Genomic DNA, 72,089 nt, shown 5'->3' with positions numbered 1-72,089 from the left:
TTTAAATGACTATTATAAAGTCCTTGGTCCCGAGACCGTCCCTGTAACTGCCTTTAACTATTACAACCTCATAACAGACATCCTTAAAAACCACAACAACTCCCCTGACATACAGCGCCTTTGTAAAGAGGGGCAGAAAATTCTCCGCAGTCACTCCCCGGCCCCCTCAAAGACCCCCTCAAAAGCCCCCTCAGTTCACGGTCTCCCCGGCGACTCTCTCTCACGACCCCCCTCACGAGCGCCTTCAAATTGCCCTTCCGTCTCCATCCAGATAGATGCAGACCCTCAGGTCCCTTCTCTGTACCCTCCCCTCCAGGAGTTCCATTCCTCTGCTCCACCCCCCAATTCCCAGGACCCCGGCGACCAGTTAGATCCCTCTGAACAGGCAGAATTAGAGGATGAGGCTGCTCGCTACAAGAATCCTGACTGGCCACCACTCGTGGCGGCAGTCCTTCCGCCGTTCAAACCGCCTCCTTATAGTACCCCTCACGCACCCGCCGCCGCCATTTTGTCTTCAGCGCATGGCGCGTCCGCCATTTCACCCGCGGCGTGCGCGGCACCTACCACCTTGCCCCTGGCGGCCACCGCCATATTCACTCCATTTCCAAAGCCTTTCCTTCAGGAAACCCTCACTTTCATCCGAGATATTAAAACCATTGCCAATGAGCTTTCCGTCCTTACGATCAGTCTCCCTCCCCACGAGACTTTAGCGTTCCCTGTTACTAGATCCCAGACTCGCTCAGTTAGGACCGAGAATGTAGATAGTTCGGCTGCGGCTGCAGCTACCCCCCTTCCTGATAGCGACAACCCCGAGGACTCTGACAGCTCCTCTTCTGATATAGATGAAGCAGAGCCCAGTACAAGAGATACTGCGGCCCCCCAAACTTATTCCCACACATACAAGAAACTTAGCCTTAAAGCATTAGAAAAGGTCAAATCTGCTGTAACACATTACGGGCCCACAGCTCCCTTTTCCCTCGCCCTAATTGAAAATCTTAGTGAGCGCTGGCTCACGCCCAATGATTGGTTCTTTCTAGCGAAGGCAGCGCTAAGTGGAGGTGACTTTATTCTTTGGAAAAGTGAATATGAAGACACCGCTAAACAGTTTGTTCAGCGCAATATGCGAAAATCCTCCTCTAAAAATTGGACCATTCTTAAGTTTCTTGGCTCCGCCCCCTATCATAGCAATGAAAAGCAAGCTCAATTTCACCCCGGACTTCTAACCCAGATCCAGTCTGCGGGTCTTAAAGCATGGAGGTGCCTTCCACAAAAGGGCACCGCAACCACCTCTCTTGCAAAAATAAGACAAGGCCCAGACGAGCCATACAGTGATTTCATAAGTCGTTTACAAGAATTAGCTGAGAGGCTCTTTGGCACGGGAGAAAGTGAAAACGCTTTCGTCAAACACCTAGCTTATGAAAATGCCAACCCCGCTTGCCAAGATGCCATCCGCCCCTATCGCCAAGGAGAGCTCTGTGACTATGTTCGCCTCTGCTCCGGCATCGGCTCTGCCCATGCTTTCGGACTTGCCATTGGTGCCGCCTTGCGAAATTTTATGCCCCCACAGCCAGCGTGCCCCCCCAATAGCCTTTGTTACAACTGTAACCAACCTGGACATTTTTTCCGAGCCTGCCCTCAGAAGACCCAAAATCAGACTCAAATTCAGATCCAAAACCCAACAAGGCCTAGTACTAATAGTCCAAGAGCCCCTACCATAAAATGCCCTCGCTGTAAGAAGGGTTTTCATTGGTCTTCAGAATGCAGATCTAAGACAGACATTTACAGACAGCCCATTCCCCCGCAGCAGGGAAACTCCAACAGGGCCCAGCCCCAGGGCCCCATACCGGGTGTGAACTCCGGGGCTACACAGTTCGTTCCCCAATCACTCCACCCACAGATCCCTGCCCTCCCAGTAATCAATCACGCCGCTACGTCACAGACCTGTGGAAGGCCACAGCAGGCAGCGCAGGATTGGACCTCTGTGCCGCCACCGACACAGTGCTAACTTCAGACAATAGTCCCCTAATAGTCCCTACCGGCGTTTTCGGGCCCCTACCGCCTAATACTTTTGGGTTTATCTTCGGCCGAGTCAGTTCCACTCTACTAGGGATACAAGTCCTCCCTGGCATTATAGATAATGATTTTGAAGGACAAATCCAAATTATCCTTTCCACCACTTCAGATTTAATTACCATCCCCAAAGAAACTAGGTTAGCCCAAATAATCATTCTCCCCCTTCAACATCTTAATTCCAATTTTCAAAAACCTTTTCGAGGGTCGAGCCCCCCTGGCTCTTCAGATGCATATTGGATGCAACAGGTTACCGAGGGCCGTCCCTTACTCGAACTCAGAATTAATGGAAAAGCCTTTTCAGGTATCATTGACACAGGAGCCGACGCCACTGTTATTTCTGAGTCTCAGTGGCCTCGAAATTGGCCCCTAACCATAGCTGCCACACATTTGCGTGGCATAGGACAGTCTACCAATCCGCAACAAAGCTCTAAAACCCTTAAATGGGAAGACAATGAAGGAAATCAGGGCCTCGTGACCCCATATGTACTGCCTAATTTGCCTGTTAATCTATGGGGGAGAGATATTCTCACCCAAATGAAAGTAGTCTTATATAGTCCCAGTAACGTTGCTATAACTCAAATGCTAAACCAAGGATTCGTACCCGGCCAAGGGCTAGGAAAAAACCATCAAGGCATCACTCAACCCATTTCCATTAATCCAAAGTTTAATAAGACAGGTCTGGGATATACCCAAAATTTACCCTAGCGGTCATTGACAGTCCTGCACCCCATGCAGATAAAATATTGTGGAAATCCACTGAACCTGTGTGGGTTGATCAATGGCCCCTTACTCAGGAAAAAACCCTCGCTGCTATTACGTTAGTGCAGGAACAACTTGTGGCAGGGCACATTGAGCCTTCTAATTCTCCTTGGAATACCCCTATTTTTATCATCAAAAAGAAATCTGGAAAATGGCGTCTTCTACAAGATCTTAGAGCCGTCAATAAAATAATGGTCCCCATGGGAGCCTTACAGCCTGGCCTCCCGTCACCTGTCGCCATTCCTGCCAATTATTACAAAATTGTCATAGACTTAAAAGACTGCTTTTTTACCATTCCCCTCCACCCTGAGGACAGACCCTACTTCGCCTTTAGTGTCCCTCAAACCAATTTCCAAAGCCCTATGCCTCGTTACCATTGGAAGGTACTGCCACAGGGCATGGCCAACAGCCCCACCTTGTGTCAAAAGTTCGTTGCAGCTGCCATCGCCCCAGTCAGAAAGCAATGGCCCCAGGCCTATATCCTTCATTATATGGACGATATCCTTCTAGCCTGCCCTGACAGTGATACCGCTAGAGCCTGTCACGCCCATATGATCACATGCCTTGCTAACTGGGGACTACAGATCGCCCCTGATAAAGTGCAAACATCTGATCCGTATTCCTATCTAGGGTTTGAACTATGTCACCAACAAGTACTTACCCCCCGCATATCCCTCAGAATTGATAATTTAAAAACACTCAATGATTTTCAAAAGCTTCTTGGAGACATCCAGTGGCTCCGGCCATATTTAAAGCTGCCCACAGAAGCGCTCCTCCCACTCAATAACATTCTAAAAGGAGACTCAGATCCCTTATCTCTGCGTGCTTTAACCCCCGAAGCAGAACATTCCTTAACCATTATCAACAAAGCCATACAATGGCAAAGCGCTCAACAGATTTCCTATAACCTACCTCTAGTATTCATATTACTCCCTACAGCCCATACACCTACTGGAGTTTTCTGGCAGTCAAAAACCACAGACCTTACAAAAAATGGCCATCCCCTTCTTTGGGTCCACCTACCAGCCTCTCCCTCACGAGTATTACTTACTTATCCCTCCCTTCTTGCCACTCTAATTATTAAAGGGCGATCCACCAGCCGCCAACTATTTGGTAAAGACCCTGATTCAATAATTACTCCCTATTCACATGACCAAAAAAACTGGCTTCTACAAACTTCTGATGAGTGGGCTATAGCATTATCCTCCTTTACGGGAAATCTTGATAATCACTACCCTAGTGATCCCCTCGTTCAATTTGCTAAAACTCATCAGTTCATCTTTTCTAAACTCACCAAAGCAGTTCCAATTCCTGAAGCCACTCTCGTCTTTACCGACGGATCTTCAAACGGCACAGCTGCCTATATCATTAATAAACAAACTTTTACAATTAAATCTCCTTACTCCTCTGCTCAGCTCGTAGAACTGTTTGCCATACTTGAAGTTTTTACTTCACTTGCCAACCAACCGTTCAACCTCTATACTGATAGCGCCTATATAGCTCAGTCAGTCCCTCTACTAGAAACAGTTCCCTTCATCAAACCCTCCACTAATGCCACCCCTTTATTCACCAAACTACAAAACCTTATCTTGCAAAGACAACACCCTTTCTATATTGGACATCTTCGTGCTCACCTTGACCTTCCTGGACCCTTAACAGAAGGCAATGCCCTAGCTGATGTTGCCACACAGACCATCTGCCCTATTCTTACAGACCCAGTTACTGAGGCCACACAAGCCCATACCTTGCACCATTTAAATGCCCATACCCTTCGTCTTCTTTATAAAATCACTAGAGACCAAGCTCGGGACATCGTTAAAGCTTGTCCTCATTGTATAACCTCAGCCCCTGTGCCTCATTTAGGCGTTAATCCCCGTGGCCTTATACCCAATACTATATGGCAAATGGATATCACCCACTTTGCCGCCTTTGGGAAGCAAAAATTTATTCATGTTACAGTTGATACCTTTAGCGGATTTATAGCTGCCACACCCCAAACAGGAGAAGCGTCAAAAAATGTAATCTCTCATATGATCCACTGCTTTTCCACCTTGGGCAAGCCCCACACCATTAAAACAGATAATGGTCCTGGCTATACAGGAAAAAATTTCCAAGCCTTTTGCCAACAACTTCAAATTAAGCATATTACTGGAATCCCTTACAATCCTCAAGGACAAGGTATAGTAGAGCGAGCCCACCAAACCTTAAAGAATGCCATTAATCGCCTAACACACTCTCCTCTTGGATTTTCAAAACAACAACCTCGAAATCTTCTAAATCATGCCCTCTTCCAGCTTAATCTTCTTACACTGGACATGCAGGGTCGTTCGGCAGCCGACCGCCACTGGCACCCACAAACCGCATCACAACAAGCCACGGTCATGTGGCGCGACCCCCTCACTCACGCCTGGAAAGGCCCAGATCCCGTTCTTATATGGGGAAGAGGCTCAGCCTGCATTTATGATCAAAAAGAAGATGGCCCACGATGGCTCCCCGAAAGGCTAATAAAACATGTCAATCCCCGTTCCCATTCCTGCTTTTGACCACTTCGCAGGACAACACAAAAGAGCCTTAGTTATTATTCCCCTGCTTGTTGGTCTAGGAGTTTCTGGAGCGGTAGCTACCGGAACTGCAGGATTAGGAGTTGCAGTTCACTCCTATACAAAACTTTCCAAACAACTTGTCGATGATGTCCAAGCCTTGTCCAGTACTATTACTGACATTCAAGACCAACTAGACTCCCTAGCAGAGGTAGTCCTCCAGAATAGACGAGGCCTAGACTTGCTCACAGCAGAGCAGGGAGGCATTTGTTTAGCTTTACAGGAACGATGCTGCTTTTTTGCCAACAAGTCAGGCATCGTCCGGGACAAGATTAAAACCCTTCAAGAAGATCTGGAAAGACGACGAAACGCTCTAACTGAGAGCCCTTTCCTTACAGCCTTCAACGGACTACTCCCCTTTCTTCTCCCTCTTCTCGGGCCTTTAATAGCTATCATTCTCTTTCTGACCTTTGCTCCCTGGGTTCTCAGGCGCACCACAAACCTCATCCGAGACCAACTTAACTCCCTTCTTGGCAAACCTATCCAGATACATTATCATCAGCTAGAAATGAATGAACCTGGCACTGACTCGCAGCATTCTCTCCGAGAATGCCCTCGCGCATAAATTCTCCTGTGCACCCCCACCTCTTATGAGAACAGTATAACCCTTGGCATTATACTTTACATGTAAATTGTAATGGATACCGCTAGGTGCAGAGCAAAGCATCGCAAGGAGAAGTTGCCCCGAAGGTGGCCCTGCCAAGTCTCCTGAGAGGCAAGTCGGCTTGCATAGAGGTCAGTGCCCCAACCCTCTCCTCCGAAAAAGGTACTCAAGGGCTCGGGACGAGCTCAGGAGGAGCCAGACCACTGCCTCCCCTAGTCGGTTAATGTCCACTCCTCACCTTAAAAATAAAAACAAGGGAGGAGATGTTGGGGGCCAGGACAGGCCTGAAACAGGCTGATGCAGGATTGCACCTGCCCAGACAGGAAGTCTGCGGTCAGAGAGCCATGCGAACGCTCGACCAATCAGCGCTCTGATCACGCGCCAATCAGCGCCCTGATCATGCGCCTATCATGCAGAAGCCATGTGAGCGCCCGACCAATCAGAGTCCTGAGCATGTGCCTATCATGCGTCCCTTAGCCAATCCCAGCTAAGAGCATGCCCCAAGCCACCAATCAAAGCTACTTCCCCTTTCTGCCTTCCTCTATCCTTCCCTATATAACTCCCTCCATTTTGAAATAAAATTCGCAGCTTGATCAGAACCCTTTGTCTTGCTGCCTTCTTTCGCGCCTCCTGTCCCATCCCGTTTCATCCGTTACAGGTATATTGGCGGACCCCGTTGACCGCCTCGCGGGCCGAGGCATTAAATGACACATTAGACCAAATGGACATAATTGACATATACAGGGCCTTTAATCCCAGAATATCAGATTATACACTCTTCTCTGGTACATATGAAATATTCTCAAGGATAGACCTGATTTTGGGTCACAAAATTAGCCTCAACAAATTCAATAAGCTTGAAATTATATGAAACATATCTCTGACCATAATACCTTGAAATTATAACTGTATAAAGAAAATAAAGAAACCCAAAAATACATGGAGGTTACACAACATACTACTAAAGATGACTGGGACTAGAATAAACAAAAGGTGAGGTGAAAATATGTATAGAAGGTTAGAGCCAAGATAGAGGCCTAGGTAGAAATGCTTTGCCTCCTCACACAACCAAAAGAAAGAAAAAAGCAAATTTAAAAACAATAAACAACCAGAACTGCTAGAATATCAAACTGCATGGAACTCTGACAACCAAGGAGATAAAGAAACATTCATCTAGACTGGTAGGAGGGGTGAGATGGGCAACGAGGCAGACAAGACCTGTGGTAAGGCAGCTGACTGCCCAGGTGAGGTGAGGGCTGGCTGACTGAGGAACCAAAGACTCAAAATCTCTAGCTGTAAAATCTTGTGGGGGTTGTGAAGGCAGGAGAAACTCCCAGACTCACAGGAAAGTTGATTGGAGGGGCCCATAGGATCCTAGCATGTACAAAAAACTTACCTACCTGTGAATCAGCACCTGAAAGGGCACAATTGTTTGTGGGAAGTGATGGAAAGTAGGGCTAGAGCAGAGCAACTGAGTGGCATTGCTCCCTCTCTGACCCTTCCCCCAAAGACAGCAACACAAGGTGGAAAAAGAGGGTTTCTCCACCCTGAAAAAAACCCAAACCTTGGTCCCACCCTTTACAATATACCAGGTATGCTGAGACAAAGAAATATGACCCGAATGAAAGAACAGATCAGAACTCCAGAAAAAGAACAAAGCAATTAGAAGATAGACAACCTATCTGATGCAGAGTTCAAAAAACTGGTAATCAGGATGTTCACAAAAATGACTGAATTTGGTCACAAAATGAAGAAAGAAATGAAGGCTATACAAAGTGAAATAAAGGAAAATATACAGGGAACCAACAGTGAAGAGAAGGAAACTGGGACTCAAATCAACAATATGGAACAAAAGGAAGAAATAAACATCCAACAAGAACAGAATTAAGGAACAAGAATTCAAAACAAAAATGTTGAGAAGATTAAGAACCTCTGGGACAACTGTAAGCACTCCAACATGCAAATCATAGAGGTACCAGAAGCAGAAGAGGATGAGCAGGAAATTGAAAGCTTATTTGAAAAGAATAATGAAGGAGAACTTCCCAAATCTGGTGATGGAAATGAACTTCCAGGAAGCCCAGGAAGCTCAGAGAATCCCTAAGAATTGGGCCCAAGAAGGGACACACCAAGGCACGTCATAATTACATCACCCAAGATTAAAGATAAGGAAAGAATCTTTTTTTAAAGATTTTATTTATTTTTAGAGAGGGAAGTGAGGGAGGGAGAGAGAGAGAGAGAGAGAGAGAGAGAGAGAGAGAGAGAGAGAGAGAGAGAGAGAAACATCAATGTGCAGTTGCTGGGGGTTATGGCCTGCAACCCAGGAATGTACCCTGGCTGGGAATTAAACCTGGGACACTTTGGTTCCCAGTCTGCGCTCAATCCACTGAGCTACGCCAGCCAGGGCAGGAAAGAACCTTAAAAGTAGCAAGAAAAAAAAAGGAGACAGTTACCTACAAAGGAGTGTTCATGAGACTATCAGCTGATTTCTCAAAAAAAAACCTTGCAGGTCAGAAGGGGCTGGAAAGAAGTATTCAAAGGCATGAAAGGCGAGGACCTACAACTAAGGTTACTCTACCCAGCAAAGCTATCATTTAGAATGGAAAGGCAGATAACATGCTTCCCAGATAAGGTTAAGTTAAGGGAGTTCATCATCACCAAGTCCTTATTATATGAAATATTAAAGGCACTTATCTAAAAAAGGAAGATGATCAAAACTATGAATAGTAAAATGATAACAAAGTCACAACTATCAACAACTGAACCTAAAAAGAAACAAAAACAAAAACAAACTAAGCAAACAACTAGAACAGTAACAGAATCACAGAAATGGAGATCACATGGAGGATTTATCAGTGGGGAAGGGGAGAGGAAAAATGGGGAAAACAGTACAGGGGATAAGAAGCATAATTGATAGACATTTAATAGATAGGGGGAGATTAAGAATAGTATAAGAAATAGGCAAAGAATTTATATGTACAATCCATAGACATGAACTAAGAGGAAGGAGGATTGCTGGAGGGTAGGGCCTGAAGGGAAGATGGGACGAAAGAGGAGAACTAAAGTGGGACAACTGTAATAGCATAATCAATAAAATATACTTAAAATATAGAAAGAAACAAATGTGAGTGACTGTAAAACATATCAAAACTTCTAAGATGCTGTAAAAGTAGTAATATGAGGAAACTTTATATCATTACAGGCTTATCTCAAGAAACAAGAGGAATGCTAAGTAAACAACCTAACATCCTAAAGATCTAGAAAAAGAGGAAAAAAAGCAACCTAAAATCAGCAGAAGAAAGGAAATAATAAAAATTAGACCAGAATTGAATAAAATAGGCAACAAAAAGGCTATACAAAAATTAAATATAAGTCATAACACCATAAAAGTCCTAGAGGAAAACATTGGCAGGAAATTTTCAGACATTCTACACAGCAACATCTACATGGATATGTCTCCTAAAGCAAGGGACATAAAGGAAAGACTGAACAAATGAGACCTCATCAAATTAAAAATCTTTTGCATGGCTGAAGAAAACAGCATTAAAATGAAGAGAGAGCCAACCATAGGGAAAACATATGTGCCAATGACACCTCAGACAAGGGCTTGATATCCAAAATATATAAAGAACTCACATGACTCCACTCCAGGAAAACAAAAACAAAAAAATTTAAAAATGGGCAAAAGACTTGAACAGACACTTATCCAAGGAGGATATACAGAGGGCCCAGAGACACATGAAGAGATGCTCAGCATCACTAGCCATCAGAGAGATGCAAATTAAAACCACAATGAAATATCACCTCACACAGGTCAGAATGGCCAACATAAACAAATCAATGAACAAGTGTTGGAGAAGTAGTGGAGAAGAGGGAACCCTAGTGCACTGTTGGTGGGAATGCAGACTGGTGCAGCCAGTGTGGAAAATAGTATGGAATTTTCTCAGAAAACTACAAGTGGATCTGCCTTTTGACCCAGCAATTCCACTGCTGGGATTATACCCTAAGAGCCCTGAAACACCAATCCAAAAGAACCTATGCACCCAATGTTCATAGCAGCACAATTTACAATAGTCAAGTACTGGAAGCAACCTAGGTGCCCATCAGCAAATGAGTGGATCAAAAAACTGTGGAACATTTACACAATGGAATTCTATGCAGCAGAGAGGAAGAAGGAGCTTCTACTCTTTGGGACAGCATGGATGGAACTGGGGAGCACTATGCTAAGTGAAATAAGCCAGGCAGTAAAAGACAAATACCATATGATCTCACCTTTAACTGGAACATAATCAACAAAAGAAAAAAGCAAATAAAATGTAACCAGAGTCATTGAAATTAAGAACAATCTAATGATAGTCAGAGGGGAGCAAGGAGGGGACAGTGGGGAAAAGTGTTTTCAGGAACTATTATAAAGGACACATGGACAAAACCAAGGGGGAGGGTGGAAGCAAGGGAGGAAGGTGGGCTTGGAGTGGGTGGGGGAAATGGTGGGGAGAAAACACAGACAACTGTAATTGGACAACAATAAAATAATTTAAATAAAAAGAAAAAAGTAAATGAATATAACCAAGAGCTGGTTTGTTGAACAGATTAATAAAATTTACAAAACCCTGGCTAGAGTCACTAAGGAAAAAAGAGAGAGAAGTTGCCACAGACATCACAGAGATACAAAGGATCATACTAGAATACTATGACTATATATCACTGAATTCAATAACCTAGGAGAAATGGGTAAGTTCCTAGAAATATATAACTTTCCTAGACTAAATCATGAAGAATAGGAAAATCTAAATAGACCAATCAGCAGTGAGGAAATTGAAGCAACCATCAAAAACTTCCCCCAAAATAAAAATCCAAGACCAGGTGGCTTCACCAGTAAATTTTACCAAATATTCAAAGATTGAAAACCTATTCTTCTCAAACTCTTCCAAAATATTGAAGAAGAGGAAATACTTTGTAACACATTTTAAGAGGCAAACATCACCCTAATACCAAAACCTGGAGAGGATAACACACACAAAAGAAACTATGGACTAATATCTCTGATGAATACAGATGCATTAATCCCAAACAAAGTACTAGCAAATCAAATACAACAATATAGTTTTAAAAATACATCACAATCAAGTGGATCTCATTCCAGGAACACAAGGATGGTTCAATATATGCCAATCAATCAATGTATTATACTACATTCGCAAAAGAAAGGATAAAAATCACATGATCTTAACAACAGATACAGAAAAAAAAAAGCATCTGATAAGATACAACATCAATTTATAATTAAAACACTCAGTAGAATAGAAATAGAAGGAAAGTACCTCAAAATAATAAAGGCCATATATGACAAACCCTCAGCCAATGTCATACTCAATGGGAAAAACTGAAAGTTTTTCCTCTAAAATCAGGAGGAAGGCAAGGATGTTCACTCTCACCACTCATTCAACATAGTTCTTGAAGTCCTTACCACAGCAATAAGGCAAGAGAAGAAATAAAAGGCATTCAAATTAGGAAAGAAGAAGTAAAAATGTCACTTTGCAGATGACATTATTTTGTACATAGAAAACCCTAAAGCCTTCACCAAAAAACTATTAGGAACAATAAACAAATACAGTAAAACAGCAGGACACAAAATCAATGTACAAAAATCCACTGCTTTCCCATATAGTAACAATGAAACTTCAGGAAAAGATATGAAAAAGCAATTCCTTTTACAATTGCAACCAAAAGAATGAACCTCAGGATAAACTTAACAAAGCATGTGAAAGACCTATATACTGAAAACTATAAAGTATTATTAAAAGAGATTGTATAAAATACAATGAAATGGAAAGATATTCTATGTCCATTGATTGAAAGAATCAACATAGTTAAAATGGCCATACTACCCAAAGGAATCCCTACTCAAATTCTAATGTTATTTTTAAAAGAAATAGAACAAAAAAATCCACCAGATTTACAGACTTATATGGAACCACAAAAGTCCCCAAGTAGCCAAAGCAATTTTGAGAAAAAAAGAACAAAGCTGGAGGTATCACATTACCTGACTTCACATTGTATTACAGAGAAATGATAATTGAAACAGCATGGTACTGGCAGAAAAACAGACACAAAAATCAATGGAACAGGATTGAGAGCCCAGATACAAAACCACATGTATTTGCACAGAAATTTTTGACCAAGGAGCCAGAAACACACAATGAAGAAAACCTCTTCAATAAATGGTGCTTGGAAAATTGGAAAGCTACATGTAAAAGAATGAAACTAGAGAAGTTTGTCTCCATGTACAAAAATTAATTCAAGTGGATCAAAGACTTAAATATAAGATATTAAACAATAAATTACATGATTCAGTTTATAAATTTGACTCCAAAGGCAAGGGAAGTAAAGGTAAAAATTAATAAATGAGACTATATAAAACTGAAAATCTTCTACATAGCAAAAGAAACTGACAACCAAACAAATAGACAACTGACTGAGTGGGAAACCATATTTGCAAACAACATCTCTGACAAAGGTTTAATATCCAGAATATAGAAAGAACTCATAAAACTCAACACCAAACAAATACTCCAAATGAAAAATAGGCAGAGGGCCTAAACAGATACCTTCCCCAAGAAGACATAAGAATGACCAACAGATATATGAAAAGATGTTCAACCTCACTAGCTATTTGGGAAATGTAACTGAAAACTACCATGAAATACCACGCCACACCTGTTAGAATGGCTATTATCAACAAGACAAATGATAACAAGTGTTGGAGAGGTTGTGGAGAAAAGGGTGCTCTCATTCACTGCTGGTAGGAATTAGACTGGTACAGTCACTACGGAAAACAGTTTGGTAGTTCCTCAAAAAGCTAAAAATAGAGTTACCATATGAACCAGGAAGCCCTCTCTCGGCTCTCTACCCCAAAAACTCAAAAACATGTATTTGCAAAGATACATGCACTCCTATGTTCATTGAAGAATTATTCATGGTGGTCAAGACATGGAGGCAACCAAAGTGTTCTACAATAGAGGATTGAATAAAGATGTGGTACACACACACAATGGCATACTATTCAACTATAAGAAAAGAAAAAATACTGCCATTTGTGACAACATGGATGGACCTTGATAATATATGCTAACTGAAATAAGTCAGTTAGAAAAAAGCTAAGAACCACATGATTTCACTAACATGTGGAATATAAAACTGAAAATCGTGGACACAGACGGCAATGTGGTGGTCACCAGAGGGAAATGGGTGGGGAGCAGCCGAACTTATGGTTGACAGAAGATGGTGTGACTGTAGGTGGTGGGCATGCAGTGCAATATATAGATCCAGTATCATAGAAATGTACTCTTGAATCCTATATGATCCCATTAACAAATGTCACCCAAAAAAATTTAATAAAAATTTTTTTGAGAGGAGGAGGACCGGGTAGGGGGAAGGGAGAAGGATGAAAGAAAAATATCTGAAAGGCTACATAGTATATGATTCCAATTATATGATATTCTGAAAAAATCAGAACTATGGAGACAGTAAAAAGATCAGTGGTTGCTAGAGATTTAGGGAAAGAGAGAGGAATAAGAGGAGCATAGAGGATTTTTAGTGCAGTGGAACTATTCTGTTATGGTACTATAATAGTGGACACAAGTCATTATACATTTCTTCAGATCTGTAGAATGTACAAAGCCAAATATGAAACCTAAAGTATGGACTTTTGATAATAATGATGTGTCAATGTAAATTCATCAATAGTAACAAATGTACCACTGTTGTAGAAAATCCACACCACTCTGGTTAGAGATGTAGATAATGGAGGAGACTATGCATGTTGGGGTTAGGAGATATAAGGGAAATCTCTGTACTTTCCTGTCAGTTTTTCTATGAACCTAAAAGCTTCTCTAAAAAATAAAGTCTAATTTTAAAAATCTATAGGGCTTCCTGTTTTTGGTCTCTAGGTCCCACCCACAGCTGCTTGGCAAACAGGAAGATCTGTGGCTCACCCGCGGCCATGAAATCAAGAGCACTGAAGCCCTCAGTCTATTTTCAGTCTGGTTCTTGCCTGGCTTCAGAATTCCTGGGAAGCTCTGGAATGTGCTGCAAAGGGCTGAAGTTGTGTCTGGCTCTGGAATTTCTACTGCTGCCTCTTTGTTTCTTGGAGACTAACGTTCAAGGTATGTTCCATAAACTGTTTGTCTGTGATTGTGCACCAAAGACACAATCGTGAAAGTAAAGTATGGCCTCCAGGCCATAGGCACTTCCATCTTGGAAGCAGGGCAGTGATGAGTTGGGGAGCTTTTCTTAGCCTTGGATTATCGGGTTCTATGTCTTTTCTCAACAGGACGTGGCAAAAACTGAACCATGGGGAGATGAGGAAGTAGGCCCCTCATATTTAGTCCCATGGCCTGTGGCCTGTGAAGTATTTTTTTGCATTTTAAGTAACAGGAAGCTCCACACTTATATATGCCACATCTTTATACTCAGGTACACTTTGCTGCTCTGTGAGGCTTTTCTCTGTGCAAGGTGTTCTTTCCTAAGCCTAGGTAAATAATGTCATTGTCCCAAAGAGAGATCAAATTGTAGGAAAGATAAGTTGGAAAGGATTGCTGTGTGAAGGGTCTCTAAAGGAGGGTCTCAGTAGAGGCCTCAGGTGCTTCAGTATAAAAGTCACTCTGAACTCCCAAACATCTGGTTGTTAAGACTTAAGGTGCATTCTCCAGCCATGGGCTGCTTCTGGCTTCCTTATTGGTGATTTTTTTGTTTCATTATTTCTTTGAGCTCAATGAGGACAGGGACCATGTCTAATGCTGACCTTACCACAGTGCCTGGAACATAACTGGCATCAATAAATAATTGTTAATTATATGAATCAATGACTTCAAGGAACTTCCTTTTGGCAATACATCCAGATTTCCTGGGAGTACAGTAGCTCTCTTCTCCCTGGTAAGAAATGCTTTTGTGGAAAATTTAAGAAGCACTTTTAAATTTCCTGTTTTATCCCTCCTCAGACTTGAGTTTCTCAGTTCTCTGATTTCAGGGTACCCTCCACTATTAGGCATCTTCCCATCTCCCTACAACACTTAGCAGAATTCAGTGCAAACAGCATGTAATAGGAATTCGAAGACCTATGTTATCTCTAAGTTCGATGACATGGGACTTCCTATAAGTCACAAAAGTTTCCTGAGTTTCAGCTTTCTCAACTCTATGATGGTATAATAATATGCCTTGCATTTTTTTCAAGGAGTTATTATTAATGTCAAATCAAAATAAAGAATGTGAAATTGCTTTGTAATTGTGACACAACACAATCTGAGTTAAGCCTGAGAAGAATATTTTAAACTTCAAAGCCCAAAGTTCTTTCCTGAGCCCCAGACCTGAATGTCTAGCTGCTTCTTAGACAACTCCCCCAGACTCCCTAAATACATATCCAAAATCTAACTCATCATCTTGTTCCAGATATCTATTGCTGTGTTATGAGCTACCACAATACTTTGACTTAAGTTAGTAACAATCATTTATTCTGCCCACAAATGTGGAGGCACGATGTGGTCAGCACCTCGAGGTATCTCATGTGCTAGTCACCAGATCATGGTGGGGACTGAGATCATCTCTAAGTCTTCATCATTCACATGGCTGGTGCATAGGCTGAGTGAGACTAAACGCAGGAAAAATAGGCAAATGCTGCCTGATATTTTTTAATCTAGCTTTGAAAGTAACTGTTCTGAGGCATTCTGTTTTATTGAGGCAGTCATCAAAGGGAGGGGACTTAGACTCTATCTCTTTTTTTTAATTTTAATCATTTTTCAAGTACAGTTTTCTCTCTTTTACTCCCATTCCAGCCCAACCACCCATCCCTCCCCACTTCCCTCCCATTACCACCCTCCCCCTGGCTTTTGTCCATGTGTCCTTTAAATTTGTTCCTGTAGACCCTTCCCATTCTCCCCTGAAATTCCCTCTTCTCTCCCTGTGGGTCACTGTCAATCTGTCCTCTATTTCAGTGTCGTTGGTTATATTTTGCTTGTTTCTTTCTTTTGTTGTTTAGGTTCCTGTTAAAGGTGAGATCATATGGTATTTGTCTTTCATTGCCTGGGTTATTTCGCTTAGCATAATGCTTTCCAGCTCCATCTAAGCTGTTGCAAAGGGTAGGAACTCCTTCTTTCTTTCTGCTGCATAGAATTCCATTGTGTAAATGTACCATAGTTTTTTGATCCATTCATTTACTGATGGGCATCTAGGTTGCTTCCAGCACCTAGCTAATGTACATTGTACTGCTGTTAACATTGGGGTGCAAAGGTTCTTTAGGATTGGTGTTTCAGGGTTTTTAGGATATAGTCCCAGCAGTGGAATTGCCGGGTCAAAAGGCAGATCCATTTTTAGTTTTCTGAGGAAGTTCCATACTGTTTTCCATAGTGGTTGTACCAGTCTGCAGTCCCACCAACAGTACACTAAGGTTCCCTTTTCTCCACAACCTCTCCAACACTTGTTGCTTTGTTTATGATGGCCATTCTGACCTGTGTGAAGTGGTATCTCATTGTGGTTTTAATTTGCATCTCTCTGATGGCTAGCAATATTGAACATCATTTCATGTGTCTTTGGATCCTCTTTATGTCCTCCTGGGAGAAGTGTCTGTTCAAGTCCTTTGCCCATTTTTTAATTGGGTTGCTTTTCTTCTTAGAGTGGAGTCATGTAAGTTCTTTATATATTTTAGAGATCAAACCCTTGTCTGAGGTATTATTGGCAAATACATTTTCCCATACAGTTGGTTCTCTTTTTATTTTTGATACTGTGTTCTTTAGCTGTGCAGAAGCTTTTTATGTTGATGAGGTCCCATTTGTTTATTCTTTCCTTTATGTCCCTTGCTCTAGGGGACATGTCAGTAAAAATGTTTCTGCATGAAATATCTGAGATTTTCCTACCTATGTTCTCCTCTAGGACTTTAATGGTGTCATGGTTTATAGTTAAGTCTTTTATCCACCTTGAATTTATTTTTGTATAAGGTGTAAGTTGGTGCTCTAGTTTCATTTTTTTTTATTTTAATCATTGTTCAAGTACAGTTTTCTCTAGTTTCATTTTTTTTGCACGTAGCTGTCCAGTTCTCCCAACACCATTTGTTGAAGAGGCTATTTTTATTCCATTTTATGTTGCTGCCTCCTTTGTCAAATATTAATTGACAATAGAGACTTGGGTTTATTTCTGGGCTCTCTGTTCTGTTCCATTGGTCCATGTGCCTGTTTTTATGCCAGCACCAGGTTGTTTTGATTACAGTGGCCTTGTAGTATAGTTTAGTGTCAGGTATTGTGATCCCTCCTACTTTCCTCTTCTTTCTTAAAATTGCAGCAGCTATTCTGTGTCATTTATGGTTCCATATAAATTTTTGAAGTGTTTATTCTATGTCTGTGAAATAAACCATTGGTATTTTAATAGGTATTGCATTGAATGTGTAAATTGTTTTGGGTAGTATGGACATTTTGATGATATTAATTCTTCCAGTCCACGAACACGGTATATGTTTCCATTTGTTCATGTCTTCCTTGATTTTTTCCTCAGTGTTATGTAGTTTTCTGAATACAGGTCTTTTACCTCTTTGGTTGGATTTATTCCTAGGTATTTTATTTTTCTTTTTGCTATATCAAACGTGATTTTTTTCTTAATTTCTGCTTCTGCTGTTTCATTGTTGGTGTACAAAAATGCCTTTGATTTCTGGATATTGACTTTGTATCCCACTGTTTTGCCAAATTAATTTATTAGGTCAATCAGCTTTTTGCCCGAGTCTATAGGATTTTCTATGTACATTATCATGTCATCTGCAAACAGTGATAGTTTTGTTTCTTCCTTCCGATTTGGATGCCTTTTATTTCTTTCTCTTGTCTGATTGCTGTGGCTTAAACTTCCAGTACTATATTGAATAGAAGTGGTGAAAGTGGACAGCCTTATCTTGTTCTTGATCTTAGTGGGAAAGATTTTAATTTTTGCCCATTGAGTATGATGTTGGCTGTAGGTTTCTCATATATGGCCTTTATTATGTTGAGAAATGCTCCCTCTATTCCCACTTTGCAGAGTGTTTTTATCATAAATGGGTGCTGTACCTTATCAAAAGCTTTTTCTGCATCAATTGATATGACCATGTGGTTTTTGTCTTTGATTTTGTTTATGTGATGTATTACATTTACTGATTTGAGAATATTGTGCCATTCTTGCATCCCTGGAATGAATCCCACTTGGTCATGGTGTATGAGATTTTTAATGTATTATTGGATGCAGTTTGCCAATATTTTGTTGAGGACTTTAGCATCAATGTTCATCAGTGATATTGGCCTGAAGCTTTCTTTCTTTGTTGTGTCATTATCTGGTTTTGAATTAGGATGATGTTGGCCTCATAAAAAGAGTTTGGGAGTCTTCCATCTTTTTGGATTTTTTGGAATAGTCTGTTGAGGATAGGGGTTAGCTGTTCCTTAAATGCTTGTAGAATTCTCCTGTGAAACTGTCAGGTGCAGGGCTTTTGTGTGTCAGGAGTTTTTTTTGTTACTGCTTCAATTTCATCTGCTGTTATTGGTCTGTTCTAGCTTTCTTGAACAGACCTTCTGCTCCTTCTTCATTGAGTTTTGGAAGATTTTGTTTTTTTAGAAATTTGTCCATTTCACCTAGGTTTTCAAATTTCTTGCCATACAGTTCTTCATAGTAATTTCTTACAATCCTTTGTATTTCTGTGGTGTCACTTGTAATCTCTCTCATTTCTGATTGTGTTTATTTGGGTCTTCTATCTTTTTTTCTTGATGATACTCTACCTCTTGATTGGAGTAGTGTTAAAAATTTACAGACTTCTAAAAAATATTGTAATCTGCTGTTCCTCCACTATTTCCTATTTCAGAAAATGGCAGCTCTATGTTCAGTTACTCAAGCAAGAATTCTAGGAGTCACCCTCAACTTCTTTCTTTCTCTCTCTTGACACATCCAATAAATAAGTCCTATTAATTCTGTGTTCAAAAATATCTCTCAAATATATCTCATTTTATCCATCTCCACTGACAGAGTAAACCTCCTGTGGTAGATCAACACACCATTTTCTCTCTCTCTTTTTTATCCTCACCCAAGGACTTTTTTTTTCATTGCTTTTTAGAGAAAGAGGAAGGAAGAGAGTAAGGGAGAAAGACAAACATTGGTATAGGAGAGAAGCATCAATTGGTTGCCTCCTATATGTTCCTGGACCAGGGATCATATGCACCCAGACTCAGGACTGCCATGCCCAGACCTGCAACCAAGGCATGTGCCCTAACCCAGAATCTAACCTGCAACTTTTGGTTACTGAACAATGCTCCAGCTGGTGTGGCTCACTTTATTGGAGGGTCATCTCACAAACCAAAAGGTCCTGTGCTTGATTCCCTGTCAGGGCACTTGCCTAAGTTGCTGGTTCAATTCCTGGTCTGGGTACATGTGGGAGGCAACTGAACAAGTGACCCACACCAGCCAGGACACACCATTTTTCTTATCCAATTATTACAATGGCATCCTATCCTAACTGCTCTTTTTATTCTATTCTTCTATTTATTCTCCACACTGCTATTGGTATAATTTTTCTAAAATAGTTATCTGCTTATATTATTCTTATTTTAAAAACTCTTCAGTAGCCACCATGGCAAATGAGAGAGTACAGCAGAAACTCTGAGCATAAGTCTCTGTCAACCAAAAATAATTTCAGGCTGTGATAAAGAATAAACAGCATTTATTTGAACAAAAGATTACAACTTGAGAGCCACAGATTCAGGTAGCAACCCAAACTGTAGTCCACCAAGAAAAAGAAGGGCTGTCTTTATGCAGAAAGTTCCCTTTCAGGTTTCCATTCAGACTACCTCATTGGTATTGACCAGAAAATTCCAGACTGATGATTAAGGTTATGTTTCTGGGATCCCTAGCTGGTGTGGCTCACTTTATTGGAGCGTCATCTCAAAAACCAAAAGGTCCTGGGCTTGATTCCCTGTCAGGGCACTTGCCTAAGTTGCTGGTTCAATTCCTGGTCTGTGTACGTGTGGGAGGCAACTGATCAATGTTTCTCTCTCACGTCAATGTTTCTCTCCCTCTCTCCCCTTTTCCCTCTCTCTAAAATCAATAAGCATGTCCTCAAGAGGGAATTTAAAAAAAAGGTTATGTATCTGGGAGAGGTTGAAACAGCAATTAGGTCACATATTAAATCTAGGTTTGGTATTATGGGCTTTAGCACACTTACACAATTTGGCACCTATTGTTTTCTCTTTAATGCTACCCTCCCCTAGCCTTGTTCTAATCAACTGAACTAATTCCACTTTCTCAAATGAACATTGTGTTTTTTGTGGACCTGGTGCTATTTTTCCTCTATTATTCCCAGTTTGCATCTTTCCCTGGCTAATTTCTTCTTATAATAACTCCTACTCACACTTTCCATGGAATCCATTCCTGACCCCCAAATTCAAGTATGTTCTCCCTTTTATGTGTCCCCTTAGGTTTCCATACTTCCCTTTTCTTAACACTTATCACCAATAGTAAAATCATTTTATTAATTATTTTTATCCACTGGAAAGGAAGTATCTTGAGGGAAGGAGCTATGTCTTGTCATATGCATAGTGCCTACCACAGAGCCAAGCACATGGTGTTTACCTTTATTAGATGAGTGAATAAATGAATAAATTGATGTATATTTGTATGTATAAATGGATGAATAGAGGGAGGGGAGAAAAACAGGGAAGAAATTATAATACTGTTTTAGTCAAGTTAGGATCTTGGAGTAGTCTTACTGACCCTGTAAAATCTCTCCTTTTCTACAGTGGTGATTTGAAACTTTCACTCTTATCTTTCAAGATCCTTACCTCAGTCCTCTGTTCTCTTAGCAAAGCACTTTCTTCCTACTTCACTGAGAGATGGGGACTAGAAATCATCAAGCAAGAATGCCCTCAACTTCTCGTCTGCCACCTCCAAACTACAATCTACTCTTATCCTCCTTCTTTTTTCCCTCAGAAGATGAGGTATCTTCTCTCCCAGCCAAGACCTGCGCATTTAACTCTGCTTTGAACCCTCTATAGTCCAGGCCCATCAGGCACCTTCTTCCTAACCCATGTATCCCTGGCCACTGGCTCCTTCCCTTGATCTACCATAGCTTGCTTTTTTTCCTCTTTACATAAAACTAAAATCTAATCACCAAAAACTGTCCTTACCTTTCATGCCCTTTTACCATTCTTTTTCCCACTCACACTAACATATATTAAAAGAGTAGTTTACATTAATTCTCTTCTTTCTCACCTTCAGTTTAGGCCTAGACTCATTGTAATCTGATTTATTGAATTCACTAGACTTTCCATCCCAGGAAATGGTACTCTGTTTATCTTGTTAGCCATGACAAAAATCTTCGGTATTGATATTTATTGCCAAATAATTTCCTAAAAATATCTGTAGAGGTTTGAATATAGTTGATCTTATCAGAGAGCTTCAGGTAAGTCCATATCAATATTTTTAAAATTTACCTTTTCCCATCCTTAAGAGTTTTACTAGAAACCATGTGACTTGTTTTTAGAATAATCAAACTTCATTTTTAGAACCTATAGACTCTTTGGTATAAAATTATGACTTCCTTTAATCTGATTTTTCCCTATTTTAAATTTGCTATTTTTACAGACAAGAAAAATGGGTAAGCACAGAAAATACATGTTTTATTTTCTATTGTAAACTACAGGTAAACACAGTTACTTTGTCTTAAGCACCCAGACATATACCCAGCTACTTCTTTCTGTTAGAATTAAATCAAAATAGTAGCTTTCCTTAAGGCTGCTTCCCCTACCTTTTAAAATAAAAAACTGGCAGGAAGACAAATGAAGATTTTGTCAATTTATTTTAAAATAAAAATACATAAGTACACTTTACATAAGTAAAATATCAGTCAGTCTGAACTTATTAAGCAATTCTGTTAGCTGACTAAGTTACCATCTTGATACCGAAAATTGTATTACATTCTGCATTAATTTTGTAATTCCTATGAGTAAAACTAATCCATCTTTCTTCTTCAATTTGTGAATGGATTATAGAATTCTTTCAGAAAACTAGACTACCTTTCTTTTCTTCTTGTATGGTCAATCAACCATTCTTTCTAGTGTTTCTATCTTCAGGTTTATGTTGCTCTCCAGGCCATTCATTTGTTAGGTATTTTATAACAAAATTTACTCCTCTTTGGCTATTTTTAAACATGTGTATTGGTCCATGCTGGGTTGTTTCCCTTAGCTGATTTACATTGATTTATAGATATCTGAAAACTTGAGTGACTATGGGACCAACACTCTGTATGGGTTTTGTTTTTTGGTTTTTTTTTTGAGAATTCTTGGGCATCTCCTTCACTGCTCTTCTACCTTCTATGACATAATAGTGACCTTTTGTTTATTTATTCAGGATCCAGCCATAAGACAAGGCTCTACTGATCCAGTTTTGGCACACATTATCATATATAAAAAACATAGCTCATTGGTCATAAGTAATTAAACAGTAACTGAAATTTCTACTTACAGTGTCTCAAAAGATGTTAAGGGGTATATGATTTATAAGCTATAGCAACATTTCCTACAATCCCCTTTCCTGCTTTTTTTAATCTTCTCAAACCATCCCATCCATCTGCTGCTCAGAGATTCTTACTCCTTTAAGCCTTCATGCTGTATCACACTTATTTCCTAAACCAATCAGAGTGGCCCTTGTTGTTTTAACTCCTCCTTTCCTTCCTGCCAATTCAGTCCAAACTAATCTTAAGAAGTAAGAAAAAGGAGAACTAAGTGGGAAGTACAAGTATAAAAATATTTTTGACTAGTAAGAAGTCATAAAGAGGAGAAAACTAGGAACATTTACATATACATTTTTGTCTGATTCATTCATTCATCCTACACTAAATGCCAAATGTGAGCAATGTGTTGTGGGGATTTAAAATTGAGTAAGACATGGTATTTACCTTTGAGAAACTTGCCATCTTAGTGACTGTGTGTCTGTTATAGATGTCCCTCTCCTTTCGAGCATGTTGAGGACACTCTTGCCAAACAATATCTCATTGTGTTTATAAAATAGGCCCCATTTCACAAGGAGAAAGGGTGTAAATTATAACTGGGCATGGGTATGGCTTGAGTCTATATCTCTGTATTCTTCATTTCTCATTGGACTCATATTTATTTCTCCTTCCTCAAAAAATCTTCAGGGAAGTTCTCTTGTCTTACAGTGGTATAGGCACCTGTTTTTCTTAAAATCACATTTCTTGAAAGCTAGGCCAGTAATGTAGTTTTGTATTTTCTCTCATGCACACTGATTATCTTCTACTTTTAGACCATTAGGCTACAAGTAAAATTTTCTTCTGGAACTGCTTTTTTTTTTTAAATTTTAGGTTCCTTCTATATTCTTTACTCTTTCATATTTAACAAATAGGATTTCACTTCCAAAAATTATATCATAAGTCCAGTCCTTATTTTACTGCTGTTTTTGTACAATAAAATTAGTTTAACAAGCAATTGTTAAACATCTCAGTAACAGGCATAGTACTTGGTGTTATGGATCTAAAGATAATATAGGCAATTATGTTAATTGGAATTTTTACTAATCTTTCAAGTAGTAGTCTAAGTACTTTATTTGTATTAATTAAATTAGATTCTAAGCATTTTATTTGTGTAACTCTGTATTAATTAGGCTTCTTCAGGAAAACAGAACCAATAGGATATGTATAAATATACAGAAAGAGATTTATTGTAAGGGATTGGCTTATGCAATTATGTATACTATAATATGGTATACAAGCATAACTCACTATGTACTTCTCTATATAGAGAAGTCTAATGATATGCCATCTGCAAGATGGAGGCCCAGGAAAACTGGTGGGGTAGTTTCAGTCCAAATCCACAGAACTGAGAACCATAAATACTAAAACAAAAGCAGAAAGAATAGGTAATATGTTCAAGGTTACACAGTAATGAGTGGTAAAGCCAGGAATTGAACCAAGATAGTCTGATTCCAGGACCCACACTCTTAACCATCATATTATAATGAAAATGAACTAGACTCATAGGACTCATTTTTTTTTGTTCTTAGGATGCTTACAGTCTGGTCACAGAGGCAGGTAATATACATTAAACAGATTATTCCAATATAATAAATACTAAGATATAGACATACACAGGATGTTGTGTCTTCCGTTCTTCTTTCCTTCATCATTTATGTGTAATGATCCCAAAAAAGGACATCTTGGCAGTTGGCTGTGACCTCTTACTGAGAAGTAAAGAAGTAGTTAATTGTATGTTGTGCTCTTTCTGAGCATATGTCTAACACTTGTTGAATAGTAGTTCTTAACCAGAATGGTGGTGGATAGGTGATGTTGCCCCCCCTCCCCACACACACACCTCCAGGGGACAATTGGAAGTGTCTGAAAACACTTTTCATTGTTACAAATGGAGAGATGGCATCTAATGGGAAGAGGTCAGGGATGCTGCTAAACATCGTGGAATACATATGAACAGCCCCCTACATCAAAGAATTGTCTGGACCAAAATGTCAATAGTGCCAAGGTTGAAAAAACACTGATGTAGGCTGTTTGTTGTCACCATTTCTATTAATCCACATGGAAACAATGAGTAGAATGAGAATGAGTCTAGAATATCTGAGGTCTGTCTGGGAAAAGTCCAGCTATCATTAATACAATGAGAAAAATTTGCACTACAACCTGGCAACCAAGGACAGTGGACTGGAATGTGAATGTGTGAACAATGATGACTTCACTGTACTAGTCAGTGGGGGTGCTGTTGAGTGAGCATGTGTACTGTGTGGCTGTAACATACAAAATGACAGAGCAAGCAGAGCAACAAATCTGCATCAAATTTTGTGTTAATCTTGAACGTTCCTCCTTGGAAACTATTTGGATGATTCAAAAAGCTGCAGCTTTGTGCAACTAGTGATTGGCAGCTTCATCATGACAATGTACATGCTCATGCATCATGTTACATGCAGAATCGTTTTTGTGAAACATCAAACCACTCACCCAGGTGACTCAGACCTCCAACAGCCCAGATCTGGTACCCTGCAACTTCTGGCTTTTCCCAAAGCTAAAATCACCTTTGAAATTGAAGAGGTTTCAGACTGTCTATGAGATTCAGGAGAATATGACCAGCAACTGACAACTGGGAGAACTGCAGGAGGTCTCAAGGTGCCTACTTTGAAGGGGACTGAGGTGTCATTGTCCTATGTACAGGACAATGTTTCTTGTATCTTCTTAAATAAAGATCTCTATTTTTCATACTACATGTCTAGATACCTTTTGGACAGACCTTGTATGTCTAATGATTTTAAAATCTTGAAGAGAACGTCCTGCTTCAAGAAGCCACAGACTCTATCTGCACTGCTGATGTTAGAGCCTAGCACAGTGCCAGGAACATAATGGTTGTTCAAATACTGTTCCTTGGACTGAATTTAATATTTCACAGAGATTGTAAAGTATGAAATAGACCAATCAGAAGTACTGTAAAACAAATGCCGAGGTGTGCCTGTATATGCCCCAAGCACAGTATGTTTAATAAATATTGAAGGGATAGATGGATGGTTGAAAGGATGAATAGAATTTAAAGCCCTGGGATACAGGCATTATTGTCCTTTAGCCATTGAGGAGAATGATTTGGAAATTATAGATAAGTGAAGAATTAACAGGTATATATATGATGTTCAACAATATGATTCAGTTTTTATGTGACAGTGTGACATAAGTTACATTCCTCCTTTCCTCTACCATTAGCTTCTTTCTACTGCTCTTTCTCAACCTATACAATCACGTGTCACTTAACAATAGTGATAGACATTGAGAAATGTGTCATTAGGCAATATCATCATTGTGTGAACATCATAGAGTGCACTTACACAAACCTAGGTGGTATAGCCTATTGCTTCTAGGCTACAAACCTGTGCAGCATGTTACTCTACTGAAACATATCTAAATGTAGAAAAGGTAAAGTAAAAATATAATGTAAAAGATAGACACGTTTCATCTATATAGGTACTTACCATAAATGAAGCTTGCAGGACTGTAAGCAGTTCTGGGTGATTCAGTGAGTTAGCGGTGAGTAAATATGAAAGACTAGGACATTGCTGTACACTATTGTGCACTTATAAACACTGTACACTTAGGCTACACTACATTTGTAAAACACCATGAGATTGAATCAAACATAAGAGGATGTGATGCATCAAGAGACAGGATATGAAGCTGCTGCAAGTGTAACACAACATACTGTTTTACATTAAACTTTTATAAGTAGAGAGAACGTGCAAAAATAATGATAAAATATAGTATAATAATACATAAATCATTAACAATCATATCTTACTTTCCTCAAGAATTATATACTTTAAATTTTTTAAATGTAATTGATTATGCTGTTACAGTTGTCCCATTTTTTCTCCCCTTTATTCCCCTCCATCCTGTGTTCCCCCTTCCTCAGCATTTCCCCACCTTAGCTTGTATCCATGAGTCATACATGTAAGTTCTTTGGCTTTTCCATATCTCATACTATTCTTAACCTCCTGCTGTCTATTTTGTACCGAGCATTTATGTTTCTTATTCCCTGTACCTTTTCCCCCATTTTCTGCCTCCCTGCTGATAATCCTCCATGTGATCTCCAATTCTGTGAACTTGTTCCTGTTCTAGTTGTGTGCTTACTTCATTTTTGCTTTGTTTTGTTTTGTTTGTTTTTTTGCATCTTTAGGTTTGATTATTGATAGTTGTGAGTTTGTTGTCATTTTACTTATCATATTTTTTTATCATCCTCATTTTCTTAGATAAGCCTCTTTAACATTTTATATAATAAGGGCTTGGTGATGATGAACTCTTTTAATTTTACCTTATCAGGGAAGAACTTTATCTGCCTTTCCATTCTAAATGATAGCTTTGCTGGATAATCTTGGATATAAGATGGCTTTCATGACTTGGAATACTTCTTTCCAGCCCCTTCTTGCCTGAAAAGTTTCTTTTGAGAAATCAGCTGATAGTCTTATGGGAACTCCTTTGTAGGTAACTGTCTCCTTTTCTCTTGCTGCTTCTAGGATTCTCTCCTTCTCTTTAATCTTGGCTAATGTAATTATGGCATGCCTTGGTGTGTGCTTCCTTGGGTCCAACTTCTTTGGGACTCTCTGAGCTTCCTGGACTTCCTGGAAGTCTGTTTCCTTTGCCAGATTAGGGGAGTTCTCCATTATGTTTTCAAATAAGTTTTCCATTTCTTGCTCTTCCTCTTCTCCTTCTGCCACCCCTCTGACTTAGGTGTTGGAATGTTTAAAGTTGTCCCGGAGATTCCTAAGCCTCTCTTCATTTTTTTTTTTTTTTGAATTCTCATTCCTTCATTCTGTTCTGGGTGAATGCTTCTGCTCCAAACATTGATTTGAGTCCCGTTTTTTTTCCTATTACTGTTGGTTCCCTATACATTTTCCTTTATTTCACTTTTCATAGCCTTCACTTTTTCCTCTATTTTGTGACCATACTCCACTATTTCTGTGAGCATCCTGTTTACCAGTGTTTTGAACTCTGTATCTGATAGTCTGGCTATCTCTTCATCACTTAGTTATATTTTTTTCTGTATCTTTGATCTGTTTTTTCACTTGAGCCATCTATTTTTGTCTCTGCATATCTGTTTAGTAGTAAGGGGCAGAGCCTTAGGTATTCGCCAGAGTGAGGCAACCCATGTCACTGTGTTGAGGTGCTGTATGTGGAAGAGGTGTCCCGGAGGGAACAATGCCCCTTACTTGGCTCTCTGCCTGCTTTCACTCACTTCCTCTGCTACCCACAAGAAAATTGGGCTCTTCTGGTGCTGATTCCTGGGTGGGCGGGTTTGTGTACATTCTAGGACCCTATGGGTCTCTCCAATGAACTCTCCTGTGAGTCTGGGATTTCCTTCCACCAGTGCAACCCCCACAGATTTTTTTCAGTCAGAGGTTTTGAGGCCTTCATTTCTCATGCTGGAACCCTGGGTTACACAGTCTCTCTTGCTCTCCAGTTGTTCCCCCTGGTTTATTCACATGCAAATGTAGGACCACCCAATCTGCCAGCCACCACTTTGCCCATCCTAGTCCTCCAGCTGCTGCCTAGCTGGGAGTCCTGTCTACCTTGGCTGCCAATTTCCACCCCTCCTACTGGTCTGGATGAATGTTTCTTCTTTAACTCCCTGGTTGTCTGAGTTCCATACAGTTTGATTTTCTGGCAGTTCTGGTTGTTTTTTATTTTTAAATTGGTTTTTTCCTTCTTTTGGTCGTGTGATGAGGCAAAGTGTATCTATCTATGCCTCCATCTTGGCCCGAAGTCTGTACTTTAAATTAATTGTTATGTGCTATACTTTTATATGACTATAAGTTCAATAGGTTTGTTTACACCAGCATGACCAAAACACATGGCTAGTGGGTTGAACTACAACATTAAAATGGCTGTGATGTACTACTTGATAGGAATTTTTTTCATTGTTATTTTATGGGACCACTGTTATATGCAGTCCATCATTAAATGAAGCATTGCTATGTGGTACATTATATGTATATAATTTCTCTCCATCAATAAAAAGAGTCAACAGGCCTCCTTTTATCTTGCTTCTGGTAGCTATCATCTTCTCTTTCTACAAGTTAATCAAACTTGGGTTTTTAGAGCTGGGGCTTACACAATTTGGGGTACTCTCATGAAAGAAAGAACAAAACTGTATATATAAATAAGAACAAAAATTAACTTAGCATAAAATATTCCTATGTATCACAAGCTTTAAAAAGCTGACCAATACTACCAATATCACTAAAGCCAGAGAAAGAGCATAATATTTTTGTTAATGAAATGTCTTTGTGCTTTTATAATACTTTACCACTGAATTGCTCTATTTCCCATTCACTTCAAACCTTGTTTCTCCTCTATTCCCCACTTACTGCTAGAAAACTAAGTTGATCCATAGGAAACAAAACCCTAGAGAGGATATGACTTGTCATTACTTTATCTCAAAATCTACAGGGTCAGCCTCAGTGTCCTTTTTCTTGGTCACTTTTGGCAGAACTACATGTATGATAAGGAACATCCCCTGTCACCAAGCCCACTTCTCAATCTCCAACTTCCAGTAAATTCCTGACCAGAGGTCCAGGCCCTCCGATATAGACCATATTCATGGCTGCAAGCAGAAATCCCTTCCTTCTTCCCTGATCACCATCCCAAGCCAAAACCTGAGCCACAGGGCATCTCTGCCTTCTCTAAAACATGTCTCACTCTGAATCTTATTGGCAGGTTATTCAGCAGTCTCTGGCAGCAATGTGACTCTTCCAATCTGCGATTTGCCTAACAACCCAAGTCTCACGTTGTTTTACAATCCCAACAAGAAGATTTTAGAATGGGACTCCAGAAAGCCTAATCCCAACTTCTTCAAAACTACATTTAAGGACAGAGTCACACTTGATCGTGAAAATGGCAAGCTCTACATCTACAAGGTCCAGAAAAATGATACAAGCACCTACCTCCTGAAGGTGGTGATGGAGAGTCGGATGGAAAAGGAATGCAAGATCCCACTGGAAGTGTTTGGTGAGTTTGAGGAACCCAAGGGCAAGTCCTCATTTTGGGGTCCTGGATGGAGCAATGGGAGGTTTCCTGGTGATCAAGGGGGATCTCCTTGGAGAAGGAAAAAAAACCTCTGGACAGGCTTAATTAATTTCTCCTTGGGATATTTAACACTTCTAATGTTAGTGAGTCTACGATTTGAAGAGAAGAAAAACAGTAGGGATGGTTTCCTCTCTATTATCTCTATGTTCTCCTGTGATCAGTACAGATCTGTTCTGAGGTCATCTTAATAATATATCTGAACAAAGACTTTATCAGACTTAAGAAAAAAGATAAAAGACATAAGGAGTGGGCAGGATACTAAGGAGGGTTTTTAATCTTTCAAAATGTGTGAGATAAAAACTTTCAATCATAGCTCCAGCCTAACCAGTGTATATGGAATAAGGACTAGGACATTATACTTGGAATCTGATGGTTCTGGGTTAAAAACTCTGGTCACTTACAAGCTATGTGACCTTGGAGAAAGATTTTAACATCTCTATACTCACATATTAGGTAAGTTTCTTTTTATGAAAATAACAAAAACCAAGTCAGTGTACCTTTAGCAAAAAAAGAGAATTTATCGAAGAAACTGAGACTATTTAAAAAAGAATTGAAGAAGTTTAGAAAACCCAAGAAGGGTGAAGGGGAGGAATATTGAGAACTAAGGCCAGTCCAGAATCCCTAGCCTCAGGAATCTGTGGACTAATCCTATGGATTCCTACCTTTTACATGACTTATCTATCAAAGTCTAGACTGTTGTATCTCTCAGTTTAAATTCTCAAGAAAGAAAAACTGGTTGTGTGGGAGAAGATGTAGCAGCCTCTTCTCCAAACAATCTTTTTGTCTTCATATTTCTCTGGGGCCAGCAGCTGCCTGACATGAGGCCCAGGACTGTGGACTTAGCTGACTATCATGGGCTCTGTGTCAAACCAGCAGTTTGCAGAGCAAGCTGCACTTGGAGGGCTTCTGGAGCCTGAAGGAGGGTGAGGCAGTCACCCTTAAGAAGTATGCTATGGGCCTGGAATATATCTGAGTCACCAGCCCTGGTGGAATGTCATGTATTGGGAGAGAGAGGCAGCCAAAAGGGAAGAACATGCAGAAGGGCATATCAAAGGGGACAGGTATGACAACACCTGTGGAGATCTAGACCATCATGCCAAGGAATACAAGCTACTTCTCCAGCCCAAGATGTGCTGCTTCTCTCAGAGCATCAGCCCTATGATGAACTCATGTTTACTGAAGGCCCAGCAGGCCCCTAGCTCACTGGGAAAGCCAGCCTAGTTTCAGGAGGAAGAAGAGATCCATAGCTCTGATTTGCTCTCAGAGACCCAGAATTGAGCCACAGTGTGTGGCACAGTGTGTGTGTGGGTGGATGGGAGGGGGGGGTGTATCCTTTTGTCAACAGGAATTTTCAAGGAGTAGGCATCAATCAGCAGAATGGAGAAAATGGGAACAGGGTGGGTAGGGGACAGCTGGCAATGCCTTTCATCTCTGGCTGGGGTCCACAGCATTACCCGCTATTCCCTCTTGGTGGGAGAGGAGGGAAGGGTGAAGCAAAAGAAATCCAACCACACTCTCTCCAAATGCACTTAAGGGCTTTAGAAGAATTCCCTCTCAGTATGCTGTATCTCAATCTGTGTCCCCCAGAATCTCTAGCTTTTAAAAGTGACCTAGATAGGGAAGTAGTTTTTCTTTTAAAGAAGGATATGTAATAATATTTCCTATGCCAGAGTGAAAAAAGATTAATCATGAGACCAGATTGATGGACCCAACTCACAAACCACTATATTCTGTGGGAGGAAATCTCAGGTAACACAGGTTTTTCCACATCTTTTCTTCTTATTACCCACTCTTGGGATATGGTGCTGAGAACCGTTCAAAGCAATGGGTTGTGATGATAGGCAAAGGTAGTGATTAAGGGATCAGTTACTACTCCTGACTTCACTCCCATCCCATTCTGAGCCAATAGAATTTTATTTATTTGTCCACTGGAAAACTGTGTTATACTGCTTTTATTACTACATCCTTATAATATAATTTGATATTGGGAGGTGTGATACCACCCACTTTGTTCCTCTTTTTCAAGGTTGCTGTAGCTATTTAAGGTTCTTTATGTTTTGCTGCAAATTTTTGCATTATTTGTTTTAGTTCTGTAAAAAAATGGCATTGATATTTTGGTAGGAATTGCATTAAATCTATAGACAGCTTTGAGTGGTAATAGACATTTTAATGATTTTAATTCCTCCTGTTCATGAGTGTGATATATGCTCCCATGTATTAGGTTTTTTTCTATTTCTTTCTTCAATGTCTCATAATTTTTCAAGTGCAGGTCTTTCAACTCATTTGTTAAATTTAATCCTAGGTATTTAATTTTTATACAATTGCAAATGGGATTGCTTTCTTAGTTTCCTTTTCCTGATAGTTTGTCATTGGCATATAAAAATGCAACTTATTTCTGAATATTTATTTTGTATCCTGTTACTTTACTGAATTCACTTATCAGTTCTAGTAGTTTTTGTGGAATCTTTAGGATTCTCTATATACAAGTATCATAACATCTGCAAACAAAGACAATTTACTTCTTCCTTCCCAATTTGGATATTTTTTATTCTTCTTTTTGTCTGATTATTGTGACTAGGACTTCCAGTACTATATTGAATAAGAGTGGTGAAAGTGGACATCCCAGCCTTTTTATCCATTTAAGGATGTTTTATTTTGAATAATTACATATACACAGGTAATTTCAAAGAGCCAAAAGAAATCAACTTTTGCATATTAACCATGTATTCTTCAACCTTGCTATAGCTGCTTATCTGTTCCAGGAGTTTTTTATCTTTTTTTTGTTCTGTTTTTGTTATTCCTTGGGATTTTCTTTATTGAGGATCTTTTTAAAAAAGTTATTTTATTGTTGTTTAAGTACAGTTGTCTGCACTTACCCCCCCCACCACTCCCCTGCCCCACCCCAGCCATTCCCACCTCCCTCCCCTGCTTCCACTCTGCCTTGGTTTTGTCCATGTGTCCTTTATAGTTGTTCCTGAAAACCCTTCCCCTCTTTCCCTCCCCACCCCTCATTTTCATATACAAACAGCTTGCTGTGTTTTACTGTTGCTTCTGGTCAATGTTTAAAAATAAAACTTTCTAAGATTTTCCCTTGTCAATATTTTCCTCTTCTTTATCCTTTGTATCTTTTTCACTCATACCAGAGAAATGGGTTCTGGCAATTATCAAGAAATTATTGTTGTTGTTATCATTATTATTTATTGGTTTTTATGTACAGCTTAACAGCCAGACAATCATATACTTTACATATTGTTCCCCTTGATATTTTTGGTATCCCAAATGGCATCATACATAATTATCACAATACTATTGACTATATTTCCCATGCTTTACTTACTTTCCCGTGACTATTTTGTAACTACCAATTTGTGCTTCTTAGTCTCTTCACCTCTTCCACTCAGTGCCCCAATACTCCTGTTCCCTCTGGCAGCCACCAGTTTTCTCTCTGTATCTATGAGTCTGTTTCATTTTTGTTTGTTCACTTATTTTGTTCTTTAGATTCCACATGTAAGTGAAATCCTATGGTATTTGTCTTTCCGTGAATGACTTATTTCACTGAGCATAGTACCCTTTAGGTCCAGCCATACCATCACAAATGGTATGATTTTATGCTTTTTATGGCTAAGTAATATTCCATTGTGCAGGTGGGGGGAAAGTGAGTACACGAAACAGTTTATTCTTGTATTATTTTTACTAATTATTATATTATTTTTATATAAACAACTATAAACCTACTTTTGCCCCATTCTGTATATAAGAATGATGTTTTTTTAAAAAATTCACTCATCTATTGGGTTGCTTCTATACCTTGGGTAGTATAAGTAACACCACAATGAACAAAGAGGTGCACATATTCTTTTAAATTACTAAAAGTAGGTTTCTTTGGACAAATCACTAAAAGTGAAATAACTGTGTCAACAGGCAGAAATACTTTTTTTGTTTGTTTTTTAAGGAAACTCCATACTGTTTTCCACAGTGGCTACACTAATCTGCATTCCCACAAACAATGCATGAGGGTTTGCTTTTCTCTATATCCTTGCTTACACTTGTTTGTTGATTTATTTAAGAGAGCCATTCAAACAGATGTGAGGTGATAACTCACTGTGGTTTTAATTTCCATCTCTCTCCTGATTAGTGATGCTGAGCATCTTTTCACATGTCTATTGGCATGTCCTCTTTAAAGAAATATCTATTAAAATCTTCTGTTTATTTATTTGGTATTGAGTAGTATAAGTTTTTATAAATTTTAGATATTAATCCCATATTGGATGTATCATTGGATATGTTTTCCCATTTATTATGCTATTTTGTTTTTTAATCATTGTTTAAGTACATTTTTCTGTCCTTTACTCCCATTCCAGCCCACGCACCCATCCCTCCCCATCTCCCTCCCATTTCCACCCCCCCCCGCCAGTTTTTGTCCATGTTTCCTTTAAATTTGTTCCTGTAAACCCTTCCCATTCTCCCCTGAAATTCCCTCCCCTCTCCCCTCTGGTCACTGTCAGCCTGTCCTATCTTTCAGTGTCTTTGATTATATTTAGCTTGTTTGTTTGTTTTGTTGTTTAGGTTCCTGTTAAAGGTGAGATCATATGGTATTTGTCTCTCACTGCCTAGCTTATTTCACTTAGCATAATGCTTTCCAGTTGTATCCAGGCTGTTGCAAAGGGTAGGAGCTCCTTCTTTCTCTCTGCTGCATGGAATTCCATTGTGTAAATGTACCATAGTTTTTTGATCCATTCATTTACTGATGGGCACCTAAGTTGCTTCCAGCACTTAGTTATTGTAAATTGTGCTGCTATGAACATTGGGGTGCATAGGTTCTTTTGGATTGGTGTTTCAGGGTTTTTAGGATATAGTTCCAGCAGTGGAATTGCTGGGTCAAAAGGCAGACTCATTTTTAGTTTTCTGAGGAAGTTCCATACAGTTTTCCATAGTGGTTGTACCAGTCTGCAGTCCCACCAGCAGTGCACTAGGGTCCCCTTTTCTCTGCATCCTCTCCAACACTTGTTGTTTGTTGCTTTGTTTATGATGGCCATTCTGACCTGTGTGAAGTGGTATCTCATTGTAGTTTTAATTTGCATCTCCCTGATAGCTAGTGATATTGAACATCTTTTCATGTGTTTCTGGACCTTTTGTAGGTCCTCCTTGGAGAAGTGTTTGTTCAAATCCTTTTCCCATTTTTTAATTGGGTTGTTTGTTTTCTTAGAGTGGAGTCATGTGAGTTCTTTATTTATTTTGGAGATTAAACCCTTGTCTGAGGTATCATTGGCAAATATGTTTTCCCATACAGTTGGTTCTCTTTTTATTTTAATACTGTTTTCTTTAGCTGTGCAGAAGATTTTTATTCTGTTCTAGTTGTTTGCTTAGTTTGTTTTTGTTTTAGGTTCAGTTGTTGATAGTTGTGAGTTTGTTGTCATTTTACTGTTCATAATTTTGATCTTCTTTTTCTTAGATAAGTCTCTTTAACATTTCTTATAATAAGGGCTTGGTGATAATGAACTCCTTTAACTTGACCTTATCTGGGAAGCACTATATCTGACCTTCCATTCTAAATGATATCCTAGACCTTTAGGTCGCTCCAATGAACTCTCCTGTGAGGCTGGGAGTTTCTCCCCCTGCCTCAACCCCCACAGATTTTTTTAGTCAAATGTTTTGAGACTTTATCCTCCTGCAATGGAAACCTGGGTTGCACAGTCTCTCTTGCTCCCCAGTTGTTCCTCCTGGTTTATCTACGCACAAATGTGGGACTATCTGGTCCTCCAGTCACTGCCTTGCCATGAGTCCTCTCCACCTGGTTGCCTGTCTCCACCCTTCCTACAGGTCTGGATGAATGTTTCTTCTTTAACTCCTTGGTTGTCAGACTTTCATACAGTTTGATTTTCTGTCAGTCCTGGTTGGTTTTTGTTTTTAAATTTGATGTCCTTCTCTTGGTTGTGCAAGGAGGCACAGTGTATCTACCTATGCCTCCATCTTGTCCAGAAGTGCACATAAGTTTCCAATTTCTTGTTCTTTCTCTTCCCCTTCCAGCACTCTTATGATTCAATTGTTGGTATGTTTGAAGTTGTCTCAGAGGCTCCTCACCCTATCCTCACTTTAAAAAAAAAATTTTTTTCTTCTTGCTGTTCTGATTGAATTGTTTTTTCTTCCTTATGTTCCAAGTCAATGTTCCAAATCATTGACTTGATTCTCATTTTCATCCCCTCCACTGTTGATTTCATGAAAACTTTTCTTTATTTAACTTAGTGTAACCTTTATTTCTGCCTGTTTTTTTATGCTGTTGAAGTACCTAGTGAGTTTCTTGACCATCCTGATAACCAGTCTTTTTAATTTCATCTAATAGGTTGCTTATGTCCATTTTGTTTAGTTCTTTTTCTAGAGTTGTGTTCTGTTTTGTTTTGTTTTTTCATTTGGGCCATGTTTCTCTGTCTTCTCATTTTGCCAGCATCCCTGTGTTTGTTTCTGTATATTAGGGAAAGCTGCTTTGACTCTCTGCTTAGTAGCATGGCCTAATGTAGAAAAGTGCACCCTTAAGTTGGATGGGGTGGATCCTTGGGTAATCACTTGGACAGAGCCACCCATGTGAACTAGGTTGATGGAATCTCAGATATGGTGTTGCTGCTCCATGGATCTGTGTGGAAGAGGGCTCAGAAAAATGGACAATGGCTGCTGTCTAGCCTCTGGAGCTTTATCTGGAAGTAAGTTGTCCCCTAGGACTAGCCCTGACACCAGACACTTCAGTCTCTCCCAATATGCTACTGGTGCCCCTTGAGCTTTTGTGTCAGTGCTGGACCCCAGAGGGAATGAGTCTGCCTAAGTCCATTGCAGACCCATTAAGTAAGAGATGCCAGATAATACCTCTGTTTCTTCTTCCATCCCATACCACTGGTTTTTATAGGCATAAGTTCATGAGGACTTATCTTTCTGGCACTGGAACCCTATGCTGGTGTGGGGCAGAGATCACTTCCTTCTGAAATATTCTTCTCAATTTTTATCCACAAAATATGTGTGTGTGAAACCACCTATTCCATGTCTCTGCCCCTCCTCCTTGTCTGAAAGCATGTGACTTCTTTAATTACTTGGTTGTCAGATTTCTATATAGTTCAGTTTTCTGACAATTCTCGGTGATAGTTGTTTTTTGTTTAGTTGTAATTTTTGCTGTGGTTGTGTGAGGAGTCAAGTCATGTTTACCCATGCCTCCGTCTTGACTGAAAATTTCCTTTTGTTTATTTTAATCTAAGGTTCTCATTCTTGTGGTGTGTTCTCAGGTACATGAGCAACCTCCAGGATAAGTAGACAACAGCTCTTGTCTACACAGCAATAATATTTTTTGTTGTTGTTTTACCACCATGGAGAACAACTATTTGGAGTGCACAGCCTATTGAATTATCTAATTTCTCCTAATTAGAGCTTTCTTATTTGCCATAGTGTCCTCTTGAAACACCTTTGCCTTCAAGGTTTAATGGAAGACTAAATTTTAACTGGATGGCCCTGTTACTTGATGTCCTACTGAAAGGTTGGAAATTGTTCTGAATAAGAATAGGTGGTACAGAGGTTTAGGGAAGCTGGGCCAGGTGAAAGACACAGAGGGGAATCCAATATTAAGTGAAGGTTGTCTATACTTGTGTAATAAAGTATTCTTGGTCCGGGCCTCTAAACCCAGGGTTTAAGATTTGCTGTACATACCAGATCCATCCCTCTCTGGTGGATTAGGCCTACCATGCACAACAAGGTGTATGTGTGTGTATTTGTAAAAAAATATATGAGTTGGTAAAGATAGGTTTTAAGAAAAATACCTCTGTACCCATCTTGACCTGACTAGGTATGGGTATATAAATCAAGGAGTAAATTGTTTAACCTTTAAAAATTCCGAGCTTTCTTCCTTGGCTTCCAGAGAGACTGTAAGCAATAGCTTCTTTTTGGTGCCCTGAGCCAGTGTTCTTCCTTTCTACAGTAGAATGTTGTGGTAGCTAAAGGAGAAAGCGGGGGTTGTTTGTATGCTGTGAGATCACCACAGACTGTACTGAAAGGGGGCAAATGCAATAGCACACACTGGGTGATGTGTTTCTGATCCTAGGTTCTTGTCTTCCCCAAATGATGCCACTCTTTAGTTATTGTATTTGCATAACTTAGTGATTGTTAGGTGGTCTAGTTTGTGTGAATAAAATATGTTGGTCTCTCTCCATGTTCTTTTGGGGTTTTACTGTTTAAACCCTTCTTTTTATATTGAGAAAAGTATGTAAAGCATCTTTGACAAAAGATTTTGTACCAGGCAAAATGATCTGAAACATAATCTTGAAGACCCGTCTTCTTGACATGGAGCCTTGAATCATCCTTTTTTTGTTTGCTTGTTTGTTTCCCCTTCTCTTATTTAATCTTTTGGACCAGATCTTCTGTCTTAAAGACTTCTCTCCTACCCTATGTCCTCTTCTATACACTGCCTACCAAATCTTACCCCACATTTAACTTGTGGGCTGTCTCCCCCAATTCTTAAATGATGTATGCAAAATGCCTGGAGGAGCTAAGACTACTCCATTCCTTGTTTCCAGTCTCCTGAATCAACACCATTCCTTGATAGGTGATTAATGCTAAACACTTGGATTGCTGTACATAAATGGATCAGGCATATTTTAGTCTTTAATCTTAGAAGCAATGATGAGGCCTTCCACTTTGAAAACAGGGTCAGAAGACCAAGAAAGAGAAGATGAATGTATACCCAAGCCACTCAGGAACTCTCATGCAAGAACCTTATGTCAAAGTAGCCACAAGATTGTCTAATAGGAAACAAATGAATGTAACTTCATCTTTACTGATAGAAATCAAAGCTTTGTGTGAAATCTTGAATTTGTGGAGAGGGAAGGTAAGAAAGCATGCACCTGCTTGTTCTTTCCCTGATCCCTTCCCCTCATTCCTGAAATGCAGCAGACTGAGCCTTGTTGGGCTTTGGTGACCACCATTGCTGGGGACTTTATATAGCTGTATCAGGTACTTCCATTTGCTATCTATCATTTGGTAAGTTACTAACAGTTTCACAACCAGCTTGCAAAATTTATGAATATGTTAAAACCCACAAGTTAGTTGGCTTCAGCACATCTGCCTGAAGATAATACCCTCAGGATATGTTTAGAAAAACAATCATCCTTTAGTCCAACCCAGGAATTTTGGACAGCTCATAGGGGGCATTTTGGAATCAGACTACCGCAACTGATTCAGTAAATCCCATCCACAAGTGCTCAGTGTTGTGATGCTCACCATGAGAAATATGGAAGGTATATAAGACATGAGGCTAGTCCACAGGAAATGAAAAAAAATGGTATAAAAATTGCTCAGTTAAAGCATGCAGGGTAAGCTGAGCATCTGAGAGGGTTGCACAGAGAAGATGAGTCTCAAGTTCAGGACACTGGCTTGGTTGAGCTCCCTTTACCTCTCCACACACATACAACACAGAGGCAAGATCTGATCAGGTTAGTTCTATGACACATTTTAATCCTGTAACATTCGAACTGTGCTGATATGGCAGATGGTTTACCCTTGATCAGAATGAAAAGACCCTAGAGGATTTCAAGTAAAGTGACCCCAGCAAAGGATAAAACAGACACTGGGATTACCTTTCCTCCTGTCTGGCAGCATAACAACAGCAGTGATGACAATGTGACCTTCAGTGTACATATAACACTTACAGTCTACAGAAAGCCTCATGGACAGTCTCATGGACAATATCATTTTATAAACAAGAAAGAAATTCAAGATGTCACTTATCTTGCCTAACATCACTCCACCAGAGCCAAGTCCAAGATCCAGGCTGGTCTCAATCCAAAGATAGTGTTTTGTCCTTTCTATCTCATAACTACTACATCCACCCATCTACCCATCCATCTGTTCACCAGATATTTATAGAATACCTGCTCTGTGACAGGTGTGGCAGTAGGCACTGAGATATAAAAGTTAACAGGCACAATGCTGTTGGTCACTGCCGACAGGTGCTGGGGTTACATGAGGTTCTTTTCTGTAGTTCTGCCAGAGTCCAGAAAAGGGCTTCACCATGTGCAGAGCAGTATGTCTTAACCTGGACTCTTGCTGAAGCTGAGTCCAAAAGTCTTTGAAGGACAGACAGCTAAGGTGCCAACTGAGGGCCATTGCTAGAGAAGGGCCCAGAGCAGTTCAAAGATCTCTCTGCCAGCACTCTTCTGTTCTTTCTGGACCACAGATGATCATAGACCCATTTTGTTTCTGAGTGCATGGCTTCCCCTCCTGAATCCAGCTTTGCTTCAACCCAAGGAGAAACTCTTCTGTTTCTTCTATGAGGGCTTCTTCTCAATGACTACAACTTCCACAGCATTTGTCCCCTCCTAACTTCCCTTGTAGATTGTTGGCTAAACTTACTTGACAGCATGAATGCTTCATAAATGCATAAATCCATCATTTCATCTTATAACCTTTTTCTCATCTTCAGATCCTGTACCTAAGCCTGTCATAAGAAATGAGAAAATGCAGAGAGTGAACGACACCTGTTTTCTGATCCTGAGATGTGTGATCCCAGATAATACATCCATCCAATACTTCTGGTATAATTCCTCAGGGCCCTTCTCAAAAGAGCCCCAGAGTGATGTGCTTAACATCTCCTTTAAGCTACAAGACTACTCCAAATTTTACACATGCCAAGTCAGCAACTCTGTGAGCAGTAACAATGACACATTCTCCTTTCCTTCAGACTGTACATCAGGTAAGAAATACTCCTAAGGGAGCTGTTGTGGGCTCAGAGTCATTAGTGTTCTCTTGAATGAAGAAAGGTGTGGGGTTCCTATTCAGCCTCCTGGCACAGAATTTGGTGGAGAATTGCAGAGGCACCTGGGAGACTTGGGTTCTACTCATGGCTCTGCTAAGACCTCCCAGTAAATTCACTTTAGCTTTGTGGAGCTCAGTGTCCTCATCTGCAAAGGATGGTTGCATAGGATATCCCCTTTCCTCACCTGCTCTAACAATGCATGGTCCTGGAATCTGCAGCCAGGGTAATTGTAGGACGATTTGAGATATCATGATAAGAGGACAGAAAAAGGACAAGTGGAAGAGCAGGCCACATATTGTTGAGCAGGTGTACCCAGGGGTTTCTGGTAGACAGCCTAAATCAGCAAAAGAAAAGCCAAGGAAATGAGCATGAGTAAAAACAAGTAGTGAACAGGAGTGAGAGCCTTATCCTAAGGTAGAGACACTCTGCTCTCCCCAACTGTGTGCTTCTTGATGAATTTAGGCAAGGAAATTCTGGGTTTTATGTTTCACGTTTCTCTGTCTCCTGGGAGGATCTACTCACTCACTTGAGCATCACTCCTATCTCTCTACCAAACCTACACAGATCCTATAGTGAAGTAGCTTAGATCAAGTAGTAAGTTCATAGGTTTTGGAGTCAAATACCTGGGATTAACTCTAGGAATGTCACTTATTAGCTAAGCAAGTTACTTAGCTTCTCTAAGTCATGTCCTATTAAATAGCAGACAAAATAATAGTTTTTATCTCATGCTATTGTAAGGATTGAATGAGACAATACAAATAAGTCATTATAGTGTCTGACAGGTTTTCAGTGAGTGGTAGCTAAATTATGCTCATTCCCTTCATTTTGGGAGACACTAAGGGTTTGGGGACCCCATTAGTAAATATGGATCACTATAATCAGCATTCAGGTCTCTTACTCTTCACACCCCTGAAGTCACATCTGTGAGCCCTGGTATACATATCCTTCTCAAATAACTCATACCAGTGATGGTGACATTTACCTGAGATCCCTGTCAAGCCCTGTCAGGGACCATGGCCACTAAAGACACTGCTCTTTCATGATCCTTTCAGATCCAGTCTACTCTCTCACCATGCTGATTTCTGTGCAGGTATCTCTGCAGACACAGGTAGACTATGGAACTTGTATTCTCTTCTTTATTCTTTCCAATTAACTGGTCATGTCTGTTCTAGCTGCCTAATATTTTCTGCTTTTCTGTCACCTCAGACTCAATATGAAGTTTGGTGTCTGACTTTGAGACCACAAGTTGACTGGGCAGTTCTAGCACCACCTTCATATCAAAACCATACCTGGAAATCCAGAAAAATAAAGACATGCAGTCCCTGTCGTTCATAAAATGAAGGAGAATGCTCATTTGCAGAGAGGATGAAAACAATAATGCATCAATTTTTTGAAAGGGCTAAACCTATCTTGTCACATTTTAGCTGTCCAAATTATCCTATAAAAGCATTCCTAGCCTCCCTTCCCTATTTTATCACTCATTCATTTTCTCATCATTTGTACTTCCTCCCCTCTCTTCCCACCTGTCTACTCTCCCCTCCTCCTCTGTTTTTATTCTCTTCCATCCCTATCTCCCCTTCTAGTTGGTACAGATAGTTAATGGGGTGGATAAACAAGAAGGAGCAGAAGTCTTTGTCTCCCCAGGGTCAGCTGTGCATAGCATTTATGGTCATTTGTTTACACCTGGAGCTTTGCCCTACCTAAATGGTGTCCAGTGGAGAAGAGTGATTCTTTCCCAGGCCCACAGACATACAGAGTGACCTGCAAGCTGAGGACTCACTTGAGCCAGTGATAGTTAAGGGAGTTCTGCATTTTTTACACTTTACATCTGGGGAGATTGAGCCAGTCTGGGAAGAGGGTGTCCCAGGCACACTAGAACTGGATTCAGGGAGGAAACACACTCTCCTGCCCCAATAACAATGCCCATACCCCACCATTAATCAATGTAATAATGAAGACACCTAAGTGTTTGGGGTTCTCTTGCCTTTTCAGCACGATCTTCTGGAGTAGCTTGGATTGCAGCATGGCTAGTGGTCATGATACCCACCATTCTTGGTCTCCTATTGACCTGAAACAAGCTTTCCTAATCCTGAAACTTGAAGACTGAAAGGTCTTACTTCTATCAGCAACCATGCTCTTAACCTGGAAGAAGCACTGGATCTATGGAATAGAGAAAGTGTGCTGAGGCATGTATAAAGATTTTCAAATTAACTTTTAAAAATCATGGCTACAGTATGGTGATCATCAGAAGAAAATGGGGGGAGGGGAGAGAGAAGAGTATAAAAGGAGCTAAATGAGAGACTTGACTGGGGGTGGTGAACATACAATAAAATATACGGATGATGTAATATAGAATTGTACACTTGAAACCTATATAATTTTATTAACTAATGTCACCCAATAAATTCAATTAAAAATAAATAATAAATAAAAGAAAAAAAAGTTGAATGTCACAATTCAGGTTTGCAGACCTCCCATAACTGTAGGTTGAAATAGTATATTTACATCTGTATATTAAAGAGTAAATTATTAATAATTAATGGATAATGTAGCCATAATATGCTATTTAGACAAATGCTGGGTGGGGATAGTCTCTTTTCTCAAGTATGTAAGATTTTCTTTATGACATGCCATTCTAAATCTCAATTTAGAATAATTATTAAAAATATTATAAATCACTTTGCAAAAATGAAACTCTTAAGCATGAAAATAAAAATAAAAATCATGGCTAACTTTTTATTTTATATCCCCTAGTTGTTTTCCAACATACATATATAGATACACATGCATTTTCTTCCATCAAAAAATGTGATCAACCCTGGCTGGTGTGGCTTAGTGGATTGAGTGCTGGTCTGAGAACTAAAAGGATGCCAGTTTGATTCCCAGTCAGCACATGCCTGGGTTGCAGGCCAGGTCCCCAGTAGGGGGCATGTGAGAGGCAACCACACATTGATGTTTCTCTCCCTCTCTTTCTCCCACCCTTCCCCTCTCTCTAAAAATAAGTAAATAAAATCTAAAATAATGCAATCATACTATGCAATGTTGTATGCAATGTTTAAATAAATATTTAATATTATTGTCAAAGTGGATTCCTAAAGTTACCTCAAATCTGTCAGACAATTCCAGCTCCATCAGCCTGGAAAAATTGGAACATCAAGGTAAGTAGTGGAAGAGCCTGGGACCATAAGCCTTCACCTCCTGTGTGGCTGAAGAGTTAATTTGTGCTTTCTCTGAGTCTTGTTCCCATACCTATGGTAGACCTCTTTGTGGTCCAACACTCCCAAACTTCCCCTTCACCAGGTTCTGGCCTCCTTCCTTGTGGCTTGCTTTCTTCTGGCTCCTCTGAGGAACATAATCAGGTTCCCTGGGAATATGGGGTCAGGCTTACTTCTCCAGAACTGAGTATACAGCTTTACCACATAAAAGGGTCCCTCCCAAGCTTTTCATGGGGAACAGAGGTCCCCACTCTCTTTCATCATTGTTGCTGTGTGAGTAACTCTTCAAGTTTTAGCTGTGTCAGGGGATCCAATAAAATGATTAAATTGACTAAATATTCTCACCAGAGTCTCCCACTGTATTATGTCCAGCCCAGCATTGACATAATAGTTGGAATTTTTGACATAGGCTTTTGTCCTCTGAGGCTCCTCATAGGCCTTTAACTAAAGAGGATCACTAAAGGGTAGGCTTCTTGGACACTGAACTATCCTTCTCCATATCCAGTCATCTATGGCAGAGGCAAATGCTGTGCAAGCTTTTCATTTTCCTCCTGGGCTGTGAAGGTTAACTTTAAGTGTCAACTTTACTAGGCCATGGAGATGGCCAAACAGTTGGTCAAACATGATTCTGGGTATGTCTGTGAGGACATTTCTCTGTGAGGTTAACATTTAAATCAGTAGACTGAATAAAGCAGATTACCCTCATCCAATCTGTTGTAGGCTTGAGCAGAACAAAGAAGGCTCACCCTCCTGAAAGTGTGGGGCAACTCCTCCTGCCTGACTGCCTTCAAGCTGGGACATTTGGTTTCTCCTGCCTTCAGACTTGAACTGGAACTACATCATCGGTTCTCCTGGGTCTCCCACTTGCCCACTAAAATCTTGAACATCCATGATAAGCCCTTCATTTGTTTTCTTATACATAAAACTTAAGGGGATGATTCCATGAACTCAAGCCATTTGTCTTTGTGCAAGGAAGAAATATCAACATTTGCCCAAAGTTCTCATCATCAACTGAATGAAGTCCGAGGACAAGTTTTTCTATGTAGTTGGTCAGCATGTTCTGGATGCCCTAAAGCACTGCCCTCTGCTGGCTCTACTGTAGAGGGTTTTGGTAAAACTTAATGCCTTGGATTAGATCAGTGCTTCTCAAACTTTCTCTTTAAGTGCAGGATATCACCCAGTAGTCTTGTTAAAATGCAGAATCTAAGACAGTAGGTCTGGGATGAGAACTGAGATCCTGTGGTTCTAATGAGTTACCAGGACATACAGATGCTGCTGTTCACACATCATTGTTTGAGCAACAAGGCACAAGATGTTTCCAGGCACAAGGCTGTTCTGACCATTAAGCTTTGTGGTTCTAGGCCTGTCTGTTGGACTTGGTTCTCTCCTCCACTTTCTATTCTGTTCAGCTCCTGGATATCACACTCATACCCTTCTCAAGTTAAATTTTCCAGTGGCCCTTTAAAGGTTTCTGTGTTCCCCAGGCTCATTGACTGTGCTGCTAGGGACCAACTTGTTCTAACAGGTAGCACCAGGTGACACATAGAAGGTTCACAAGGCCAGAAACTGAGATAATTCAGCCTTTATTGGAAACTGCACAAAGAAGACTTGGATTGGGCCGTAGTGTGGGGCCAAGTAGAGGAATACAGAAATTAGACCTAGATCCTCAGATCAATGAGTTCTTTTGTTCCGCATCCATATTTACCAAATGCTGGACATGCTGGGAACTGAGGCCCAGTACTGAGACCTGTTAATGATAGCCAACATCCACAGTGCCCATCTATGTGTCCAGCTCTGTGCCATGTTCTTTACCTAACAGCACCCCTCTAAGGAATGGGGCTATGTATTGGGAGAGGAAGTCTTTCCAAAATTCTTTATTGTGGTTTCAATTTAAAGTGGCTTCCTTGATTGTGTTTATTCTACACAACTCTTGCTGAGATCAGAACATTCTTTGAAAGTTTCCATCTTTTGTTTTCACTTCTTGTCCAGGAATAACAGGATCCATCACTTGCAGTAACTTTGGGCTAGTGCATTTGTTAAAGTGGCAGACCCTGCACCTACAGAGGTGTGCCCCCTTTTCCCCTCACCTCCTTCTCTCTTTTCTGCATCAGCTCTCAGAAGGCTGCATGGTGGCAGATGGGACAGATTTAGCCCTGAGCCACCTACACCAGTTGCAAAGTGGTGACCACAAATCCTTGTTTTCTTTCACCAGCTGCTTGGCCCATACCATGTGCTATAGTTAGGCAAACTATAGCATGGGCCCTTTGCCCAGTTTCTTCTCCTTGATCTAAGCCTCTCAGTCTTCCCCCCTCTCTCTTCCACCATCTTTTCTCTTCTCAAACTTTTGTCACCCTCATTTTCTATCATCTTCCTGTCTCTTATTTTCCCTTCCCTCTGTTCCAGCTCATCCTGCTGATTCAACATTTCTTCCATCACTCCATCTTTTTACAGAGCCCTCACTGTGTTCTGTTATGACTCTGATGTTCCATCTGCCAACAAGGGTCTCACAGCCTGATAGTTAGTGCCTTGGTTGGTTTCTTTATTTCCTTATTGGAAGTAACAGGAGCTATGGTCCTCTCAGTAACTGCTTCCCAGTCCACTGACCTGTGTGCCTAGAAGCCTAGCTTGAGTAGAGGTTCCCTGTGGAGCAGACAGCATAGCAAAAACATTGATTCATTCTCTCAACACATATCTGTAATGGGATTCCTGATGAGACTTCCCAGTGCCTCAAACTTATAGAGCTAAGACAAAGAGACTTCACATTCCAAAAACAGTTATAAATAAGTCAGAAATAGCACCACCCGTAGGCTAAGTAAGAGGTGATCAAATTGATTTTGCTCCTCTAGCAATCACTTCACCCCCATTCTGTATAAATAGAAGATTAGAGAGAGAAAATTATCATGATTAAAATTGTTGGAGCTGGGAGAGACCTGTGGTTTTTCTCTCTTCTGCATGAATGAAATCCCCTTTCCATAATGCCAAATGAAAGAGGCTTCAAAAGCACCACTTGAAAGATTCAAGAAAGACAAAAGAAGTGAAGTCTCTCTCCTTGGTTGGGCAGTAGAATTGTTGATCTTCCAGAAGATAGAAACATTGCTTTGGGATGAGATGGGAAGCAGTCTGCAGTCACTGTTTGGCATGGCAAGGTTGTAGAGGTTTCCACAGAGGACACTGCAGAAGGTAGTTAGTCCTCAGTTGTCTTGCCACCCAGCCACCAAGTTGGCAGATTCAAGGAGCCAATATGGACGATACATCATCAATGACAGCTGAGTGAGAGGAGGGTCAGAAAATGCCAAGCCAGAGAACATCTCCCACATTGGCACTCTTCAGTGAAGAGCTCCCCACTCCCACCAACCTTACTGTGGCCCTCAAAACACTAACACCTGTGCTCCATGAATGAGTCAATATTCAGATGTCTGTTAGAGAAGGTATCCACAGTGGATGGGTATTAGAGGAATAGAGAAAACCAGTAATAGCCAGGTAACTGACTAGTAGTTTGCCTCTCTGTCATGCCCCACATCACTGGAAAAGCTGGACTTGGATGAGGTAACACAGGAGAAAAAGATTAGACTTCACCTTCCTCCTTAGTATAGATTTTTGGACCATGATACAAGCCTGAGCTGGAGTGACAGGAAAAGGTTAAAGGAGAGTTTTACTTTAAACTGTACTGTTCAATTACTAGAAGTGATAAAAATGAAACTTGAGGGATTTTCCTAAAATAGCCCTCAAATGATGAAAGGCAGAATTGACACAATCCTGATGTGAATATGGGAAACATATTAGTTCCCAACCAAGTTCAGACTATTAAAAACACTGTTTTTATGTATTTAGTAAACAACTGCTCTAAGTTAAACATCATTATAGATTTACCACTGAGAAAGACAAACATAGTTCTTACTTTCATGCAGATGATATTCTTGTCTGGAAGACTGCCCTAAGGAAAATTAATAATTTAATTTCAATCATGACAATGCTACAGGTGTCATCAAATATGACAAATGTTAGATAAAAGGGCTAGTGAGGACTAAGCAAATGTAAACTAGGAACATCAGATCTAGTTTTGAGGGTTTCCCTTTGGAATCAGAGACTGAAAAATGAAATGTGAAGGGAGAGTGTGGTGAGAAGCCTTCAAGAAAGAGGAAAGGAGTATGAGGGAAGCACCCCTGGTTGCTGGAGAAGTATGAATAAGGAAGTACCTAAAGAAAGCTATTGTCACATTTCTAGATGGCAAATTAGGGAGGCATCTTGAGGGATGGTGCTTGAAAAATAAAACAAGCTCTCAAAGAATCAAATAATAATAATTCTTAGCATAATAATTCTGGGGTTTTAATTTCATAATATTCAGGATCAGATCAATGAGAAAAATGTTTTGTTCTAATGTGACTGAGGCCTACTTATGTCTTAGAAAAACTAGTGAGAAATTTGGCTGCAAATTTCACTAGTAGGGTGATTCAATTAGAATAAAGTGGACCCATTTCCTCTTTCACCTTTTAGGCTAGAGTTTAGCTTTCCTGACTCCAAAATCAACTTTGAGCAAAGGAGAATTTCAGTAAGCATCAGGGCAGAGCCAGGACATTTGTATTTGTAAAACATGAGAGAGGATTGAAAGGCAGAAACTGTCTCCTGTGTCATCTGATTGCATACAAGATCCCCAAACCAAAAATGTGGGGGACAATTTCACTGAAGGATTTGGGAGTAACTTGAAGAATCAAGAGAAAAACTGAACACCGGCATCAAGGTAGCAAGATTTCATAGGCAAATTGTTAGGGTCTACCCCATCAAGGTAAATCATCTTTAGTTGTTCTTCAGACTTGTAACACTGCTTCATATGCAAATTCCTGGAACTCCTCTTCCTCCTAAAGTTCCCTGGGCTTTTGAAGTCTACTAGACAATGCAGTACAGAGCTTTATATACATTCATGCCAGAGTTGGGTGTTCTTCTTATGAGAAAAATGGAAAGGTAAGAGTTATTCTAAAACAAACCAGTAACCCCTCTCTAGTCCTTTGTGTGGGCTCTGGAGACTCCAGTGAGGCAGGAGGAGAATCAGCCCAGCCTTTTATAAATTTTGAAGTAAAGCCAAAGATAATTGTTGGTATCACTGGACAGATTCCTAGGTTAGCACCTACAAAGACACTGTACATTCCCACTGACTTGGACAATGACCCACAGTGTCCGCAATGTTATGGATGAGACAAAATACATTCACATGGACTACTGAGTCCTGTGGAGGAAAAGGGATGGCAGGGCTACTCTCTCAAGGGGAGGGTGCCTCAGAGCAGCCTGGCCACTCTCTCAAGAGGAGAGCTCACCGATCATTGACTTGACAAGTCTTTTACTAGGTTTCAATTCACACAGGAATATGGATAAAGTCCATTAATCATTGTCAGGCAGTAAGAATCAAACAATAGATAGCATACGAAGAACTATGAGGGCCTATTCTGAGTCAGGGTCTGTTTTAACAGCTGAAAGGTTACAAAACTTTGGGAAACAAACTCATTTCCTGCTCAGACCTTTATCATTTAATTAAGAACATTCTTAGCAAAGCAGGTTTCACAGGATTTTACATATTCTTTCTTAGGCCTGATCACCTGGGAAACCTGCCCTTTCCAGCACAGGGCTGCACCACCCTCTGTCATTGTTCCAGGCTTAGGTGGAGCAAGGGAAGTAAAGCAGCCAAGAGATTAGGAGACTTCTCACAGACAGAATGAGGACTCAGGCTTTGTCAAAGCTGAGGGGTGAGGGTCCATCACCCCCTGTTGCTGCAGCCCTCTAAGTCTTCCCTTGGGGCCTCCATGTGATTGTGCCTGTCTTAGGTCATTCCCCACTTGGGGAATCTTACCCATCATTGGCTAACCGATCAAGCATTGGGGGCCAGTTATGGATGAAGTAAAAGGAGCAGAAGTGGTGCCCATGCCAGGGAGATAAGATTTGTCTCCTTAGTGGCTTTTGGTCTGAAGGTCACTCCCTCAGCCTTAGCTATGAGGGGGTTACAGCTTCTGAAACCAGGCAGGGTGGTTCCCAACACCCACCTTCTCCTGCCTTGCACCAGCACCAATGACATAAAACTGAATTCAGGATACCCTAATTTAGGAAAAGAAGAAAAAGTTTGCCACTCTTGAGATTAAAACGGAGACCAGTAATCTGGGAAAGCTAAAGAAAACATAGCAAAAGGCAAGACCACTGGTCACAGGGACCATGTAATGCAGGATCTGGGAAATTTATCCTAAGGACCCTGGCAAGCCATTGACGGACTTTTAGCAGGGAAGGGGTATGACTAGATTTGTGTTGTGGAAGATTGTTCTCACTGATGTTTGAAAATTCCCAAGGAAGTTTCAAGTGGTTCTATGTGAACTTTCTGCAAGATGAGGAGGTGAGTTAGCAAATTGTAAAATTTGAAATATCTCCTTGAATAAGTCCAGGTATTAAGTTGCCTTTATTTAATTTTTTTCTAGATATGGGATAATTAATCTAATGTGATATCATGGCTTTAGATACACACCCATGGACCTCAGAAATAATCCTGGTAAATTTACATATGATAGTAAGATAAATATAAACATACTTATATATTAAGTAATTACATATTTCTATATAGAGGAGAGAAAATAGGTATAAAGTATTGTGGCTAAATGGAAAAAACTAGGGAAGATTTTGAGACAAAACCTTAAAATCTAGTATTTTTCTCAAGGCCACTTTTTATCATCTTTCTTTATTGGAATATTATATATGTACTGAAAAGTGCATGGTAAATTTCTAAAAGTAAACATACCTCCATAATTAGCCTTCAGATTAAGAAACTTATTTTAACTTTTAATAAATATAAAGGATAAAGTCTATTGTGACACTGTTCTCAGAGATAATAAGAGGAGCACATACAATGGTAGATGTCCTCCTCATCCTCTGTGACTGCCAAGAACATGTGAACACAAGCACACACACATTCACCTTCATCTCATGCACCTGATTGCAAAGATGCCCCTCTTACGTGATTAAACCACTTTCTAGGTGGCAAAGATTGCTAATTGCTTATTCAATAAATATTTATCTTCCATTTTTCACAAATTAACAAACCCTGATATCTAGTTGGACATGTTGCAATTTACTTAAAGGCTGCATTTCTCAACTCCTTTAGAGTTAAGTTTTAGCCATTGTTAATAAGCAGAAATTGTGTAAGTTTTCTGACAATGGATAGGAAGATATTTTTCATTATCTTTCTGCCTGGGACAAAAAAAAATGGATGTGTGGAGCATCAATAGCCATTTGGACCATGAGAGAGGATGGGACAAACTAAGGATGATAGAATCACTGTATCCTAAAGACATCTGAGAAATCACCATACCAAACTAGTTGAGACAATAATGAAAATGTGTCTCATTTAAGGCTCTCCTTTCCAGGTTTCTTAAACTGATTCTATTTCTAATCCTAAATGATTTACCTTGTGTAACTTCAAATGGACTTACCTACTCCCCAACAGAAACCATCTACAAATTATAGTTGACTCTTGCACATAGAAATCATTATGACATGGATACAGTCTTCTGAGTTCAGTTGTCCAAATGATGGCTACCTTCTTTTAGTTCCCTATATTATAGGCCAACCTCACTTGCAAATAGAAATTCTAAATAAAATATTACCAAATTTAATTCATTAATGTAATAAGATATACCATAGAGTTTACCCCAGGAATGCAAAGGTGGTTTAACTTTTAAAATTTATTTATGTAATTAATTACATTGGCCATTAAAATAGGGAAATTAAACAATCACTTCAATAAATGAATAAAACTGTAAAGATGTGTGACAATGATTTTAATCAATGTAATAGATGAGAATTCATTTAACCTGATGAAGAGAATTTCACGTGCATATGTACACACACAATAGATGTTGGCAAAAATGGCAGAGTAAGGACCTCCAAAAATTCTCATTCATAAAAGCAATGAGAAAACTTTAAAAACAAATAATCAGAATCAACTTTTGCAGAGTTCTGGAATTAACTAAATTAACAAAAGGTTTACAGTAATTCAGGGAGTGTTTATTCAAGAAAAATGCCTATATTCCGGTAAGAACATTTAACTTTGTTACACTTTATCTCATCCTAGTTCCATCCCACTCTATATCCTCTCTCTTGCCATTAAAGCAAATAACCCACAATCATGGTGAAAATCAACAACTGTGAAGCCATTGGAAGAACAGAGGATTTGGAGTTCTTTCAAAACCACATTCCCAGAGAACAGCCATTTGATTTTTATGGTTATTCCTTGAAGGACCCTTCTTGTAAGGCTGTCTTTATTTGATATTACTGGAATTCACACAATGTGAAAGCCTTTTCCTGGATGCAACTGATTAACTTTGCTTCTTTCTGAGGTGGTGGATTACAGTTCTATTATTATTTTTGTTGAATCAATCAAGAAGAGAAGAAAGCTTCCATGAACAACAGATGATTAGGGGCTACATGTTGTCTGTGGCTTTACAGGCTTCTGCCTTACAAATGTCTTTCTATTCCAGTTCCTAGGCAACAGGAGTACATCCTTTCTATCTTGTGACATTCTCTGGCAGAGGGCAGAAATACAGAACAGGAGGCTCTTTTACAAAGACAAATTTGTAATATTTCCATGCATAGAATCTTCCACTGGTAGGTTTTTTAGAAGGCCTAGAGGCTACTTCTAATCCCTACATGACTTGGCTTCTGTGGATTTCTCCTGCCTAATTTCTAGTCTGGCTCCTCCTTTTCAGCAAATGCTGCAACCTTTGTAAACTACTCACAGTTCCCCAAACTCACTCAGGGACTCTGCTGAAGCTTTTGTACCTCCTGGAATTTCCCCACTCTTCCTACTTTACCTAACAAACTCCTACTCATTTGTCAAGATTCAAACTAATTGTTACTTCTCCAAAGACTCAAAATCTTAGTGATAAGACTCTCTCCCTCATACATCACCTCTTTCCATTCCCTATGTGATAGAGATGATTATTAAAGAAAATATTGGGAAATCATCAGCAGAATAACCTACAAAATTTGCATTTCCTGATATTTTTTTCAGTGTTGAAGGCCAAGAGAGGGAAAGCTCAAGACCCTGTAACAGATTACCAGCAGAGTTGAGGCTGGAGTCAAAGGTGCCATCTCCTTCCTTTGGGATCTGCTGATAATCACTGGACTTGACCCATTACCCTCTTATGCTCACGTGGGTCTCTTGGATTCTCTCAAACCACAGACCACTAAGTTTTGCAGGGCCTGCTAAGATGACAATGTCGAAAAGCTTGTTGGCACCTACAGAAAGCACTGGGATGAAAATTTTCCATCTAAAGCCTTATAACTAACAGCTGGAAGCACAATGGAAGCCTTTGGAAGATTTCATGATGTACGAGAAAGAGCATTAACCTTTGGAGCCAGGTTTGGGTTTGAGTTTCAAACCCACCAATTACCAGTTTTAGGACCTCAAGAAAAGTAAACTTTCTAGACTCAGTTTCCTCAGTCTTCCTCAGTTTCCTAAGTGCATTATTTTTTCATCAAGATTAAGTGAGATAGCACCAGTAAATCATACAACATAATGTCTGGCATACATTAAGTGCTCAATAAGTCTTAGTTGCCTTCTTCTGTCTCATACTGCTCCCTCCTCCCTCTCAGTCTCAGGACTTTAGTTCAACTGAATCAAGACAATATCTCTTAGTCTAAGCTTCTCCAAGTGTAAAATAAGAGGGTATTGATTGCATGTTCTGTGCACTGAAAACAATACTTTCTCTTTTTTTCTTCTTACCTTTATTAATCTTCCCATTCAAGTCTATGGAGTCAGCACAAAGCCTGCCCTTGGGCATAACCTCTACTACAGAGGTTTCATTCTTAGAGGAAGTAAAGAGGGGTTGAAAGAGACCTGGGGGAATGCAAATTTGGTGGCTAAATAGGACTTGCCTGGGTCTGATGATTTCCAGGATGCTGCTAAGATATAATTTCAGTGATGTAAGATATAATTCCACTCAAAGAATGGTTGTAATTAGTATGTCCATTCCAAAAACATTTTAACACCTACTATATGTCAAGCATTGTTAGATAGGGGAAACATAAATATAAATAGAGAAAAATGAAAGTCAGTTGAGGGCAGGTACACTGATCTAGCTCAAGAGACTGATTTTTGGTCATTGTTTCACAAAAACTGGTCATATGGCCTCTGGCAAGTCCCTCAGAGGTGTTAACCTCTAAGTCTCAGCTTCTGAGAGTGAAATGAGGGAACTAGGGAGGTGACTTTTAATGTTTTTCATTGTTCTTTTCTTCAGATTATGCTTTTCATCTGAAGTTCAGCTCTATATATTCAAATGTTTCTTGGAAATCTCCTAGATGTACCATAAATATGTCAGCTGAACATATCCCAAGCCAATAGACTAATCTTATACCTTTGCTCCCAATTTTGCCTTAAAGTTATCTCCACCTCTTGTATGTCCTATCTCAGAGAAGGACATTGCTGTATGCCTGGAGACTATATCATAAGACTAAAGGCCATTGTGTATAGGTCCCTCTCCTTCATGCTGTGCATCCAATCAGTCACCAAACCTTACCTAATCCACCTATAAAATAAGCCTCCAATGGACTTTTTTCTCTCCCAACTCATTGCCACTTCTTTAGTGGAGACCATATTTCTTCTAATCATCTCACAGGTTTTTCTACCTAAATCTCTCCCACACTGTGGCCAGAGTAATCTTTCTAAAGCAGAAATATGATCAGGTCACTTACCTGCTTAAAACTTTTGGTATCTCCCATTAAGAGGGTGAATAAATTTTTGAGGATTGTTTACCTATTTGTGTGTGAAAAGTTTTGACCAAGTGGGAAGAGGAACATTGCCTACTGTCAGAAGCCTCAGTTCAGCAGCTGAAGTATTCTTAGGAATGAATGAGAGACAAAATAACAAGGAAGAGAAGGGAGCTAGCAAGTACTGAGGGCCCATGCTATTATTAAATACTATACTTTTTATACACTATATTGCTTTAATACTCAAAAATACATGAGATCTCTTAGGTCAGGATCCCCCAAGAATAGACTCTGAAATGAGGATGTACACACAGGAAGTTTACTGGGAAGTACTTATGAATTAATGCCCATGGGAAGTGAAGGGCATAGGCTGAGCAGAGAGAGAAAGTGAATTCAATACAGTTACAACAAAGGCTTTAGCTCATTCCACAAGGAGCCTTGGAACTGGGATATCCCTTAAGGGCTGCTCCAAATTGAACCAAGAGAACTGGACTTTTATATTCTTTTAATACCAGTTGACCAGTTTTTAAATGTGAGTGGTTGTCGGGGAAGGAACTGGCTGAGTATAGATCCTAAAGAAGGATTCAGCTGGGCATTGTCAGCCACCAATCCTTCCAGCAACTGGGGAGAGATTTATTTCCTGCTCTGAGGTCTGAGCCTAACATCACAGCATCTTGTACATGAGGTAACTTGTAATGCACTATTTTATAAATAAGAAAACTAGGGGGATCTAAGATGGCGTCGGAGTAGGAAGGAGCAGATTCGGCTTTCCTCTGCTCAGGGGAGAAAATCCTGACCGATCTATGGAGTAGAAAGGCAAGCAACCAACATATTTCAGCATTTTTGAAAACAGAGGACCAAGGATTGTGGCAGAACCGAAAGAACAAAGAATGGATCCTAAGGGGAGTGCTGCAACAAGGTAGGGTCCCAGGACAAGCGTGTGGTCCCGGGGCTGCAGCTGGGTTTACCATAGGGTCCTTGGGAGAGAGCCAGGTCAACTGCTCCCTCCCCAGCTGAGCAAGGGCTGAGCGGCTCTGGGAGGAATCCAGGTGCTGGCAAACACACGGAGGCTGTGAGCACCTTTGGAGATGGTGGACACCGGAGGGGCTGAGTCGCGCAGTGGACCCGGACTCCCACGGTCACCGGTCTGGCTGGAGCATTTGGCGGTGGGAGAAGCCAGGCCACTGTGGGGAGTGGCGGGCTTGAACGGGAGGAATTTCTCAAGAGGAAGGAGTGAATAGACACAGACACTATTTGGGGAATTCTCCTAAAGTGATTAGTGGCTCCAGCCTCTCTGCTACCCAGCTGTGGGCACACCGGCACGGGCACACCAGCCCACTGGCCCACCGGGTGGACGGGCGCGCCTGCAAGGAGAGCATCCCCACACACCAGCCCACAGCAGTAACCCTGGGGAAAGATCTGATTCCCACACCCAGGGCCCAAGGCTGAGGAGCCAGTGTGAACTCCACTGGCCAAGGAAGAAAAGCCAAACAAATCATCCTTCAGCCTGTCTCAATCAGCAAGAGCAGAAAAACCGGTTTGGCCACTTTGAAATCAAGAGACTTTTTAATTTGATTCTATTTTTTTAACAATTTTTATTTTTTTAAGTTTGATTCTTTTTATTCTCTTTTGATTTCTTTTTCTTCTCTTACCTGATCACTTGTTTTATTCCTTCCTCCTTCCTGTCCTCCAATTTTATCTCTTCTTCCTTCATTCATCTGCCTTTTCTATTTTTTACTTTTTTAAATTTTTTCCTAAATACCTACAAGTGAGACAAAATCCTGGATCTGTGAAAAGACCAAAGTTGAACCCAAAGAAGGGGCATCACAACAGCTGGGACAGTGAGATAAATGTCACTCTGCTATTACAGAGAACCTGCAAGTCATTGCATATTTGTATTATTATTATTATTCCAGTGTTCCTACATCTTTTTTAATAGTATTTTTTATATCCCTCTTCTTTTTGTATAGCCTGCTTTGCTAGGCTGGATATATTGTATGACCTGACAGCTTTCCCCTGATATCTCTTTCTATACTGTATTACTAATCCACTGTCCTTTAACTCACCTGTGTCCCATCAGCACACTACTCGATGTTCTGTACTCCCTATCCTTGTTACCTAGATCTCATAGACTCTGTCATATGAATGTTGCCATAATAGTATTGTAAATAACTGCTATTCCATGCAATTGTAATTACTTCACAACACCCCCGGCCCCAGATCTTAGCCCATTTCAAAGTTTCCTGAACTCTATTACTGTAGTGGTTAACTCTATTCTCTCACACACTACATCTATTTACTATCCTTTACTCTCACCTTACCCCAGAATCTGACCACCCACAACCTCCCTGCTTTATAGATCCAACTAACAATCCTTCCTCCCCCAACAAGAGTCTTATCTTCTTTCCATCCTTTCTAAAAATCAGCTAGCAGGGTGGAAGACCACGGTTAACAATATTCATAGTGAAAGGATCTCCTACATCTTCCCTACTTGCTACTACTGCAAATAGCATAGAATTCTCTGTTGCTGTCTTAAACCATTTGGCCTCCCCCCTCCAACTGATGACAAAAAAGAATAGGTGGAGGAGGTGAACACCAGGATACCCACTGGAAGAGGAAACCCAACAACAAAGGAACCACTAACAGATAACAGCAGAAGACGGTGAAGGAGGGAGTAGTAACCACACAAACCTCAATCCAGGACTTATCTGGAAATACAACTAAACAGTAGACACAGTACCCAATACAAACAACTGAACAAGATTTCTTTAAAACTTCTACACACAGAAGAACCAGCTTCAACACAACCTGCCCTCACCAGCACAACAAAATACAGAAGGTGGTGGACAGAGTGACCCTCATTTAACCAGCTGGTGGGAAGGAATCACCAAAGAAGGACTCAACAACAACCAAAACCCAAAGGCAAACACAAAGCCAACTAAAAAGACAGCCCAAGACCAGTGAGCTTGGGAGATCAAGGAAACAGCACCATTGAAACTCACTGCTATACTACTAAAGAAGTTCACAACATAAAACCAGGGAGCCAGAACAGATCAATATAAGAAGCTGAGGCGAACAAGAAGAGTCTCACAAACACTGGGAAGACAAAGAAATAATCCCCAAATGAAAGGAAAGGAGGAAGCCTCAAAAACAATGCTAAATGAAATATAGGCAATTCAACTATCAGATATTGAGTTCAAAGCAGTGGTTGTCAGGAAGCTCAATGAGCTCACAATGAGCTACGAGAAACTACAGGGAAGCTACAATGAACTCAATGAAAACTACATCAACATGAAAAAGGAAATAGAAACTCTCAACAAGGGCCAAGAGGAAATGAAGAATACAATTTTTGAACTGAAGAACACAGTAGAAGGAATGAAAAGCAGGATAGATGAAACAGAAGATCGGATCAGCGAGCTAGAGGACAAAGTAGGAGAAAACACCCAGAAAGAGCAAGAAAAGGAAAAGAGGCTCAGAAAAAATGAAGAGGGATTAAGAGAAATGCAAGACGATATGAAACGTAATAATATCCGTATAATAGGGATACCAGAAGGAGAAGAAGAAGAACAAGGGATAGAAAACCTATTTGAAAAAGTAATGATGGAAAACTTCCCTAATTTGATGAGAGAAAAAGTCACACAAATCCAGGAAACACAGAGAGTCCCAATCAAGAGGAACCCAAAGAGGCCCACCTCGAGACACATCATAATTAAAATGGCAAATTTTCAGACAAAGAGAGAATCTTAAAGGCAGCAAGGGAGAAACAGGAAGTAACATACAAGGGAGCCCCAATAAGGCTAACAGCTGACTTCTCAATGGAAACACTCCAAGCCAGAAGAGAATGGCAAGAAATAATCCAAGTAAAGAGAACCAGAGGCCTGCAACCACGACTACTTTACCTAGCAAGGCTCTTGATCAAGATAGGAGGCCAAATAAGAAGCTTCTCAGACAAAAGAAGTCTAAAAGGATACACCTCCACTAAACCAGCTCTGCAAGAGATACTAAAGGGACTGCTTTAAGGAAAGAAAGGAAAAGAGAGAGTGAGAGAGGATCACACGTACATAAAAGGCAATGAATAAGTACCTGTCAATAATAACCTTAAATGTAAATGGATTAAATGCTCCAATCAAAAGACATAGAATAGCTGATTGGATAAGAAAACATGACCCACACATATGCTGTCTACAAGAGACCCACCTCAGGATAAAAGATCTGCACGGGTTGAAAGTGAAGGGCTGGAAACAAATTTTCCAAGCAAATGGACAGGAAAAAAAAGCCGGGGTAGCAATACTCATATCTGACAAAATAGACTTCCAAAGAAGGACCATAAAGAGAGACCCAGAAGGTCATTTCATAATACTCAAGGGAAGAATTCACCAAGAAGACATAAATATTGTAAATATATATGTATCCAACATAAGAGCACCCAAATACATAAAGAAAATCTTAGAGGACTTCAAGAAAGATATGGACAGCAACACAATTATTGTGGGGGATTTTAACACCCCACTATCAAAATTGGACAGATCTTCCAAACAAAATATCAACAAAGATATTGTGGCATTGAACAATACCCTAGATGAAATGGGCTTTACTGATATTTACAGAACCCTCCATCCTAAAGAAGCTAAATACACATTTTTTTCAAATGTACATGGAACATTCAAAGATTGATCACATGATAGGACACAAAACAAGCCTCAACAATTTCAAAAAAATTGAAATCATACCAAGCAATTTCTTGGATCACAAGGAACTGAAACTGGAAACCAACCCCAAGGAAAAAAACCCAAAACACTCAAATTCATGGAGATTAAACAGCATGCTATTAAACAATGAGTGGGTCAAGAATTATATTAGGGAAGAAATCAAACGGTTTTTGGAAACAAATGAAAATGAACTCACAACAACCCAAAACTTATGGGACACAGCCAAGGCAGTCCTGAGAGGGAAGTTCATAGCAATACAGGCCCACCTAAAAAAGTTAGAAACATTTCAAACAAACAGCCTAACCCTACATCTACAAGAACTCGAGGAACAACAACAAAGACAGCCCAGAGCAAGCAGAAGGAAAGAAATAACCAAGATCAGAGCAGAATTAAATGACATAGAGACTAAAAGCACAATTCTAAAGATCAATGGATCCAAGAGTTGGTTCTTTGAAAAGATAAACAAAATTGACAAGCCTTTAAGCAGACTCATCAAGAAAAAAAGAGAGAAAACCCAAATAAACACAATCAGAAATGAAAGAAGAGAGATTACAACAGGTACCACAGAAATACAAAGGACTGTAAGAAATTATTATAAAGAGCTGTATGCCAAGAAGTTTGAAAACCTAGATGAAATGGACAAATTTCTAGAAAAATATAATCTTCCAAAACTCAATAAAATGGAAGCAGAAAGCCTGAACAAACCAATAACAGCAAAAGAAATTGAAGCAGTAATCAAAAAACTCCCAACACACAAAAGCCCTGGACCAGATGGTTTCACAGGAGAATTCTACAAAGCATTTAAGGAAGAACTAACACCTATCCTTCACAGACTATTTCAAAAAATCCAAAAAGATGGAAGACTCCCAAACTCTTTTTATGAAGCCAACATCATCCTAATTCCAAAACCAGATAAAGACACAACAAAGAAAGAAAACTTCAGGCCAAAATCGCTGATGAACATTGACGCTAAAATCCTCAACAAGATACTGGCAAACCGCATCCAACAGTACATTAAGAAGATCATACACCATGATCAAGTGGGATTCATTCCAGGGATGCAAGGATGGTACAATATTCGCAAATCAGTAAATGTAATACATCACATAAACAAAAGCAAAGACAAAAACCACATGATCATATCAATAGATGCAGAAAAAGCATTTGATAAGGTACAGCACCCATTTATGATAAAAACACTCAGTAAAGTGGAATAGAGGGAGCATTCCTCAACATAATGAAGGCCATATATGAGAAACCTACAGCCAACATTATACTCAATGGGCAAAAATTAAAATCTTTTCCACTAAGAACAGGAACAAGACAAGGATGTCCACTTTCACCACTTCTATTCAATATTGTACTGGAAGTTCTAGCCACAGCAATCAGACAAGAAAAAGAAAAGGAATACAAATCGGAAAGGAGGAAACAAAACTGTCACAGTTTGCAGGTGACATGATAGTGTACATAGGAAATCCTACAGACTTGGCCAAAAAAACTGCTTGACCTAATAAATGAATTTGGCAAAGCAGCGGAATACAAAGTCAATATCCAGAAATCAAAGGCATTTCTGTACACCAACAATGAAACAGCAGAAGCAGAAATCAAGAAAAAAAATCCCATTTGAAAGAGCAAAAAGAAAAATAAAATATCTAGGAATAAACCTAACCAAAGAGTAAAAGACCTGTATTCAGAAAACTGCATAACACTGAGAAGAGAAATCAAGGAAGACACAAACAAATGGAAACATATACCGTGTTCATGGACTGAAAGAATTAATATCATCAAAATGTCCATACTACCAAAAGCAATTTACACATTCAATGCAATACCTATTAAAGTACCAATGGCATATTTCACAGACATAGAACAAACACTTCAACAATTTATATCGAACTATAAACAACCCCAAATAGCTGCTACAATTTTGAGAAAGAAGAGTAAAGTAGGAGGGATCACAATACCCGACACTAAACTATACTACAAGGCCACTGTAATCAAAACAGCCTGGTACTGGCATAAAAACAGGCACATGGACCAATGGAACAGAACAGAGAGCCCAGAAATAAACCCAAGCCTCTATGGTCAATTAATATTTGACAAAGGAAGCAGCAACATAAAATGGAATAAAAATGGCCTCTTCAACAAATGGTGTTGGGAGAACTGGACAGCTACGTGCAAAAAAATGAAACTCGAGCACCAACTTACACCTTATACAAAAATAGATTCAAGGTGGATAAAAGACTTAAATATAAAATGTGACACCATTAAAGTCCTAGAAGAGAATGTAGGTAGGAAAATCTCAGATATTTCACACAGAAACTTTTTTACTGACTTGTCTCCTAGAGCAAGGGACATAAAGGAAAGAATAAACAAATGGGACCTCATCAAAATTAAAAGCTTCTGCGCAGCTAAAGAAAACAGTATCAAAATTAAAAGAGAACCAACTGTATGGGAAAACATATTTGCCAATGATACCTCAGACAAGGGTTTAATCTCCAAAATATATAAAGAACTTACATGACTCCACTCTAAGAAGAAAAGCACCCCAATTAAAAAATGGGCAAAGGACTTGAACAGACACTTCTCCAAGGAAGACATACAGAAAATCCAAAGACACATAAAACGATGCTCAATATCGCTAGCCATCAGAGAGATGCAGATTAAAACCACAATGAGATACCACTTCACACAGGTCAGAATGGCCATCATAAACAAAGCAACAAACAACAAGTGTTGGAGAGGATGTGGAGAAAGGGGGTCCCTAGTGCACTGTTGGTGGGACTGCAGACTGGTACAACCACTATGGAAAGCAGTTTGGAACTTCCTCAGAAAACTAAAAATGGATCTGCCTTTTGACCTGGCAATTCCACTGCTGGGACTGTATCCTAAGAACAGTGAAACACCAATACAAAAGAACGTTTGCACCCCGATGTTCATAGCAGCACAATTTACAATAGCTAGGTGCTGGAAGCAACCTAGATGTCCATCAGTAAATGAATGGATCAAAAAACTATGGTACATTTACACAATGGAATTCTATGCAGCAGAAAGAAAGAAGGAGCTCCTACCCTTTGCAACAGCATGGATGGAGCTGGAAAGCATTATGCTAAGCGAAACAAGCCAGGCAGTGAAAGACAAATACCACATGATATCACCTTTAACAGGAATCTAAACAACAAAACAAAAAAACTAGCAAAATATAACCAAAGACACTGAAATAGGGGATAGTCTGACAGTGACCAGAGGGGAGAGAAGAGGGAATTTCAGGGGGGAATGGGTAGGGTTTACAGGAACAAATTTGGAGGACACATGGACAAAACCTATGGGTGGGAGGTAATGGGGGAGAAGGGGGGAGGGTTGGGTGGGTGAGCTGGAATGGGAGTAGGGGGGAAAAAACTGTACTTGAACAATGATTAAAATAAAACTAAAAAAAAATAAAAAATAAAAAATGAAAAATAAATAAGAAAAAAAGAAAACCAAGTTTTATCAACACTGACCTATCCTAGGTCATACAAGTAGTGAGTGAAACTTGTGTGGTTCTAATTTATATTTTTCTGACTGTATGTACCCTCAACTACACATACTTCTGCAATTTAAAAAAATCATTAGTTTAAGGTCAAACTTGAACCCTTAGGTACTTTTGGTGGCAGTATAAGCTTAAAAGAAGAATTAGAGCTGAACAATAGTGGGGCCACATATTTAAGGTCCTAGAAGATATTTCTGAGAACAGACGACACAAGTATCAGGGGCTTCACTATGAAATTCAGGACAAGGAGAGTAAGACCATGTTTATAGCAGGCCCAGGATGGGTCTTGTGGAAGACGAGCTGCTGAAGAAGCCAACAAGGCAGGAATCACAAACCTGGCAGGGCTAGTGGCCAGAAATGGCCTGGGAGCTAGAGAGCTCAAAGGGCTGATAAGAGCAGGACTGAGGAAGGGGGAGAGAGAGAGCCCAAGGTCAGTTCCTAAGAAGTGTACAGGAAATACCACAGGAGCAAAAAATCACATATACTTAATGCTAAATGGATTAGGATATGAGACACAGAGCCCAGGAAGAATGTGACAGAATAATGGAATTGGGCCACAGCTATTCTCTTCCTCTGGTCTCTCTGTCTTGTCCCTGGATATGAAGCACTCTGATAATGGCTTTGCTAGGCCTATATATCCCAGGCCAGTGTGGCAGGAAGTAATAGAGCTTATATTCAAGTGCTGCCCCTGTGACTTATTCACTGTGTGACCTCAAGCAACTTATTTAACTCTCTAAGCCTCAGTTTCCTTGTCTGTGACTTGGGAACAACAATATTAATTAAGGTTTAGGCCTGGTTCAGAGCTCATGGGAAATATAGCTGTTTCCATTGTAGAACTGTCATATTCTTTCATACTCACAACCAGCACACCTATGGACAAACTAAATTTGGATCCAAGTTCCTAAAGTCAATTTTTACAATAGATTTCAAAGAGTTCAGTAAGCAACATAAGAAGTAGCTTGATTGCCTGTCTTTTTCCTAGCCCTCCATCCCAGTGTGAAAGTTTTTCCCAGGTGGAAGAGTGGACACTCTGGGTTGCAGGGGAGCAACTGCAGAAGCTCCCGCTGGAGGGAAAGCTGAGGACATCTGGGTCTGACAGTGCCATCTAAAGCATGCAGGATTTAATATCCCAACCACTTGGGGTCCAGATGAGACTAAAGTTCAGCATTTTAATGGCCTTTATCATAGTTCTGTTATTAGAACTGGGAGCTGTGAGCCATCCTTTTTAAGGACATTACAACAGAAACAGAGGCCTCCTCTTAACTAACTTATTCATTTCTAGAAAAATCTCTTAGGATGGGACCTGCTCTGTTATATTGATTAATAAAGCAAACTTCAAAATACTTCTTTTACCTCACAGAATACTTTCTAAAACTTAACATTTTAAACTACCTCTTCATCTGTATTTGCTCTGTTTTCTAAGCAAGATAATTAACACAATATTCTTTTAGAAGTCTCTGCTCATAAAACTAGGCAATGGCATATAATAATACATTTTTATGCATGATGTTAAATTTAAAGAGCACAAAATTGTGTGAACACCAGTCATTTTATTTACAAATGTGCTTATAGAATGAGTAGCCTGATGAGGCAAGATCACATTTTTTTTGGCTACTGCTCAGTGAGAAACCTTGTTTTCACAGCCTCCCACTGGGCACCAGTGTTGTGACTGTAGTTCTTATTGGAATTTGCCCCACTATCAGGTGTGTGCTTATTATGATACCTGGAGGAATTTTTTTTACTTGAAATTTTATAGTACAGCAAAAGAATAAGGTGACCAAATCCACCATACATTATGAGAACCCTATAAGTATTTTATGTAGTCATGCACAGTGAAAATATACAATAACTGCAATTGCTATATTGTGTGATTTTTATATTGACTTCAAATCCTTCAACCTGTAGAGTTTGTGAATTAGGTGTGGCTAAGGGTTTAGTTCATATTTTCATTCTGTTTCACATTTTCTGTTATGATTTATATTTTATTTTATTGTCCCTATTCTGTTTTATACATAGACCTTTTTCTTTATGAAATGTGATAGTCTTTGCTGAGAATTTTCAATTCCTTCATAACAGGTCTTTAAAAGACTTATTGCAGAAAATCCATCTTTCTGTTTTCAATTTCTCAAAGTTCTTAATGGTCCATAATGTGCTTTGTCTTTAATTTATGCTGCAAAGCTACTGTTGCCTATTATGGGGAAGTCCAGAAATGATGTTCATACCTTGGATGCCTGAAGCATTCTGGTCTCCTAGGATTGTCTTTAATCTTGACCACAAGATAGTACTCCTGTGCAACACCAGAGGCTTTAGTATTTATGTATTTATTTATGTATGTATTTATTTATTTTTAAACTTATTTGGGGGAGAGAGAAAGGCATCAATGTAAAGGAGAAACATCAATCGATTGCCTCCTGTATGTGCCTGACAGGAGACCAAACCTGTAACCTAGATATGTGCCCTGATGGGGAACCAAACCCACAACTTTTTGGTGTATGGGACAATGCTCCAACCAACTGATCCACCCAATAAGAGCAATGAAGTTGATTATTTGATCACTCATGCCCACCTTCAGGCAATCATGAAAATGATAGATACCAAATAAAAATTACCACATGCCAGGCACTGTGCTGAACACCTTGCTTGAATTAATGTCATTTAGTTCTCCAAGAGCCCTGCGAGATGATTCCTCATCTTAACTATGTCACTACTGAGAAAAGGCTTAGAGAGATTAAATAACTTGCCCAAGGTTGCATGATTTATAAATAACAGACCAGGGACTTGAACCAGGTCTCTCTGATCACAGAGCCAGAGTTCTGAAATAGTTTACTCAAATGCCTTAGAAACAGATTTTGAGGAGATTTGCAAACTTGAAGATAGTTACAAGGTTAGAAAACTGTGGAAATTTTTAAAATTCAATTGCAATTTTGAAAACAGAGGACAAAACTTTGATATTTAAAAATCTATTTCCTAAGTATCCTGCTTTTAACTAGAAATGATTCTGAATAGTCATTCAAGTAGTTGATAATTAAGTGTGTTAGTATGATTGTATGATTACATCATCAAAGGATGTTTAGAGTCATATTTTAACCAGATGGAATGGTTTTCATATGGTTAGTGCTAGGGTAAGCAAGTGGATGGAGGAAAGGAAGATTTTGGCCTTCCCCCATGTGCTTCATTTGGGACACTCCCAAAATTCATTGCTCTCTCCAGTGATCCCAGCTAGAATTTTTAACTTAAAGCTTTCTAGTCTATTTCTTGGTTTTCCAAACTGCTAAAGTATCTTAGCTTCCCATTTCCCCTGGACTCACTTCAAGTCAGCTTACCTCATTGATGTGACTGCACAGGAATCCTGTTCTTGGTTCCATACATGACTCATAAGCATCTTAAAGGATCATTGAGTGACCTCATGGAGCATGCAGCTCCCACTTCCACAGTTGTCTCTGCATCTGAGGAAAGCAATTGTTGGTTGGGGACTACAACTATTCAGAGAGAAAGGAATAAATCTTGACCTTGCCAGCCTTTGCAGGAAGAGTGCTCAGTAGACTTTCCAAAGAGCATTTTGGAAATGCTGAAGAGTGGACCTTTGTTTGAGTTTTGTTTGGAGAGAACAAGCTGACAGTGGTTACCCAAGATTTCTAGGGTACTTTGCAAATTATTGTCATATTTATCACTCTGTCTAAGAAGTGCTATGGGAGGCAATGTTTAGTGCACAGGAAAGGTCAGAGGTGGGTGACTTAATAGCCACTGTGACTTGTTTCTTAACCCCATTTCTTCCTAGAAGGAGTGGAATGATGCAGGAATTTCCCTTTCTCTAGCAGCTTTTGTTAGTAGGAAGTCAGCTAGCAAACTACATGGCTGCCACGTAGGGTAATTTAAGGAATACCAGGAAGCACCCCTAACCCTACCAAGAATGCTTCTCAAACAGCTGTGGAGACTGCAGGAATATGAGAAGTTCAGGGCCAGTCCAGGGAAGAACCTGGAAAGGGAGAGATCTGTACACATTGGCTCTGGGGTCTAGAAGGATGGCAGAAGCATCATTGGAAGTGACAAGAGCTTGGGGAGGAAATCCTCAGATTACAGACACCATGGACATCTCTTTTTAACCTCCAGACTCAAGTGCTCTAAACTGGATCTGAATCTTGGAGGAGACACTGAGGTGGGAAACTTGGTAGAAAGTTTTCAGTGGGAAATCTCGGCACCACAGGACAAGTAGGGCCAGAAGATACTGCCAGAGGGCATCTGTCTTCATAGGCCACCTATAGCCATGTCCCCAGCTCCCCAACCTGGGCCTGGGTTACTCAGTATATCCATGTGCTCAGGAAGGTGACTGGCTGGCATGAACACTCAGGATAAAAATATTGGGTAAAACCTGGGCCTAGGTCTGAGCTAGAGCCACCTCATAGCCTAGTTTCCTTTAATCTCCCTTCAACCCTTACAATCGCAGCCCACAACAGAGCTGTCTGGTTGACTGGTTTGCTCAGCTACCATATCAGATACCTGTTCCCATGGTCTTCCTCATCTCACCCAACAGGGCTGAACCCAGGGTGTTTTTCCCAGTGCTTTCCCCAGACCAACTTAAGGCTCTGTGATCAGGTCTCCTAGGAGATGTTTCAGAGTTTGGGGAAATTTTATATTTTCATTTTGTTTTGTGGGGTTTTTCTTTCTTATACAGATAAATGTGCTTATCATGGACTCCAAGTGGCCAAGTGGTGTAGCTTGCCCCTCAGTGACCCTACCCTGTGGGACTGTCTCATGATCTAAGGACCTCTGGTTAGAGGCTGTGATCATGGTGATAATTATCTGGGAAGCCAGAGGCAGCCCAGTGCCAGTCATTTTCAGGAAAGTTACTTTGCCACATCTTGCCATAAAGTGTCAGGACAGTAGTAAGTCTTAAGGGGATGTGACACCCTTTTCTTTAAGAGTAAGAGATGGTCTCATTGTCCAGCTAACCTGAGAGTGTTTGGGGAGGGTTGTTTCCCAAAAGCATGTGGTCTTCTTCAATCTCAGGGTGGGGATCCACATAACCAAAGGGAGGAAGTGCTATGTGTCGCAGATGATGAAGGTGAAGGGCAGGAAATTGTGCTCACCCAGTATTCTCCTTTTGCCCTTACCTTTGTCTGTATCTGAGGCAGTGTTTCATGGGAAATGGAATATTAGCCAACATGAACCTGAAGTTTGGCTAAAGTTCTTGCCCATTGTAATGGAGGTAGCATGATGAGTGAATACAGCATAGGCTCTGAAGTCAGGTAACAAAGGTTTTGACTCCAACGTTTTTATTTTTTGGCCCTGAGCCATTAGAAAAATGAGTTGGCAGCTCTATACCTCAATCTGCAAGGGAGTGATAATAATGCCTGCTTTTTACTGTTACAAAGATTAATGGAATAAATCTTTGTTGGCTTAACCATAGATTTTGTAGGTATTTTTTATCATGGTAAGGATAATTGGCTGAGAGTTTTTACCATGAATGAATGTTCAATTTTGTCAAATGCTTTTTATTCATCTATTAATATGATCATGTGATTCTTCTTAAGCCTGTTGACAAGATAAACTACTTAATTTTCAAATGTTGAGTGAGGCTTGCCAAAAAGATATATTCCACTTGGCCATAATGTATAATTCTTTTTATATGTTGTTGGATTCTATTTGCTAATATTTTGTTGAGAATTTTTGAATCTACATTCATGAAAGATATTTGGTCTGTGTTTTTCTCTTCTTGTAATATCTTTGTCTGGTTCTGGTATTAGAGTGAGTTGGAATATGGAATGGAATAAATTAAGAGGAATTCCTTCTACTTGTATTTTCTGAAAGAAATTATAGAGAACTGGGACTTCCGGCCAAGATGGAGGCATAGGTGGACACAATGTACCTCCACACACAACCAAGATTGGAACAACAACAACAATTTAGAGGCAGAATAACATCCAGAACTGACAGAAAATTTATCTGAATGGAAGTCGGACAGCCCAGAAGTTGAAATAGACCCGTTCATCCAGACTGGTGGGGGGGCGGAGATGAGCAGCCAGGCACCGGTTGCAGCACAGAGACCAGAGCGAGTTGGGCACATAAGGCATCCGGGGGCTTGTAAGGCATCTGGGGCACACAAGATCGCAGCAGGTGGACCCTGAGTATGCAAACGGCAGCTGGCAGACCCAGTGAGGCAGCGATTGTGGAGCAGGGCAGAGCGCACAGCCCAGGATCCCAGAGAAGGGACTGAGGTCCCACAGAGAATGGAGCAACTGCCATTGTTCACCCTTGACCCCGCCCCCACATACAACATCACAGTCTAGGGACTGGGGTGCCCAGCCCTGGTGAACACCTAAGGCTCTGCCCCTCACCATAAGAGGAGCGACCAGACCAAAAAAAAAAAAAAACCCAGAGAGAGATGGCTCAAACAGAAGAACAAATCAATGCCCTAGAACTCATCCTTTTAAGCAACTGAGAGATAGCCAACCTATCAGATGCACAGTTCAAAACACTGGTGATCAGGAAGCTCACAGAATTAGTTGATTTTGGTCACAAATTAGATGAACAAATGCAGGTTACCATAAAAGAGATGAAGGAAAATGCACAGGGAACCAATAGTGATGGAAAAGAAACTGGGACTCAAAACAATAGAGTGGACCAGAAGGAAGAAAGAAATAACCAAACAGGAAAGAATGGAGAAATAAAAATTCAAAAAAATGAGGAGAAGCTTAGGAACCTCCAGGACATTTTTAAACATTCCAACATCTGAATTATAGGGGTACCAGAAGGAGAAGAGGAAGAGCAACGGATTGAAAACATATTTGAACAAATAATAAAGGAGAACTTCCCCATTCAGGCAAAGGAAATAGACTTGCAGGACATCCAGGAAGCTCAGAGAGTCCCAAAGAAGTTGGACCCAAGAAGAAACACACCAAGGCACATCATAATTGCATTAGCCAAGGTAAAAATGAAGGAGACAATCCTAGAAGCAGCAAGAGATAAGGGGACAGTAACCTACAGAGGAGTTCCCATCAGACTGTCAGCTGATTTCTCAAAAGAGACCTTACAGGCAAGAAGGGGCTGGAAAGAAGTATTCCAAGTCATGAAAGACAAGGACCTATATCCCAGATTACTCTATCCAACAAAGCTTTCATTTAGAATGGAAGGGCAGATAAAGTGCTTCTCAGGTACAGTCAAGTTAAAGGAGTTCCTTATCACCAAGCCCTTATTTTATGAAATGTTAAAGGGACTTATCTAAGAAAAGAAGATAAAAAAAAACATGTATGGTAAAATGACAGCAAACTCACAATTATTAACAACCACACCTAAAGCAAAACCAAAAGAAACTAAGCAAACAACTAGAACAGGAACAGAACCACAGAAATGGAGATCACATGGAGGGTTAGCAACAGGGGAGTGGGAGGAGGAGAGAGGGGGAAAAAGTACAGAGAATAAGTAGCATAGATTGTAGGTTGAAAATAGATAGGGGGAGGGTAAGAATAGTATGAGAAATGTAGAAGCTAAAGAACTTATAAGTATGACACATGGACATGAACTAAAGGTGGGGGAAGTGGGTACGAGAGGTTCTACAGGGTGGAGGGGTGTGAAGGGGGGAAATGGGACAACTGTAATAGCATAATCAATAAAATATATTAAAAATAAAAGAAAAGAAAAAAAGAAAAAATTATAGAGAACTGGTGTAATTTTTTTCCTTAAATTGTTGGTAGAATTCACCAGTAAGCCCATCTGAAACTGGTGCTTTCTGACTTGGAAGATTGCTAAGTATTGATTCAATTCCTTTAATAAATTATATGTCTACTCAGATTGTGTATTTCATCTTCTGTGAGTGTTGGTAGGTTGTGTCTTTCAAGGAATTGGTCCATTTCATCTGGGTTATCAAATTTGTGGGCATAAAGTTGTTTATAGTATTTCTTATCATTTGAATGTCCATGGGCTTTGTAATGATGTCTCCTCATTCATTTATGATATTAATAATTCATGTCCTTTTTCTTTTTTTATAGTTCATCCTGGCTAGAGTTTTATCAATTTTGTTGATCTCTCAAAGATCACTGATTTTCTATGGCAATTTCATGTTTTCAATTTCATTGCTTTCTGCTCAATTTTTTATTATTTCTTTTTTTCTACTTACTTTGGATTAATTTGTTTTTTTTCTAGTTTCTTAAAGTAGAAGCTTATAATATTGGTTTTTAGGCCTTTCTTTTCTAATATGGGCTACAAATTTTCCTCTGAGCATTACTTTTGCTACATCACACAAATTTTGATAATTTTCATTTTGTTCAAAATACTTTAAAATTTCTTTTGAGATTTCTTTCTCTGACCCATGTGTTATTTAAGCTCTGTATAACCTGGGGTTTCCCGTTATTTTTCTGATATTGACTTCTAGATTAATTCCATTGTGGTCTAAGGCCAGACATTGGATGACTTCTATTTTTTAAAATATGTTGAGGTGGTCTGGAAGAGGGTTTGTCTTGGTGAATGTTCCTTGTGAGCTTAAGAAAAAAAATGTGTATTCTGCTATTGTTGGATGAAGTAGTCTGTAGGTGTCCATTATACCCATTTGATCGGTAGTATTGTTGAGCTCCACTGTATCCTTACTGATTTTCTGCCGGTTGGATCTGTCCATTTCTGATAGAGGGGTGTTGAAATCTCAAATTACAATAACAGACTTATCTATTTCCCTTTATAGTTCTATCAGATTTTGCCTCACATATCTGAAGCTCTGTTATTAGGCACATACATATTAAGGATTGCTATGTCTTCCTGGAGAATTGACCACTTTGTTATTGTGTAATGTCTCTTTTTTCCCCAGATAATTTCCCTTGCTTTGCTGTCTGCTCTGTCTAAAATTAAGGTAGCTACTTTGCTTTCTTTTGATTAGTGTTTCCATGTTTTTCTTTCTCCATCCATTTACTTTTTAATCTATATGTGTCTTTACACTTAAAGTGCGTTTCCTTCAGGCAACATACAGTTGAGCCTTGTTTTTAATCCACTCGAACAATCTCTGTCTCTTAATTTAGACCATTGACATTCAAAGTGATTATTGGTATAGTTAATGTTTATCATATTTGTTACTATTTTTTATTTGTTACCCTTGCTCTTTGTTGCTGTCATTGCCTTCCCCTCTTTTTCTGTCTTAAGTGGTTTTAATTGAGAATTTTGTATGATTTCATTTTTTCTCTTTTCTTAGTATATCAGTTATGCATGTTTTTTAAAAGTGGTTGACCTAGATTTTGCAGTATAAATTTACAACTAATCCAAACACATTTTCAAATAACAGTATACTGTTTCATGGGAAGTCTGAGTATTTTATAAAAGAAAAATAATCTTTATTTTTCCCTCCTGTCCCTTGTATCATTGCTGTCACTCAACACAAACACATATAAGCATGTACTATACATAAGGTATATACATATCTTATATATATCTTATATATACATATATACATAAGCACACATAATTGAATACATTATTG

The 72,089-nt window shown here is 39.8% G+C and overlaps 1 protein-coding gene across 1 annotated transcript; it reads left to right on the top strand.

Moving 5' to 3' along the window:
• Positions 1-13,988: 13,988 nt before the first annotated feature.
• On the top strand, positions 13,989-43,175 carry CD48 (CD48 molecule). The gene is made up of 4 exons (XM_036015032.1): positions 13,989-14,198; positions 29,291-29,581; positions 40,110-40,379; positions 42,435-43,175. Exons 1-4 carry the CDS (start codon positions 14,036-14,038, stop codon positions 42,512-42,514), a joined length of 804 nt encoding a protein of 267 aa, XP_035870925.1. The 5' UTR covers positions 13,989-14,035; the 3' UTR covers positions 42,515-43,175.
• Positions 43,176-72,089: the final 28,914 nt, after the last annotated feature.

The sequence above is a fragment of the Phyllostomus discolor genome, chromosome 14 (assembly GCF_004126475.2).
Source record: "Phyllostomus discolor isolate MPI-MPIP mPhyDis1 chromosome 14, mPhyDis1.pri.v3, whole genome shotgun sequence".
NCBI lineage: Eukaryota > Metazoa > Chordata > Mammalia > Chiroptera > Phyllostomidae > Phyllostomus > Phyllostomus discolor.
Note: the sequence above shows the minus strand (reverse complement) of the source record. Positions and strands in the feature narration are given on the sequence as shown.

Coding starts and splice junctions, on each gene's coding strand:
- CD48 (XM_036015032.1), top strand. CDS start 14,036: ATGAAATCAAGAGCACTGAAGCCCTCAGTCTATTTTCAGTCTGGTTCT. Junction 14,199..29,290: donor CTTGGAGACTAACGTTCAAG/GTATGTTCCATA, acceptor TCTTATTGGCAG/GTTATTCAGCAGTCTCTGGC. Junction 29,582..40,109: donor GATCCCACTGGAAGTGTTTG/GTGAGTTTGAGG, acceptor TCTCATCTTCAG/ATCCTGTACCTAAGCCTGTC.